Here is a 51610-nt window from a genome sequence, read left to right as displayed (position 1 = left end):
AAGTTAACACGGCAGGGAAAAAAAGGCAGTTTTTCTCTCAGCATTGACACCTTTCCTTATGAATAAAATAGGTCTTCTGCAGTTTTTTGTTTCCAAGGTTGTATAGTACTGTGTGCATGTGCTCTGATGTACCAGTTATGAAATGATAACCTCTATCCTTTACTTTTTGATTAGAGGCTTTAAATGTCATTTCATGCCATGTTTAAAGCTTTTCTTCAGTGTTTAAATACCATCTTCATAATGTTCTCAATCTTTGATGGTGCCTTGATTTAATCTGTTACCTAATATGCCAGTCCAACTCCTTCTTTATAAATTGTTTAGTATTTTTCCAACTTACTGAGGTTTTCAATCAGTCCTGGAGACACTGTGGCCTCAGCCAAGGTGCCATGTTTTCCAAGATCATTCTCCTCCCCCAGGTCAAATAGTTCTTGCTCAATCTAGGGGTGGTCCAGTCTAACAACAGTTGATTGTGGGTGGGTGGATATATGACCCAAAGTAGGCCAACATTATTCCTCATGGATTTAGATTAAGAGGGTCAGTCTCTCTCAAGTGGTTGAAACTGAAATCTATAAAATGTAGGTGCTGTAGAGAGAATCATTTCAAAGTGCTCTTGGTAGAAGCCACAGTCAGCTATTAGGCTGTCTGGTTGACTTTTGCTTCCTGAGTGGTTGATGCCAAGTATTAATACTATCCAATCAGGGTGAACTTCAAGCAGCTCATTTACATGTATTCTTTTTTCTACTTTTCATCCAAGCAAAGATTGGGTTGCCCCAACACCTCATTTGACTACAGCGATTGTAAATAGGTCCCACTTTGTCTTAACTGCCATTTTCTTTACCTCGAAGTAGTGGAAGGCTGCATATATTATACCTGGGTCTTCCCTTAAGGATTTTGCTATCTCCATAGATGATTCTAAGAAAAATTGTTTGCTGTCTCTAAAAACGACTCTAAGAAAATTTTACCAAAACTCAGATTTGCAGGAGAGATGGCTTAGAGACAAGTAGATGTCCATCTACCTTATTAACCTTTTGAAACAGGTATACCCCAACATGGGTACTTCATCCAAGTGTATTGAGAAGTATTTTGCCAAAGATACCTTCAAGCACTTAGTAGGAGATGCTTCCTACCTGGCTCCTTGTTACAGGTTCTGGACCATCCAGGGAGATCCAGTTGTCTGTGAGCCTGCTCCTGCCTAGGGAATTGATTAAGCATGTTGTATCTGATGATATCAAGGCCATCATCAAGTACACCAGTTCTACCCAAATAAGCTGCTGTTAGGAGGATTTAAACAGCATAAGACAAAAGCTCTTTTCAGAGCCATCAACATTTTCATTTAATAGTTAGCACAATGAATTTATATTTCTAATATAAATATCTGTGTTACCTCTTTGTGAATTGTCCAGGGTCCTGTAAAGTTGACATTCTTTGTAAACTCTTATCCTTTCTATTTAAAATGTCTATTACCTTATCTGATATAAAATTAACTTATCTGGGTGGAAATATAATAAGGAATTTTTCCATTACATTTCTCATTGCTTTTCTATGTTGGAATGCTACTGATAATTTGTGCTGTAATATTGTATTTGGCCATCTTGCTGAATTCTATCATATGGTAGTTCTATCTTTAGTTTTTTGAGGAACTGCCATACAATTTTCCATAGTGGCTGCACCAATTTATATTCCCACCACCAGTGTAATAGGTTTCCCTTTTCTCCACATCTTTGCCTGCATTTGTTATTTGTAGATTTTTTGATGATAGCCATTCTGACAGGTGTGAGGTGATATCTCATTTTGGTTTGGATTTGCATTGCTTTGATGATTAGCAATGTTGAGCATAATTTCATGTGCCTGTTGGCCATCTGTATATCTTCCTTGGAAAAATGTCTGTTCAGGTCTTCTGCCCATTTTCTGATTTTTTTTTTTATATTGAGTTGTACAAGCTGTAAATATACTTTGAAAATGAACTCTTTTTCAGTCTTATCATGTGCAAGTATTTTCTCCCATTTCTTAGGTTGTCTTTTCACTTTGTCCATGGTTTCCTTTGCTGTTCAAAAGCTTTTAAGTTTAATTAGGCCTCATTTGTTTATTTTGCTTTTATCTCTTTTGCCTTAGGATAGAGATCCAAAATAATATTGCTATGATTTATGTCAAAGAGCATTCTGTCTATGTTCTCTTGTAGGAGTTTTACGGTCTTAGGTCTTACATTTAGGTCTTTAATTCATTTTGAGTTTATTTTTGTATGTGGTGTGAGGAAATGTTCTAATCTCATTCTTTTACATGTAGCTGTCCAGTTTTCCCAGCACCACTTGTTGAAGAGACTGTCTTTTCTCCATTGTATATTCTTGCCTCCTTTCATAAACTAATTGACCATAGGTGCGTGGCTTTATTTCTGGGCTCTCTATTCTGTTCCATTGATCTATGTGTCTGTTTTTGTGCCAGTACCATGCTGTTTTGATTACTATAGCTTTGTAGTATAGCCTGAAGTCAGGGCGCATGATACCTCCAGTTTTGTTTCTTTAAATCAAGACTGCTTTGGCAATTTGGAGTCAATAATCCCCCACAAATATTATCAACTGATTTTTGACAAAGGAGCATAGGGAATGACATGGAAAGAGGATAATCTTTCCAACAAATGGTGCTGGAACAGTTGGATGTGCATATGCCAATAAAAGAACCTAGAGACATTCCTCACACTTTACACAAAAACTAACTAAAAATAGATCATAGACTTAAATGTAATACATAACATTATCACACTTTTAAAGTAAAATATAGGAGAAAATATGTATGGTTTGAGATTTGGCATACAGTGTTAGCTACAGTTTGAGATTTGGCATACAGTTTTAGCTATAATACCAAAAGTGTGATCCATGGGGGGAAAAATTGATAAGCTGAGGCTGGGCTAGATTTAGTGACTCACTTTCAAAGAATAGAGTGAGGAAAAGGAAGATAATAACTTTACAGGGGAGAAACCTGGCAAATATCGCCTCAACCAGGTGATGAAGGTTGACATCACAATGATGTCATGTGACTATTATGTACTCTCTGATATCATGAAATGAGAAGGGCACTTCACTTCCCTGGTATTATTTCAAAGAATCCATAACTTGCTTCCAATCGTAAGAAAAACAAACAAACTCAGATTGGGTAACATTCTACAAGGTACCTAGCTAGGACTCTTCAGTACTGCTAAGGTTCTGAAAAACAAGAAAGACTAAAGAAATATGACAACTAAATGCAATGTGGTACTCTGGATTGGACCCTGTGACAGAAAGAAAATATTGATGAAAAAGTGGTAAAATCTAAATAAACTCTGGAGTTTAGTTAATATTAATGTATTAGTGTTAGTTTCTTATTTTTGACAAATGTACCACAATAGTGTAAAATGCTAACGAGGGGGGGAACTGGGTGAGAAGTATATGGGAACTCTCTGTACTATCTTTGCAACTTTTCTGAAAATTAAAATTACTCCAAAATAAAAAACTGTATGCTAATTTAAGTCAGGATAAGGGTCACCTGGAGAGGCCTAGGGACTGGAATGGAGCCTGAAGGGTCTTATTAGATGGTAGTAGTGGTTCTCTTCTTAATCTGGGAACTAATTATATGGGCCTGTCCTTTGTGAAAATTTAGCTTGTTGATATGTATAACTTTCCTGTTATAAATGACCCTTCAATAAAAATCATTTAAAATGAGACCATTGTTATTAACTGTCCCCTAAGTACTTTTAACTCTAAAATTCAGAATTATTTAGTACTAAATATTGCGTAGTTTGAAACAAAAGTTTTTTTTTTTTTTTTTTTTGCCGCACCATGTGCCTTGCAGGATCTTAGTTCCCCACCCAGGGATTGAACCTGGGCCATCGGCAGTGAAAGCATTGAATCCTAACCTCTAGGCCACCAGGGAACTCTCAAAAGTTCTATCTGAAACATAACATTATTTTGAACATGTAACGCATTCATGTGGTTTGAAATTCCAACCTATAAAAGAAGATAATAAAAAGCAAGCAAACAAAATTAAAACACTCTGCTTAGTGATGTTTTCCAATCCTTCATTTCCCTCTTGAAAAAAACCAGAGTAATGTTTCCTTGTATCCTTCCAGAGACAATTTTTTAACATATTTTTTTCTTGTTAACAGAAAGGATGACAGGCTACCTCTTTTTAAATAAATTAGTATACATTTAAAAAAACTTTAATACGATTTCAAATAAACTTGGGAAACAGGAAAATTACCCAAGATTCATCATCCTCACCCCCACCCACAAATTTCAGTTGTATGTATTTTCCTTGTTGTTTTTTTTACCCCTACTTATTTTTTCATTTGGTTGGAAATCACAGTGTAGATAAAATTTAAGGCAAGTACTTCAAGATGTTTCTTTTTCTCTTATATTATAAAACATTGAGAGCACCAGGGAATCTTGAAATATTCGTTCAGTTATGTACCATTCAAAATGTTATTATCACACATCCATTTTGTATCAAGCTATTTGTTAAAAGCTGAAAAGGAAAAGATGATTACCACCCTCCAGGAGATTTCATTCAAATAGAACAAATAAAAGTGCAGAACTTTAAAATGAGACGTGAAAAGGACCAAATAGGGTGACTGACTGCCTGGGAATATTTTAAAAGGCTTCCTAGGGGAAGGAGTGTTGGCATAAGAGTTTTCCAGGTGGGAAAGCGTGTGCAATGGAGAATATATATAAAAGACTGTGCTGGCTTGGGAATTGGGGAGTCTATATTATGACTAGTGGAGAGTCTTAGGGTTTGATGCCTCCAAAGAATTAAGGTTTGCAGGTGCTTCTGGATAGGTGGGATGATTACGAGCAAGGAAAACAACAAATCTAGGGAAAGGAGGAGTTAGTGGAAAGCCAATAACACATAGGGAAGGGGAAAAGAGAGCTGTAACACCTGAGGGGAGAAATGGCAATGCTGAAATCTAAGTATAAAGAAGGAGGAGGCTGGCAGATGCTATGAAATCCTTTTATGGGGCAATGGGGCAATGACCCTGGAATTGCTGAGCTAGCAGCAGTGACATATCCAGTGCCAAATCATGTGCTGGAAAACAAATCAAATAGAAGTGGACAAAAGCCCAGACCTAGAGAAGAGTTTTCAGTAGTAAAGCAGACAGGAGAACCCACTCAGCTTATGAGGGTAGCGGGGTCCCTTCCAGGCACCAGGAACACTGGAGAACCAGGAGACCTGGACATGATGGATCCAGGTAGAGCATGTTCACCACACAGCATAATCAGGCAACTGCCTACCAAAAGCAACCCCTTCCCACTGTTGCTGCTGTGTTTAGTTAGGGCTCTTGATAAGATGATCAGCTGGGAACATTGATTTTAGGAGAGAAATGGGCAACCTACAAGATAAGCAGGTGTTAACCTCAGGCTGCCTCTGTGCACACCACTCATGCACACTTGGAGTTCTGCACACTGTGGGGTGCAGAACTATTACGCACACCATAAAAGTTCTGGTTTCTTTGTGCTTTGTTGTGTTCTGAAAGCTTTTCGTTAATTAGTCTTATTAGCCTTCACTGGAAGTCAAATGCCAGATAATAACCTTCTGTCTTGTAAGTGGAGCCACTTTAACTAAAGCAAGGCTTAAAGTTGGATTAAATTTTCTCCCAACTGTTTGCTACTTCTCTACAAGTTCTCTTAAAACACTGGTTACACACTAAGAAGGCTCTCAGCACCCTGCATAGTATCATAAACCAGTAACCTCCAGAAGGGTGTCAACTTACTCAAAATCACTGCTATCCTCAGTTTCTGAAAAGAACCATTTCATATCTTCCAAATTTTCTTGATCATTAAGATCCAACCATTGTAAAGCAATTATACTTCAATAAAGATGTTTAAAAAAAAAAAAAAAGATCCAACCAGACTGCCAGGATTCTAAATCCCGTTATGTAATATCTTATTTGCCCCTGTTGCCTCATTATAAAATGAGGGTAAAAATCCTACCTACCTGTTGGATTGTTATAAGAATTAACTGGTACATAATAAGCACTCCAAAAATGCTGGCTATTATACTATTATTTTTATCATTTTTCTTCTTATTCATGCTGGTTCTTGTACCTGGAACGTACTTACCATTTTCCTTTATCTAGTAATTCTCACTAACTTTCAGAGCTCAGCTCAACTCAACGATCACTTTCTCAGTGAGGTCTTCCTTGGCCACCCTCTTCTCCCTCCAATCTTTTTAATTCTTCTTCATTACATTCCCTTAGTTCTCACCCTAATTGTAATATGTGATTGATTTAGAATCCACTGTTTAACCTTCTACCTGGAGTGCTCTTCCCCCAAAGCCAATTCCCCTCTTTCCCTTCTGCTCTTTAGGACTTTACGCAAATGTCACCTTTTCAATGAGTCCTGCTTCCCTGTTTAAGTTTTTCTCCTGAGCATTTATCACTTGTATACAATATGCAGTTTATTTAATGTCTTCCTCCATTTCACATGGGACTGTGTGTCTGTCCCTGTCACTACTTTCGCCCAAGTAGGTTACATGGCAGGCATGTGATGTGTATTTTTGGAACTGGGGTATAAGCCCCCACTTAGGATGTTGACTTCTGTGGTGAGAACAACAATGGTATCACTTATCACTGTACCTCCAGCACCTCACCTCCAGTCGCCCAGAAGTGGCTCAAAGCATAGATAAATGAACAACAAAACAGGAGAATCCCATCTGGAGGCCAGGATACATCATGAGCAACCAATCATTTTACGAAATAACATGGAGAGGTTCAACCTTAAGACTAAAGACTAATCTTGAGAAGAAACTATTGAATTACTGAAAGAGTAAAAGAACTCATAAAGATTGATAAAAATTGACTTTGAAGAAATATATGAATAATGATGATACCTGCATGAAAAGAAAGAGTTCCTCAATTTCATTGTACCTCACATGTAAATAATATTCTAGGCCACCAATCTGAACCTGTCTGACACATTTTGGTTCTTCCCTATATCTGTATGTGAGGTCAAAGACCCCTTTACATACAACTTCTGGATGGCAGCATCAACATACACCATACCCTGAAATGGCTAAACAGCTCATTCTCAGGATTGGTTCCAAGAGCCTCAACAAAATTTATAGCTTCAGTTGCCAAACTGGCTGGAATTCTCTAGCTCCTGGGTGATAACAGAGTTGTAAGTATGGCTACTGTCCACTAATCTCAGTGATGTTCAGCCTCTGTGCTTTACTGAGACTATGTCTACGGTACCCAATTTCTCTTCTGGTTCCCTAGGGGCCAGGGTTAGAGGTGGAGATGGGTCCATAGGGCTGGACCATTGGGGATAATTCACCCTTAAAACTAGGGAGTGCTTTCTGGAACCAAAGAATCACATATAAACAGGGAGTGGGCACTCCCCTGGTTTCAGAAAAACAACAGGACATGACCACTCTGAAAGTGGTCTCAACACAAACTGAGGGAAGCCGTTACATTCACCTGCTGGGGATGTCCATGCCTCTGCTCCCTTGGCACAACTGAGTCATTTAAATGAATTATTCATCATATAAACTGATATCACTTGGCAAAGAGCTCAGGTCCTAAGAATCGTAGTGGCAGTCGGAGCAGCAAGGGGGGTTCCCGAGGAGAAACCATCCCCGCTTTAGTTGGGCAAACAGCTGGCTTGGGTAGAACTAGTTCTATTCCACAATAATAAAAAGTAAAAAAATTAGATTTTATATAAATCTATTTCCAATATTTCTTACTCCTTCTTACTTGCATCACAACTTTATTTGGGGGAACTATCTCTTGCCCGTTGTGTGTAACCATATTGTGATAGTGAATCATGGTGCTCTGATCTCCTTCTGGAAGCTGAAAGGGTCAGTTGAGACTCTGCTCATCAGCTTTCCAGGCTCTGTTAAAGCCAAGGAGTGAGCACTTTACCTAAATTCCACCAATTAAATTCTCTCCTGAGACCTTAACTATTGAGGAGAGGGACAGGAGAATGGAGAACATAGGGTAAACCATATATTTTAGCAATGGAGCGAGCTGCTGTAGCTCAGACCTTTTGAGGCTGCCTGCTTCTTCAGGTTTCGCTTCAGGTTTCTTGCAGCAGCCCCTCTTTCAATTTCTTTGAATAAATCCACTGTGGCTTAAACAATCCAGCCTCATTGATGAAAACATTTAAAAAAAATTCTCAATATGAAAAAAAGGAAATCAACATCATGGGGTATAGATGATGGGCACATTTTTCTTGAGATTTTCTCAAGGAAGTAAGAGTAAATTCCTAAAACGTTCTCAAGGAAGTAAGAGTAAGTTCCTAAAACTTTTTTAAAGAACTCAGAACAAATATGTACTTTCTGAGGCAAGTTATAAAAATTAAAATATGACACTCGCTGAGAGGAAAAAGAAACTGATATTATTAAAGAAAGATTTTAATTAACAAATAATGCTATGGCAAATTTTTAAAGCAAACCGGAAATAGTAAATATCAGAATGGTTACTGCTTAAAAATAGATAATTTGTATAGAGAAGTGGTTTTCAAACTCTTTTGATTGTGTACCACATGAAAGAATTTTGAAAACTTCAGGTACTCCCTTGAATATTTTTAACTTGACATCTAAAACTTTTCATCAAAAATAGAAATGACTTGCTTTGTAAATAAAAGAAAATATGAAACATAAAATGAGGAATGACTACAATTAGAATAAATATTTCATGACATGATTTGATTTTAATAAAAAAGTTTTAACCATCTTATTGTATAATTTATAGCAAATCTAGAAGAAATCACATAACTTTTTTGTCTGAAGATTTTATCGAATATATCTTGAAACTTTGTACTTTAGGAAAAGATTCCAACTTCATTTGAAAGAACCGGTTCCCTAACCTGCTTTGCTTCAGTTGTTCTGAACTCAGAACATTCCAACTCTGGCCAGTCTCTAATAAGAGCACACACAGCAGACAAGGAAAGGCAGGAAAACCAAAAGCCAGATGAATATTAATCATTAATAGGTAATCCCCAAAGCAATATTTGGAAACGATTTGTTTACATTCTAGGTATTGTTCCACAATAGATCGTGGATGCCTTTTTTCTTTTTCTTTTTTTTTTTTTTAATAAATTTATTTATGTATTTATTTTTGCTGTGTTGGGTCTTCGTTTCTGCGCGAGGGCCCTCCCCAGTTGCGGCGAGCGGGGGACACTCCTCATCGCGGTGCGCGGGCCTCTCACTATCGCGGCCTCTGTTGCTGCGGAGAACAGGCTCTAGACGCGCAGGCTCAGTAGCTGTGGCGCACGGGCCCAGCCGCTCCGCGGCATGTGGGATCCTCCCAGACCAGGGCCCGAACCCGTGTCCCCTGCACCGGCAGGCAGACCCCCAACCACTGCGCCACCAGGGAAGCCCCCTTTTTTCTTTTTTAATGGAAAGAGGGATAGTGTGAACATAGGCATATTTTCAGGCAATTTTAGGAAATAAGTTGGAACTTATGGAAGTCGGGGAAGACCTTGGGAAATGTGTTCATGTGCTTTCAGCACTGAGAAGTCCATGAAGAAAGCAAAGTAAAAGAAAAAAAAGATACAAGGAAAGAAACTCTTAAGACCACTAGCTGAAAAGCAAGTTATTCATAATGTTCGAGGCAACATAGGTTGAAAGTAATTTACACTTTATAACATTTTGGGGAAAGTATGGAATTCCAGGTTAAAGAGAGAATCCTGCACCACTGAGCCTAAATATAGCTCTCCTACAAAAGTTAGCTGGCTAACCAGACTTCCTTATTATATTAGACGCCAGAAAAGACTTGCAGGAAGTCAATACTGGCTAAGTTAATATTTTAATGTATTAAGGCTCCATAATAATAGTACGGCATATGAAAAAAGAAATTCTCCACTATTATGGGATTCAGAGGATTATCCAAGTACTGTTCCAAAATAATCTCCACTGAAATATTTTGAGAAGTGGGAGGGGTGTTTCACGAAAAGAAATGTCAGTGGCTAGGGCTAGGCTAAGGTAAGCGAGAGGTGTCCATGGTGCAAAACTAAGGAGATAACTCACTCTCACGTGCCAATCTCGTGCTTGCACGAAATGAGCCTGAGGAAGAGTGCCTCCCTGGGCACCTGGTTTGCCTCACCCTACTGACCCTTGAATTATATCCAAGTAACAGTGACAATTATGATGCTCGATAGAATGCAGTTCTTGTATGCAAAGTACTTAATGCAACACTAATACATTAACTGCAACAAGTTAGAGCAAAATTTCAGAGAACAGCAATGAAAACAAGGGACTGTACTTAGGTGAGATATTCGGATGTCTCAGTGAACCAGTTTCCTCATTGTATGTAAGGTAGGAGTCAACAATTGCTCTTTTACTCCACAGGTTATTAACTTAAGAAATAATGCATTTAGAAAACAATAAATTTGGGGTCACAACACAGTAAAATGTAATCTTCCCACACAAGAGGACTTAGAGTAGAAGTCTTCCTCTACGCTTTAAATTCTTTCATAATTAAATAAAAATAAATGAACTCAATATTCAAAACAAAATTTACAGGAAGTAAAACAAAGGGAAATAGGAAGTAAGAATGACAAAAGATAAAGCTAATGTATTAAAAAATAAAAGACAAGATCTCTTAGAAATAAATAAATCATAAGTGGTCTAATGAAAAAGCAGAAAGAAAGCACACATGAATCATGTCAGAGGTACAAAAGAAGCTCAAACCTCAGCTACAGAAAAAATGAATGTATTGTAAAAAGATAATTGATAAAACATAATTGATAATTATATTTTGCAAATATAATTTAAATTGTGTATAAAATGGATGATCTTCCAAGATACCTTAAGTTGTCAAAACTGATGGAAGAAAATATAGAACCCCTTAACAGGCTCATACCATGAAGTAAATTAAGAACCTTATCAAAGAACTTTCCTCAAAGTAGCTTTAAGCCTGCATAATTTTACAAACCAATGCTTTCAATGCTTCAGATAATAATAACAATGATAAAATTTCTGTTCTAGTTAATTTTTTCAGAGTACTGGGGAATAAGTTTCCCTTTCTTTTTTTGAAATCAGCATAAGCCCCATATCTAGATATGACATGCACGCATACAGAGCCAGTGTCATATAACAATACAGCAGCCAAAGTCCTAAATAAACTATCAGTGAATCAAATCCTCTGGCTTATCGAAAGGATACTCAAGGAAGAGTTTGCTCAACATTAAGAACTATATTAATATAACTCAATATTTAACAGTCAAAAGAGAAAAAGCAGATCATCTCATTGTTCAATAGATGTCAGTAAGCTATTCGAGAAAAGCGAATTAGCTCACATTAATGTTAGAAATGAATATTAGAAAAGAATTGTTAAATCAGAAACAACTCTTTAGGATGGGGGAGATGGGTTAGAGATGCTTCCTATCAACTCAGAATGCATCTATTCTGAAGCCATTAGGAAAAGTGGATGGTAACTTTTTCAAACCATCAAATGGAGAAAGATAACTGAAGCGTCTCTGACACACAGATGTTATTTGTCAGGAATCGATCATAGCAGGTGCTCAGAAAGCCTAGAAGTGCTGAGCCATTATTCTTACCTTTACCACCGATGACAACCAATGCTTCCAGGGACTGGGTTTCTTAGGAAGCCCAAGCTCATTCATTTTGCTGTTTGGGAACTTAGACTTTAATCCAAAAGCTGACAACACAGACTGTCCTGCTACCTTCCTCCCTGCTCTGATGCTGGAGGGTCGGGCAAAGGAAGAGGAGAGAGAGAGGATCAGGGAGCACGTGAAAGTAGAGACCACGCCTCCTTCCCAACTGCTCCATTTGTCAGACCTAAGCTAAAGAGAGAGGAGAAACTTTGAAGTGGATGAAACACTGAATTTAAGTAAATGTTTTACTTTTTATATACACAAAAACATACGAATCATAAATATACACTTTTCACAAAGTAAAAACACCCATGTGACTAGCACCTGAGTAATAGGTCATTACCAGCACCTCAGGAGCCTCCTTGAAGTGCCCCCTTCCACTCCTACTCAAGGGGAATTCCTAACTTGATTTTTTATTGGATAGATTAGTTTTGTCTGTTTTTTTTTTAAAACTATTTAAACTTCTTAAAGAAGTTTTTTTTTGTCTTCTTTCATTTAAAATTGTGTTTATGAGATCCATCCATGGTGTTGTGTATTGTGGTCTATTTATTCTCATTGCTGTATGAATACACCATCATTTTTTTTTTACTCATTCTTCTCTTGACAATTTGTTTGCTGTTGGGCTACTATAAGTAGTGCTCCTATGAACATTGTTGTACATCTTTTTCCAAATGTCTATGTACATTTCTAAGTGAAATGTCTAAGTCATTGGAATGTCTAAATTTAGCTTTAGGAGATATTGCCAAGAAGCTTTCCCCGAGTTCTGATTTATACTTACAGTCATAGGGTGTGAAAATTCCAGTTGCTCCACACCTTGCCAACGTTTGCTGTTTTCCATCTTCTGTTTTGTTCTTTCTGTTAAGCATGTAGTGGTATCTCACTGTGGTTTTGATGTTCATTTATCTAATGTCTAAGGAAGTTGAGCACCGATTTATATGTTTATAGCCACTTAGAATTTCTCTATTATGAAGTCTTTGTTCAAAATATTTGCCTATTGTGTTGTCTGCTTTTTTTTGCCTGTATTTAATTTGCCTATATTTAATTTAATTAATTTTACTACTCCTCTCTTTTTTTCTTCATTTTGTTTACTACAAACTCTCCTTCCTCTCTAAATTGTAAATACCCAGAAGACAGAGCCAGAGTGTTATCTCAGTATCACCCTCATAGCCTGTCAATCTGTTTTCTTTAAAGCACCTGCTCAAAAATACCTGTTGATTTGCATTAGGAGATTCTCTTTATCTGCTAAATTAGCCCAAGGCTTTAGTCCCTGTGGTTCTACTTGGCTTCTAAACATGCTAAGAATTTCTCCTCTGGAATAGTTGCAGCAAAACTGACAGCAGCTTTCTGTGTAGAGACAACCTAGAGGATGTGTTTTAAGGGTTAGGAGACAGAATTAATTCCTGTTGGGGTTGATGATGACTATCTGAGAATCTTGGGCAAATAAGGAAAATCTGAAGGTCAAATGATCTTTTTCAATCCTAAGAAGGAATTTCTCTGGTGTGTGATATTGTTCCATGATTTCTTCCATCTTGTTCTACCTTCAGTATTCTTCTCCTCCATTTAAGTCTTCATTTCATTTGAAAGTGCCTCTGTCATCTTCCTCTAATTTTCATTCTATGGACCAAACTACCTCAATGTCTCTTCTAGAACTGCCCACATTGCCTCCCTTCACATCCATTCTTTTTACATTGTAAGCTTTCCAATTCTATCTTCTCTCTCCCATGATTTTCAGTTAGCCTAATTTAATCTTCTCCTTGTCATTTCCTGGTTGTTAATCTCCTGGAAATTAGCTAGGATAAATAAATATCTATTTTGCCTGATGGAAATAATCCTAATGTAAATAATTTTTAAGTGGCCCATTTAATTTTAGCATGTGAATTTTAATAGAATGCAACCACATAAATAAACATCCATGTTTCTCAATGTATAAAAACAATAAAAATGTTTACGCTGTGGATTACAGCCTTAAAATTCTGTGCTGAGCTCTAGAACATACAACTCTGGTTCTAGTAGATCTTCTCTGTGTCTATAATCGCCCTCATGAAGGTACTTATCAGTGATTATTTTCACACAGCTTTTTATCTAGTTTCTTACAAAAAGGAAAGTTCAAAGGCAACAGGAATTGATGTTTCAAGTTTGTCTAGCAGTTTGTCAACCCTGGCTGCATGTTAGAAATCCTGAGGAGTGTCTAAAAATTAATGATATCTGGGCTCTATCCCAGACCAATTCATTCAGAATCCCCTGAGTAGAGCCCATTCATCTGTATATTTTAGAAACTCCCCAGGGAAATCTAACATGTAACTGAAATTGAGAACTGCTGAGCCTATGGCCAAGAATATGAAAAGAGAATGACGATAAGTAAAAAATGTTGAAAAAGTTAATGGTCAGTACTACATTTAAGTCTGCAACTACATCCTCAGAGACGGGTAAGAGTCCTCTCTTTGGCCCAGTGCTGGATTTCTGCTTGTCCAAATGTGAGGTAAAAAACCAGGCCAAACATGTTGACAGCAGCAGCAAGGAAAAAGACATTCCTCCATCCAGACACAGAATCCTGGAGAAAATTTAAAAAAATACACAGAATTATCAGCCTCACATTTCCTTCTCCACTAGTTCTAGAAATCCTCCATTTTGTATATTGCAACACTGATCACAAAGAATCTAGGGAACAATATGCAATAACCACTGAGCACCTTGAATTCTCAAAGAAGGTTTTATGAAACTGATGGAAACAAGAGGATGCTAAAATGAACACTGGGTTCTGGCTTGGGATGAACTTTTCTTTAAACCCAAATAAATTAACCTACACTAATGTTTTTCTAGAAATTTGGATCTCAACATTCTTGAAAATATCGTATTACTCATTTAAAATTATGCCTAAAACAACAGCTTTAAGATTTTCACTCTTGTGCTCTCTCTGATTTGTTTTGTTTTTGACTGTCGACATCAGTCACAACAACCCCCTGGACGGACATCTCAATATGATGTGAGTTACATTTGGTCTGACTGTATGATTTTCCTCATCCAGCCCTTGTAAGTCACAGTTCATTTCTGGCATTATAGTCAAAGTGGATTCCTAGCAATTTGGCCAAAAAGCAACCTGAAAATAGATCACCTAGAGATGTATTGAAAACAAAACAAATCTTTTTCTGTAAGTTGGCTCATGTCATCCTGCCACCCCAGCCTGGTTCTGCCTTTCCATCCTCCCTACCAGCCCACACTTGGTACTGAGCAAGCCTCATGGGCTATGCTCCCTGCTCTGTGTCACAGCCTTTCTCTTTCCACCCATGATTTAACCTCTCTTCAAGCTGGCTTTGGGACCCTTTGGGTTTCCATTTTGTTATTTTTTTTTAGAAATTGGAATTAATCTGAACAGACTGTTCATAACCTTCCCCTCTGCTCCTGTGTCTTCATCTCTTATCCTTGACATGTATCATTCACTCTGGTCATAACTAAGAGCTGTTTCATACTTTTGTTCCTCTAGGAAGTCATATGTGCTATTTTCTGTGCCTGAACTGATCATTTTCATTAATCTAATACCTATTCATTTTTAGAAATTCAGCTTTTACTTCTCTTTCCCTGGGAAATGTGAACTACCAGGCTCTGATTTAGAGTCCCCTACAAACAGAGTAATTGTGTTGGCATCCAGGCTTACTTTCCCCATCAGACCATACAATCCTTGAGAACAGAGGCCCTGTTGTGAATCCCCAGTGCCTAAAACAATACCTGCCACTTGCAGATGTTCAATAAACTGGCCCAACCTGACTGATAAGGAATCCGGTGGCAGTGGAAGAGATGATTCCTGCGATGAGCCCAAATCCCCTTGAGATTCCCATGAGGAAACTTGCATACCTGCGGGGAGATGATTGTATATAGAAAGCTGCCTATCACTTTTCAGCAACTCAACTTTAATGCAGTTCAGCTCTAATAGCAAAGTCATTTAGCCTAATTCAGTTTTTTCTGTTCACTTCAAGATAGTTAGGGCAATGTCTGTTTGCCAAACCTGAAATCACCTATCCACCGACTCAACAACTAGGAAACAATTCTGTCTCTCAGGAGCCCAGGTTCCCACCACAGCATCTCAGCATGGCAGGCAGTTTGTGCAGTGGATGAGACAACATACACTGGACGGACGGCCTGGGTCCAAATCCTGGCTCTGCCTTTGTGTGACCTCAGACATGTCACTTAAACTTCTTGTGCCTCAGTCATCTCCCTTATAAAGTGAGGATAACAATAGGACATGTAGTTATGCCGATCAGATGTGTTGATATATGAGAAGTCCTTTGAATAGGATCTGGCTCAGGGCAAGTGTATACATATGTGGTAGCTAATATCATCAACACTCTGGAAGCTTTTCCAAAACATGTGTGTGGGTCATTTCCCAGAACGCACAGTCCAATCTCTAGTGGAGAAGCTAAGGAAGTTTCATCTACTTGTTACTGGCCAAGATTGGGCACTGTTGTTCTAAAAACGCCTTAGGTCATGGCCACGTACTGACATTTCTAGTTATTTGCTATTACTCTGCCATCATTTTGTGCATGTCAACAACAAGAAGTAGTTGCAAGAAGACTGAGGCCTAAACCTCCGGAAGGGCCTGGGGGAGGGGAAAAAAAAGGTAAAATCTTACCTGGGAGCGACATCTAAGGTGTTGACGATGAATCCTGAATCACACAGGTTGCTGGTCCCAGGAATAAGTATCAGCAAAATAATAGTTGTTGTGTAACTGGAAGCCACAAAAGGCAGGGCAACAGCACACAGCGATGGAAGGAGGAGCCCTGGGCAATGGGGACACACCATCAGGAAACTTCTCTGACCACGTGTGGAAAAAGGGATTGGTTAACCGAGTCCCCCCATCCTTACCTAGGGATGAAAAGAGTTTTCGGACGGTGATTAATCTGAGAAGATTCCTGGACAGGAGGAAATCTGCCAACTGACCTCCTAGAATCGTACAACTTGAGGCAGCAATAAAAGGCAGGGAGGACAGAACCCCACTCTGAAGGAAGGAAATGTATACAGTGAGTAGTTACAGAGGTGCATATGGCACCAGAGTTTATCAGTTACACAGACCAACCATTAGCCCACCCTCCTGACACTTGGAGTTGCTTTAAGGAAATTAGCATCCTTTTCCACATGAGGAGAACACTTTCTCAGGTAAGAGAGCCAGCACTTGCGTTACACTGGTCTCCAGAGAAAAGCACTACTCATTTCTAAGAGAAATTGAAGCATCAGCTAGTATGGCAGCGTTGCATAGTGGTTAAGAACACAGATACCACAGCAGCTCTACCACTCAGTAATTGTGTAATTCAGGGCAAGTCATCTCCCCTCTGTGTCCCCATTTCTACACCTGTGCAATGGAAATCATTACAATGTCTCTCAATCATTGTGAGGGTTAAATGAGTGGTTATGTGTAAAGCCAGACTGTAGTAGGCAGCACAGAACTCTTTCTTCTTATTGCCATTATCATGTTCATAGAAGTACAGGAAGCATACTCACATCTCTGATGTTGACATGGAGCACAGAACTGATGTACGTTGGTAGGTAAGTTATGATTATGGTGCATAACCAGAAATGGCTGAAAAAACCCGTGAAAATGGCCCAAAGTGGTAGGCATCTGACCATAGCCTTTATGGGAACAGATCGTCTAGGAGAACTGGACTGAAAGGAAATATCTAATCAGTATGGGTATTGGAACAGGACAGAGGATGCCTCTCCTGGGAGCCCCACACCCTACCCTGGAGACCTCTGCATGGCCCACAGGTAGAAGGGCTGCACTGTACCTGTTGAGCCAGTGAAGACACGATGTGGTCCTTTTCCCTGACGCTTATGCATGGGTGATGCATGGGGTCATCATAAATCACCATGAACCACAGGAGACAGCAGACGCAGCCAATGCTACCTGGGAAGCTGGGATCCAATTAGTTTTCAGGTAGATTTGTGTGCTAGGGGAAGGGAGTTTCCTCTGAAGTAGCACACCTCACCCCAAAACACACATATCAATTCATGGTTGTTCCACCATCATGACTTAAAGTTTCCCACTTCTTCATCTCAACTCATCTACAAATCTCCTTTTGACTAAATGTAGAGTGCCATTTGTTAATGTCAGAGCCCTCTCGACAGAGCAGGAGCATGAACGTACCACTGTATAGCTGATTAGTTACTCTTCAGACTCCAGTGGATATATCGTGGTGTGTCATTAACAACAACTTCTTAATACACACATTACTGTTGTATTTTAGAAGATCTGAATAGTCAGGATTGAAGAGAAAAGTATTCATCCACATACAAAACAACCTGCCATAAAATGAGTGTGGCGAGGAAAATTTACCAACATATTTGCAAAAGACAGTGTTATTTGTATTCAAACAACACATCCATTATGGATTTCCAGAAAAATATTTCTTGACAGTACCTGATCAACATGTGTGGACAAAAATGACCTGGGATTAGCATCATTAATGAGAAAGCCGTCCTAGCTGGAACCATATTGAGAATAGAAACTTGTCTCATTGCTGAGATTTGTCACCTGAAGAGGTTCTGTGTTAAAAGACTCTGTGGACTAATGTTCTTTAAATTTCCTCTAATTACTGGATTTATCCATTCTTTTATTTATAAAGCTTTAAGTCAGGCACTATGATAGTACCAAAGTGATAAAAAAAAAAATGGAATGAATTTCTTGCCTCAGTCATTTCATAATCTAGTGGAGAGGGAGAAGGGGAAATAAATAATTACATGCCAACACAGCCTAGAAAAGAAATTATCAGTAAGCATCATAGAGGATGGAAAGACTTAATCTAATGGGATAAGTCTTGGTAGTCCCCATAGGGAGGTGTACATTTAATTTGAGCTTTGCAAGATTCACCTGGTAGAAAATAGGTTAAGGGCATCTTGGCAGAAATAATAATTATAATAAAGTATGAAGACATATTGAAAATATGCTTCACCAGCTCTGACATGTTAACCACACAGAGCAACTAGACCTGGTGTTTCAGACGTGGTGGCAGAGATTCTACAGAAGATGCCTGGGGTGGGTGTGTAAGGCTACACTCCTGATTTCTCAGAAGTCAGCACCATGCAGATGGTCATCTCTTAGACTAGACTAAGAAATCTACCAATCCTCAACATTCTTCGTCATCTTCCATTTAACAATGGACATTTTCTCTCAAATGGGAAGAATGTGGGCGATAGGTAATGTAAGCATAAAAACAAATGCCTGGGAAGTGGAGGTGTTAGGAGTTAAGAGAAAGTGACTCACCAAAGATGTAGAAGATAAAAGGCCAGCCCAATGCCTGTGAGATTAGTCCCCCCACACAGAGGATGATGAAGGACCCAAATGCTGCCCCTGAGGAGAAGAGGGATAAAAAAACACTGAGGAAAATAGCAAAGGTTGAGACTGAGTGACTTCCTTGGATGTTGTCCCAACAAAGAGGTGGCAGACTTAGAATTACTGGGTGATGAGAGTCTTTCTTCCAGCTCACAGAACTCCCCCAATAAGAGATCTTGAGAAGTCATGAGAAGTAATTAGAATTAATAAATAATAACAGTATGCCACCTGATACTTCAATGGCTCCTTAACTCCAATGTGACCAAATACAAATCCCTTTGTTTGTCATAGAAACTCTCTGCAAACACAGCCCACCAGTATTTCCTTATAATTACAGTTACATTCTGGCAGGGGCAATATGAGGTTGGCAACAGAAAAGGAAACTCTTACAAAAACTAGTAAGATAAAGTCCTTGACCTCAAGGGGATTTCAGCCCACTTGCAGAGAAAAACGTGAACAAAATTCACTATTATAAGTGTAATACAAGGTAGACCTTGGAGTCTGAACATATTTTTCAGAGACCCATAATAAGAAATGTATCTTTCATGGCAACACAATATATGCACAAATACACACACACACACACACACTTCAAACAAGAGTTTCATGAATCAATACTTAGTCTTACCGTGTGCAATTCACTCCAAAATTTTCCATTCTATTCTATTCACTTTCATTTTAAAAATACTGGTTTTGACCTACTTAATTGATTTTATGACCCCTTCAATGGGTCCCAATATGCAATTTGAATAAAAAGAATGTGGAATATAAATATGATAATAAAACTACAATTTTCTTTGAAAGTATACATGAGGAGAAAATTAAAACTGATGATAAGAGTCACAAATTGTTTACATGAGCTAATAGTAGGATGGATGGAATTTTGGTAAAAGAAGCTGGGAGCAAAAGACCTTCCAGGAAAATGAGCCAGTAGAAATAGAGCCAGAGAGAAGTTAAGTGCAGACTGTACATGCTACAATCTGAGCATTGCTTACAGAGGGATGTTGAGCGCAAAGGCAGGTTGGGACCAAATGGTCGAGCATCTTTATATCCATGCAATAAGGGGGTCAGTCTTCTTCTGTAATCATGAAGGCACACACTGAAGATTCCTAAGCAGATTAGCAAAAATGCCCTGTCTGTGCTTTAGGAAGATAACTTGGCTTTGATGAGAAGTTTGAAGGAAACAAAGCTAGAGGAGAGAGAAGACCAATTGAGCATTTGTAGATAGAGGAGATGGTGACAACTGCAATGGAAGGAGCCACACAGGATGGTGGCTTTGGAGTAAAAATCTGCAGGATGCAGCCATGCGTTGGACTGGGGAGTAAGAGGCTTGATGACCCTCAGTTCTGTTCTTCAAGTACACATTCTCAGTACTACAGGTTGGGGCAAATAACAGTGATGTAGTTATCAAGTCCTTATGATCACACGCTCTGGTGGGGGAGTGTAGCATGGTGATTGAGAGTGTGCACTCTGGGACCAAATTGTCGGGACTCAAATCTCAGTTATACCCCCAGCTAGTTATTTGTCTCTGGGCAATTTACTTAATCTCTGCATACTTTAATTCCCTCCTTTGTAAAATGAGAGTTAAGATGGGTTCAAAATGGTGGAGTAGAAGGACGTGCTCTAACTCTCTCTTGTGAGAACACCAGAATCACAACTAACTGCTGAACAGTCATCGACAGGAAGACACTGGAACTCACCAAAAAAGATACCCCACATCCAAAGACAAAGGAGAAGCCACAATAAGATGGTAGGAGGGGCGCAAGCACAATAAAATCAAATCCCATAACTGCTTGGTGGGTGACTCACAAACTGGAGAACACTTATACCACAGAAGTCCACCCACTGGAGTGAAAGTTGTGAGCGCCACGTCAGGCTTCCCAATCTGGGGGTCCGGCAATGGGAGGAGGAATTCCTAGAGAATCAGACTTTGAAGGCTAGTGGGATTTGATTGCAGGACTTCGACAGGACTGGAGGAAACAGAGACTCCACTCTTGGAGGGCACACACAAAGTAGTGTGTGCATCAGAACCCAGGGGAAGGAGCAGTGACCCCATAGGAGACTGAAGCAGACATACCTGCTAGTGTTGGAGGGTCTCCTGCAGAGGCGGGAGGTGGCTGTGTGTCACCATGAGTACAAGGACACTGGCAGCAGAAGTTCTGGGAAGTACTCCTTGGTGTGAGCCCTCCCAGAGTCTGCCATTAACCCCACCTAAGAGGCCCGGTAGGCTCCAGTGTTGGGTCACCTCAGGCCAAACAACCAACAGGGAGGGAACCCAGCCCCACCCATCAGAGGACAAGTGGATTAAAGTTTTACTAAGCTCTGCCCACCAAAGCAACAGCCAGCTCTACCCACCACGAGTCCCTCCCATCAGGAAACTTGCACAAGCCTCTTAGATAGCCTCATCCACCAGAGGGCAGACAGCAGAAGCAAGAAGAACTACAATCCTACAGCCTGTGGAACAAAAACCTCGTTCACAGAAAGATAGACAAGATGAAAAGGCAGAGGGCTATGTACCAGATGAAGGAACAAGATAAAACTCCAGAAACACAACAAAATGAAGTGGAGATAGGCACCCTTCCAGAAAAAGAATTCAGAATAATGATAGTGAAGATAATCCAGGACCTCGGAAAAAGAATGGAGGCAAAGATCGAGAAGATGCAAGAAATGTTTAACAAAGATCTAGAAGAAGTAAAGAACGAACAAACAGAGATGAACAACACAATAACTGAAATGAAAAATACACTAGAAGGAATCAATAGCAGAATAACTGAGGCAGAAGTACGGATAAGTGACCTGGAAGACAGAATGGTGGAATTCACTGCCGCAGAACAGAATAAAGAAGAAAGAATGAAATGAAGACAGCCTAAGAGACCTCTGGGACAACACTAAATGCAACAACATTCGCATTATAGGGGTTCCAGAAGGAGAAGAGAGAGAGAAAGGACCCGAGAAAATATTTGAAGAGATTATGGTCGAAAACTTCCCTAACATGGGAAAGGAAATAGCCACCCAAGTCCAGGAAGTGCAGAGAGTCCCATACAGGATAAACGCAAGGAGAAACATGCCGAGACACATAGTAATCAAATTGGCAAAAATTAAAGACAAAGAAAAATTATTGAAAGCAGCAAGGGAAAAATGACAAATAACATACAAGGGAACTCCCATAAGGTTAACAGCTGATTTCTCAGCAGAAACTTTACAAGCCAGAAGGGAGTGGCATGATATACTTAAAGTGATGAAAAGGAAGAATGTACAACCAAGACTACTCTACCTGGCAAGGATCTCATTCAGATTCTATGGAGAAATCAAAAGCTTTACAGACAAGCAAAAGCTAAGAGAATTCAGCACCACCAAACCAGCTCTACAACAAATGCTAAAGGAACTTCTCTAAGTGGGAAACACAAGATAAGAAAAGGACCTACGAAAACAAACCCAAAACAATTAAGAAAATGGTCATAGGAACATACATATCGATAATTATCTTAAACGTGAATGGATTAAATGCTCCACGCAAAAGACACAGGCTTGCTGAACGGATACAAAAACAAGACCCATATATAAATGTCTACAAGAGACCCACTTCAGACCTAGGGACACATTCAGACTGAAAGTGAGGGGATGGAAAAGGATATTCCATGCAAATGGAAATCAAAAGAAAGCTGGAGCAGCAATACTCATATCAGATAAAATAGACTTTAAAATAAAGGATGTTACAAGAGATGAGCAAGGACACTACATAATGATCAAGGGATCAATCCAAGAAGAAGATATAACAATTATAAATATATATGCACCCAACATAGGAGCACCTCAATACATAAGGCAACTGCTAACAGCTCTAAAAGAGGAAATTGACAGTAACACAATAATAGTGGGGGACTTTAACACCTCACTTACACCAATGGACAGATCATCCAGACAGAAAATTAATAAGGAAACACAAGCTTTAAATGACACAATAGACCAGATATATTTAATTGATATATATAGGACATTCCATCCAAAAAGAGCAGATTACACTCTCTTCTCAAGTGTGCACGGAACCTTCTCCAGGACAGATCACATCTTGGGTCACAAATCAAGCCTCAGTAAATTTAAGAAAATTGAAATCATATCAAGCCTCTTTTCTGACCACAACGCTATGAGATTAGAAATCAATTACAGGGAAAAAAAATGTAAAAAAAACAACCACATGGAGGCTAAACAATACATGACTAAATAACCAAGAGATCACTGAAGAAATCAAAGAGGAAATAAAAAAATACCTAGCGACAAATGACAATGAAAACACGATGATCCAAAACCTATGGGATGCAGCAAAAGCAGTTCTAAGAGAGAATTTTATAGCTTTACAAGCCTACCTCAAGAAACGAGAAAAATCTCAAATAAATAATCTAACCTTACACCTAAAGGAACTAGAAAAAGAAGAACAAACAAAACCCAAAGTTAGCAGAAAGAAAGAAATCATAAAGATCAGAGCGGAAATAAATGAAATAGAAACAAAGAAAACAACAGCAAAGATCAATAAAACTAAAAGCTGGTTCTTTGAGAAGATAAGCAAAATTGATAAGCCATTAGCCAGACTCATCAAGAAAAACAGGCAGAGGACTCAAATCAATAAAATTAGAAATGAAAAAGGAGAAGTTACAACAGACACCACAGAAATACAAAACATCCTAAGAGACTACTACAAGCAACTCTATGCCAATAAAATGGACAACCTGGAAGAAATGGACAAATTCTTAGAAAGGTATAACCTTCCAAGACTGAACCAGGAAGAAACAGAAAATATGAACAGACCAAACATAAGTAATGAAATTGAAACTGTGATTAAAAATCTTCCAACAAACAAAAGTCCAGGACCAGATGGCTTCACGGGTGAATTCTATCAAACATTTAGAGAAGAACTAACATGCATCCTTCTCAAACTCTTCCAAAAAATTTCGGAGGAAGGAGCACTCCCAAACTCATTCTATGAGGCCACCATCACCCTGATACCAAAACCAGACAAAGATACTACAAAAAAAGAAAATTACAGACCAATATCACTGATGAATATAGATGCAAAAATCCTCAACAAAATACTAGCAAAGAGAATCCAACAACACATTAAAAGGATCATACACCATGATCAAGTGGGATTTATCCCAGGGATGCAAGGATTCTTCAGTATATGTAAATCAATCAATGTGATACACCATATTAACAAATCGGAGAAGAAAAACCATATGATCCTCTCAATAGATGCAGAAAAAGCTTTTGACAAAATTCAACACCCACTTATGATAAAAACTCCCAGAAAGTGGGCATAGAGGGAGTCTACCTCAACATAATAAAGGCCATGTACGACAAACCCACAGCAAGCATCATTCTCAATGGTGAAAAACTGAAAGCATTTCCTCTAAGATCAGGAACAAGACAAGGATGTCCACTCTCGCCACTATTATTCAACATAGTTTTGGAAGTCCTAGCCACGGCAATCAGAGAAGAAAAAGAAATAAAAGGAATACAATTTGGAAAAGAAGAAGTAAAACTGACACTGTTTGCAGATGACATGATACTATACATAGAGAATCCTAAAGATGCCACCAGAGAACTACTAGAGCTAATCAATGAATTTGGTAAAGTTGCAGGATACAAAATTAATGCACAGAAATCTCTTGCATTCCTATACACTAATGATGAAAAGTCTGAAAGAGAAATTAAGGAAACACTCCCATTTACCACTGCAACAAAATGAATAAAATACCTAGGAATAAACCTACCTAGGGAGACAAAAGACCTGTATGCAGAAAACTATAAGACACTGATGAAAGAAATTAAAGATGATACCAACAGATGGAGAGATATTCCATGTTCTTGGATTGGAAGAATCAATACTGTGAAAATGACTATACTACCCAAAGCAATCTACAGGTTCAATGCAATCCTTATCAAATTACCAATGGCATTTTTTGAACTTGAACAAAAAATCTTAAAATTTGTATGGAAACACAAAAGACCCCAAATAGCCAAAGCAGTCTTGAGGGAAAAAAATGGAGTTGGAGGAATCAGACTCCCTGACTTCAGACTATACTACAAAGCTACAGTAATCAAGACAATATGGTACTGGCACAAACACAGAAATATAGATTAATGGAACAGGATAGAAAGCCCAGAGATAAACCCACGCACCTATGGTCAACTAATCTATGACAAAGGAGGCAAGGATATACAATGGAGAAAAAACAGTCTCTTCAATAAGTGGTGCTGGGAAAACTGGACAGCTACATGTAAAAGAATGAAATTAGAACACTCCCCAACACCATACATAAAAATAAACTCAAAATGGATTAGAGACCTAAATGTAAGACCGGACACTATAAAACTCTTAGAGGAAAACATAGGAAGAACACTCTTTGACATCAATCACAGCAAGATCTTTTTTGATTCACCTCCTAGAGTAATGGAAATAAAAACAAAAATAAACTAGTGGGACCTAATGAAACTTAAAAGCTTTGGCAAAGCCAAGGAAACTACAATCAAGACGAAAAGACAACCCTCAGAAAGGGAAAAAATATTTGCAAATGAATCAATGGACAAAGGATTAATCTCCAAAATATATAAACAGCTCATGCAGCTCAATATTAAAAAAGCAAACACCCCAATCAGAAAATGGGCAGAAGACCTAAATAGAGATTTCTCCAAAGAGGACATACAGATGGCCAAGAAGCACATGAAAATCTGCTCAACATCACTAATTATTAGAGAAATGCAAATCAAAACTACAATGAGGTATCACCTCACACCAGTTAGAAAGGGCATCATCAGAAAATCTACAAACAACAAATGCTGGAGAGGGTGTGGAGAAAAGGGAACCCTCTTGCACTGTTGGTGGGAATGTAAATTGATACAGCCAATATGGAGAACAGTATGGAGGTTCCTTAAAAAACTAAACATAGAACTACCATACGACCCAGCAATCCCACTACTGGGCATATACCCTGAGAAAACAATAATTCAAAAAGACACATGCACCCCAACGTTCACTGTTGCACTATTTACAATAGCCAGGTCATGCAAGCAAGCTAAATGCCCATAGACAGACAAATGGATAAAGATGTGGTACATACATACAATGGAATATTACTCAGCCAAAAAAGGAACGCAATTGAGTCATTTGTAGAGACGTGGATGAATCTAGAGACTGTCATACAGAGTGAAGTAAGTCAGAAAGAGAAAAACAAATATTGTATAATAACGCATATATGTGGAACCTAGAAAAATGGTACAGATGAACCGGTTTGCTGGGCAGAAATAGAGACACAGATGTAGAGAACAAACGTATGGACACCAAGGGGGGAAAGCAGTGGGAGGTGGGGGTGGTGGTGTGATGAATTGGGAGATTGGGATTGACATGTATACACTGATGCGTATAAAATGGATGACTAACAAGAACCTGCTGTATAAAAAAATAAATTAAATAAAATTCAAAAGAAAAGCAAATGAAAGTTAAAAATTATCTTCAAAGGGATGTTGTGAATATTAGCTCAGAAGAGTAAAGAACTCAGAATAATGTGGGCTCTTGAAACTCTACTTTCCAGACTGATTTATCTCCTTACCACTGACAGTCTTAATTTTCATTTGCATATCTTTGCTAAAATGGTGTTTATACAGTTTACTTGGGTTTTTTTTTTTCTATTTTTGCAAATTCTTAAAGTTCTAAACTTTTCCCTACAATGCTTTTCTGACTACCCTCACAATGCTCACAATGGTCTTTTCTGCTTCTGAGTCTTGGTGGCTTTACAGCACAGATGTATCTGTCTTATTTGTTATGTGACTGTCTTACATTGTTGAATATTTTTACAGCACTTTTCTCCCTGTCCCCCAAACCATCCTATGCATAGAAGGAAAGATGCCATAGGGTGAAACAGATTACAAAGTTGTGATCTGTATGTATATCCTTACCTGATCCCGCAATGCTGGTGAGCTTGCTTCGTTCAAGTGGGGGAGCCCATTTTGCCCAAATTGTAAACTGACCTGTCCATGCCATTCCCTGAAATGAAAATCATTAAGACTCTTGATCTCTAGTAGAATTCAGGAATCCATATCCCACACAGAATGAGAAAGTAACCAGCTACCTGGGCCATGCCCTGGACTGTCCGAATCACAATAACCAGAATCACTCCAAAGTCAGCAGCCAGTGGTGTAAAGAGGGTGAGAAGGGAGGAGATCAGCAAACCAGCACCAAGCATCTGCTTTGCTCCAAATATCCCTGCTAAATAGCCACTTGGGATCAGAGTCAGTATTATCCCATAGCTGATGGAGCTAAAGATGATACCCTGAGTCTCTGGGCTCCATTCATATACAGAGGCCTGGGGGGAAAAAAAGGAAAATTCTTTGCTAAGAATTTCTTTTATAAAAATTCTAATTTATAGCCAGAGCTGCTTGGGGTTTTGACCCTCCTATAAAATATCAATTTTGGCTTTCCTCCATTTTTTACCAAACAAATATTCCACCTTTTCCAAACAACCAATTATATCTCTAATTTGCTCCTCTCAGAGGGAGAAAAAAATAGAGAAATGAAGAAGAAAAGGAAAAAAAATAGAGAAATGAAGAAGAAAAGAGATAAAGAAATGATTACATAGGTAGTTGATAGGAAGATGTAAATGAAATATAGTGAAAGAGCTTCTTTTAACTATTTTGGTTCTAGTAAATAATTCAGGTGACATGCTGACTCTCATTTCAAAAAATAAGGAAAACACATCTTTACTTTACTTTACTGAATGCTTATCAAAATTAGTCCCTAAAATCAAGTTTAGGAATCATGGTCTGCCCTAGCAGAGGTGACTTCCTAAAACACATATTACACATTAATAAGATCACATTTTCTTCTGATGTAACCCAATAAATAATTTTGGTAGACCACTAGATACATGGCATCATGGTATAAATTGAAGTAAAGAGCCTAAAAATGTAAAATATGAAATATTTTGTCCACTTAAAATAACTATAAATAATACAAGATATATGACTCATGTCAGAATTCAAGTTTGAGGATGAACAGCAGTAAAATAGGGACTTTGAGAAGACGGGAGAACAATTTGGGAAGGTCCCAGGAAGGGAGAAGTACTTGAACCATTCTTTGAAGAATGCCTATGATTTGTATAAAGAGAAATAGGAAAACTCATTCTTATTGAAGAAAAACAGCAAAAGTGGACTTGCAGTATTTGGAATGATACCCAATGAAACTAACTGGAACTCTGACTTGCTCAAAGACTCTCCCTGGGCCATGGATAGCAGATATGAGTGTGCTGAGAAGTGCGCTCAGGTTCTGGAGAAGTACAGCATCTCAAGAGAGGAGTTCGCGACTTGAAGGTATCCTGGATTCTTGAGCACAGGTGTGTGAATGTGTAGAATGAATGATGGAAGAAAGACTGGAGACAGAGAGGTCATTATAAATAAGCTGGCTTCAAGGTAACAAAATCATAAAATACGAGGATGACTTTAGAAATGTGAAATAAATGTTAGTTTAAAGAAAAAATTTAAATGGGTTATAATCATGATCCTTATACAAATAAAAAATGAACATGTAATAAAGATTTTATTTAACTCATTGATTAATGGGGGAATTGGTAAGATGTTACAACTGGCCCAAAGGAGAATTCAAAGACCCACACGTTTATGAGCGGGAAGTAATGCTGAAATAGATTTTAAATATATAGCAAAACTGGCTTATTCAACTGAGGGGCAAGTGGAGGAGAGTAGCAATTGATTTTTCACAGAACAAGATTCATTTGCAGAGCTATGGGCAAGAAGCATTTGCATTACTATTTATTATATAGAACTTACTGAGTTGTAAAATGGCTCAAAGACTATGAAAAGTACAGAGACCTGCTTAGAATCAGGCAGAAGGATGTGCTTAGATACATCCTAGTGCCTAGTTTTTCATTGAAGATACCCAGTAATCTATTCCTTTCTAGAAGTGTTCACAAGTTTTTCCTATAGTCCCCACCCCCAACCTTGTAATCATAATAATCTCAGTGAGACCATTTTAATCACAGAGGTAAGCACTATCTCAAAGAAAAATAATTCCAGTCCTTTTTAGTTTGGCACTGAAAATTCATGCTTCTATATGCCACAGAATCAAGATACAAGTCTTCCTTTCAAACTGGGTTTTCCCTCTCAACAAAGAGCCTTGGTCTCCATTATACTTACTCCTGAATTAAATTCCTTGGTGGATCTGTTGGAGCGATTGAGGGTGAATGCAAGAGGTCTTTCTGTGGAGGCATTGAATAAACCAGGCTGCTGAGTGCTATTCACCATGGCAATGATTGCAATGCTCAGACTCACACGCTGGGTTATCACGGTAAAGTTTGAGAAGTGCATGATGAGAGCCAGTCCATAGCGTAATGAACAGAATTCGGGAACTAGAGAATAACACAGATGTCTGCAGTGAGTATCCTGACTGAGATCACCTTCTTTCCATTTCGCCCACTGCTAAGTCTGAGAAAACTACAGATGATTTCACGCAGTCCCACCATCTTTTTTCACCGAGATAATCATGACTACATCCCTTCTTTGTCATATTCTTTAGTTGGCTTCAAGACAATAAATCGGGGATCTTACCATCAAGTAAAACAAATATGGCCTTTTTTCAGAGGTGTGGGAAGCAGATGAAAATATAAGAAAAATTAAATGAAGGCATTTATGTCACATTGTTCCAAAATAAAGTGAATGAGGAAGATGGGGAAGAGCCAGTCACAGAACCTGAGTCTCCTAGTCTCAAGTCTGTGGTCCCATCTGTTTTGCATATTCATCTACCATAAAGCTTGAAAGTTTATACTTAGAGAGCTGCCTTTGAATTAAGCTAACATCCAAGGGTTCTCTTTTAAAATACCTGATATATAGTGTATAAATGAGCACAACCACTAACTCCTTAGTGTAATGTTCCCTTGGATGTATTTTTGTTGTATGTCACTAGGCTCTGCCTTCACATATATTCAGCTTAAAAAAAACTAATATGGGGAACCATTTTTACTGTTTGTAGGTGATATGGTACTGGAGGAACTGTCATTCTGTTACAAGAGCAACACGTTCTTTTAGGTCCCCGTGAAGTGGAACAATGGGCCTACATTGAAAGGGTTCCCATGTGAATGATGGATTAATTTTTTTTGCACATTTGGAGAACTGGGACTAAAGAGAAACAAAGAGAGAACCTGTGAAGAGACAGATAAACATATAAAAATATATATATAATGGGAGAAATAATTTTTAATGGCCAAATAGGCTCAGGGATGAGATTTGGTTGCCTGCAAAAGAATTATTTCCCTATTACTGGAGGTTTCCAAAGCTCATGGGAAATAACCAGCTACATAGCAAAGATATTGTAGCAGGAACTCACATATGGGTTAGGGGTTTGTTTAAGATGACTTTTTCTGGACTCATTCCATCCCTTATGTCCTGGGATTCAGTGATCATTTGACGTAATTTCTCATAGATAACTCATTGGGGCTCCCTAAGGGAAAAGTAGCAGGTAACAGGATGAGGGGCTGGATCTGGTCCAGTGTTATACTGGGAGAATCTCCACAACAGGGAGGCTTGATAAAAAACAAAGGAGAAGGAATGGAGAACGAGGATGTGGAAATAAAGCTTCCACTCTTCCATAAGGTAGCCTGCAAATACAAGATGTGACTTGGGACTTCCCTGGTGGTCCAGTGGTTAAGACTCCATGCTCCCGATGCAGGGGGGCCCGGGTTCGATCCCTGGTCAGGGAACTAGAGCCCGCATGCTGCAACTAAAGGTCCTGCGTGCTGCAACTAAGACCTGGTGCAGCCAAATAAATAAATTAATATTAAAGCAAAAGAGAGAGAGAGAGAGAGAGAGATGTGACTTTACTTTTCCTGGTGGAAGGCTTCTCATCCATCTGGCTCCTCTGGGAAATTGTACTACACTTTGTGGTGGAGATTCCCTCTGTCCTGAATCTCTTTTACCACGACGGGCTTTTATCTATGGGGAAGAACAACAATCCAAAACAAGACACACAAATAATTTTCTCGTGTTAATGTTGCATTCTCTCAGCATCAATGAAAGTTTTGACCCAACACAGGTATATGATTTACATTTTGCAGTATGCTTCCTTATTGCTATGCTTACGGAGGACTCGATTTTTATAAGAAATCTGGCTAAGTCCCAGCTAAGTGACGTAGAGCTAGTCATTTAAATGCTCTAATTGGCCATTTCCTTGTCTGTTCAATAAAAATAAATCTCCTTTCTGAGTGGTGCTGCAAGAACTGAATGAGAAAATTGCAAACCACAGAGAACCATGCAAAGGTAAGGCATATCATGGCTTGAAGCAAGGTTAGAAGACAGGAAAATTAAATTAAGCTCAAGAGCTGGGGAGGAAAGTTCCAGAGCAGCCCTTTCTTTCATTTTGACCATGTTTCTGTACATCTTTCTGCACAACCAGAACAATGTCCCATGGTTCCTTCTTTGAACATGAAGAATGACATTGCATAACACATTTATATAATACTAGTAGTATTTAATGGTTTAAAATGTTTATTCTTGTCTTTGCTAACAAATTTGGACACTTTACTGGGCTGAAAAGTTCTTCAAATCACCTGAATGAGGGCTTTCTACTATAATTATGAATAAATCCAGCTACTTGACAGGTAAAGAGAATTCATGACCTTGAAATGGACACATCTAATTTGATATCTGTACCCCAATATTTGGGGATTCATACATTTTTTTCTTTTAGGTACAATCTTCATGCTAAGAATATCATCAGTTTTGCAGTCATTCCTAAACTGAAGCATCCATGGCCTCACAAACACATGTATCATGCTTATATTTCATTATTCAAAGCTTTGCATTCTTTCTGCACATAAATTTAACAAGACTTATCTGCACACTTAAGAATGTTTATGATCTATGACCTTAGGATGGAGGATCATAATGGAAGAGACAGGTGAAGAATTTTGTTCAAAAATATTCTTTGCAGTATTATTACAACATAATATCGGAGACAAATTAACCTAACCGTAAGGGTTTGGTGAGTCAGTTTTAATAGATTCTTATAGTGGACTTTATTAAAATAATGTTTTCGAAGATATGGAATAATATTAAGGAAATGCCTGTACTCTAGTATACAAACAAGCACTATGCTTGTGTTAATACACGCACATCCAAGAAGAGAGAAATGGATTCACACAAGTGCCAGCAATGGCTATTTCTGGGTTACAGAACACACTGTGGTCACGTAATTCTTTATGATTTTTCATATTTATCTAGTGATTTTTTTAAACAATTAGTAGTTATTTTATACCCAGTGTCTTTGAAGGAACAATAATTAGGCTTCATAAAGCCAGTCAGGATAGTTTTCTGCTTGTCAAATGGCTCTAGAATTCTGAGAACAAGATCACCCCATCTGAGTTTTGAAATTTTCTTTTTTTGTTACAGTGGACCCAAATAGATGCCCAGTTGCCAACAAGAGAATGTCAGCACAAGGAAACATGTTGGCTTTTGCTGTGCTTTTTTTAAACATCTTTACTGGAGTATAATTGCTTTACAATGGTGTGTTAGTTTCTGCTTTATAACAAAGTGAATCAGCTATACGTATACATATATCCCCATATCTCCTCCCTCTTGCATCTCCCTCCCACCCTCCCTGTCCCACCCCTCTAGGTGGTCACAAAGCACCGAGTTGATCTCCCTGTGTTATGTGGCTGCTTCCCACTAGCTATCTATTTTACATTTGGTAGTGTATATATGTCCATGCCACTCTCTCATTTCGTCCCAGCTTACCCTTCCCCCTCCCCATGTCCTCAAGTCCATTCTCTACGCCTGCGTCTTTATTCCTGGCCTGCCCCTACATTCTTCAGAACCATTTTTTTTTTGATTCCATATATGTGTTAGCACATGGTATTTGTTTTTCTCTATCTGACTTATTTCATTCTGTATGACAGACTCTAGGTCCATCCACCTCTGCAAATAACTCAATTTCGTTTCTTTTTATGGCTGAGTAATATTCCATTGTATATATGTGCCACATCTTCTTTATCCATTCATCTGTCGATGGGCACTTAGGTTGCTTCCATGTCCTGGCTATTGTAAACAGAGCTGCAATGAACATTGTGGTACATGACTCTTTTTGAATGATGGTTTTCTCAGGGTATATGCCCAGTAGTGGGATTGCTGGGTCATAGGGTAGTTCTATTTTTAGTTTTTTAAGGAACCTCCATACTGTTCTCCATAGTGGCTGTATCAATTTACATTCCCACCAACAGTGCAAGAGGGTTCCCTTTTCTCCGCACCCGTTCCAGCATTTATTGTTTGTAGATTTTTTGATGATAGCCATTCTGACTGGTGTGAGGTGATACCTCATTGTAGTTTTTGTTTTATTTAATTATTTTTTACGTCTTTATTGGAGTATAATTGCTTTACAATGATGTGTTAGTTTCTCCTTTATCACAAAGTGAATCAGCTATACATATACATATATCCCCATATCTCTTCCCTCTTGCATCTCCCTCCCACCCTCCCTGTCCCACCCCTCTAGGTGGTCACAAAGCACCGAGCTGATCTCCCTGTGCTATCCAGGACATGGAAGCAACCTAAGTGTCCATCAACAGATGAATGGATAAAGAAGATGTGGCTCATTGTAGTTTTGATTTGCATTTCTCTAATGATTAGTGAGAAATCACTAATGATGTTGAGCATTCTTTCAAGTGTTTGTTGGCATTCTGTATATCTTCTTTGGAGAAATGTCTATTTAGGTCTTTTGCCCATTTTTGGATTGGGTTGTTTGTTTTTTGATATTGAGCTGCTTGTAAATTTTGGAGATTAATCCTTTGTCAGTTGCTTCATTTGCAAATATTTTCTCCCATTCTGAGGGTTGTCTTTTAGTCTTTTTTTATGGTTTCCTTTGCTGTGCAAAAGCTTTTAAGTTTCATTAGTTCCCATTTGTTTATTTTTGTTTTCATTTCCATTTCCCTAGGAGGTGGGTCAAAAAGTTTTGCTGTGCTTTGGAAGGCTTTCCAGTCCTGCTAACATCTGGATGATATCAGGAGTTCAGTTCAGGGCTCTACAGTCAGATCTTAGCTGAATAAACGGGAGCGGCCACCTGGTTGACCCGGAGTTTGGACCATTTTCTATTTGATCTCTCTTTTTATGTAAGATCCCAAGACTTGGCAGAAGGCAATTTTTCAACTGTACACTCAGCTACAAGTACTTGTACTCCACTTAAAGGTTTCCCACCAACCTCTCCAACCAATCTGACAAACATTGAGCTCTAGAGCTGAAAGAGACTTGGAGATTCTCTGACCCAACTGTTCTTTTTTTTTTGTTTTTTTTTTTTGATGAGAAGACTGATGTGCAGAATGCTTGAAAAGGTGCTTCGAGTCACAGAGTATACTGAGTCAGCACCAGGTCTCCCGATGCCCAGTCTGCTGCTTTTTTCTATCTGTTAATACTACTTCCTCTTTATGGTCATATTTTAAGCACAAGCTTAAAATACAATAGGGTAGTTTCATTTTAAGGTATTCCAGATAGGAATTTATATGATTTTAAGTTAAGGTTTTTTAAAAAAAATTGAAGTATAGTTGATTTACAATATTATATTAGTTTCAGGTGTACAGCATAGTGATTCAGTATTTTTGCAGATTATACTCCATTCTAGGTTATTACAAGATAATTGCCATAATTCCCTCTGCTCTACAGTATATCCTTGTTGCTTATCTATGATTTTAAATTAAGTTTTAATCATTTATTCCAGAAGGAAATTTGATGATGAAAATACTTTCAGGTTGAGCTTTGAATATTTAAAAAAATAAAAAAGACTACTCTTTCTTGCTTTTTTGATAGTGGAATTATATCACAAACCCATCACTTCAGTTCTCATTCCATCTGCTGCCATCCCTACCTTGGCTTTCATCGTTTCAAATGTTACTTTGAAATTTGCCTTAATAGCTAACTTCAGTTGTTAATTGCCCTGTTTCCTGTGTATGAGACAAATGTAGAAATCAGGCAGACATCCCAAACTAATCGAAAAGAGGGTCCTTCTGTGACATAGTAATGGCAACTATTTTTCTAAAATAATCACAGAAGCATATGATAGTATGGGATCTGAGAATTGGCAAAATTGATATCACTTAGAGACAGTGGAATGAGTTTTAGCCCAATTATAAACATTGTCAAGGACCTTCCTACTCAGGAGTGACATTTCTTAAAAAGAGTGAATCCTAGTGTCAAAGCTGTAAATAGACATAGAAAAATTGAATTAAAATTAAGTAAAAGAAAAGTTCTATACTTTAAAAATAATTTTATGACACAAAATAGAGTTATATTTGGTATAAAAATAATATAGACATAGACAAGATGACTTATGCATAAGCAAAATAATTTTTATCCTCTTACTCTTAGTCTAGAACTCACTGTTTTGTTATAATGGTCTTTCTGTTGCTCTTAGACTTCCCTTAATACTGAGCCTGTCTTGCATCACCTCTGTTAGCCGAGTCCCCTAGTTTACTCAGAGTAAATGTTACACGTGGTTGAAAGAGCAGGAACCTGCAGGTCAAAGGGTATCCAAGGACCAATTCTTCTCTGTCATTCACAGTCTGAGTAAAGCAGAGCAGATTTTATAAGATCCCAGAGCTGTCACAGTTTCATAGGAAAAATGGGGATAATATTGCTTCACAGGACTATTGGGAATGAAAACAAAGGTATGAGACATGCCTTCTCAATGTAAAATATCATACATTGTAAAATGTTATTGATATTAACAACAGAAATAATAATAAGTAGTCACAAGATTGGCACTTGGGCCCTCTCAGATTAATAAATACAGGTTTACAGCAAATGAAATATCTTTCTATAAAAATGCTTTTGATTGATTGCTAAATTGGTTTTAAATGTTTCCTTTTAGAAGTGGGTTCTTCTGGACTAGAATCCAGAAGATGGATGAGGAAGGGATGCACCTTGCTACCAACATCAGAGAACATGCCAAGAAGTAATTTCTTCCATGCTAGTAAAACTGAGGCCTCTTTTATCACCTGTTTACCTTTCTGAAAGATTGGTAGTTCTGGAATAAAATTGGTTATTCCAGTAGATCATTTACATCATGCTGTTAGTTCATGTGAATGTAATCATGAAAAAAAGAAAAAGAAAAATGTACTAAGCACCAATAGTAGGTAATCCTAGAAGGCAGGGTTAGGTCAAAATTAAGGTGCAACTGGGGCCCTGCCCACTGGGGACTCACAGCTCTGCTCACCAAGCAATAACACAGGAGTGCCTGGGCACCTTTCCTCCAAGGAACAACCTCAGGCTATGTCTTCCAGGCCTGTATGAGTCCATCTATGCTATGGAATTGGGATTTTCTCTGGGCAGGTTGGGAGAGGGCACCTTCCCTCCTTCTTTTCCCCTAGGGCTTCCCATCACAGCACTGATAGGTACTAACCATAATCTCTTGGGGCACCTTTCCTCAGCTGTACAATGAGGGCAACAGAACAGGTGATCTCCACAAGTGTACAAGTTTTCTTGCCTTCAGTCTTATCCACAACTTTGTTCATATTCTCCTTTTCCCGAGAGACAATGTCAACTATATACAGAAATCTGAAAAGCCCCATGAATCACAGTCCCCAATCCTAAACTTTGTTAGTTCTGATCCAGTATTTTATTCTGCAGCCAAAGCCTGTTCGACTCATCAAAGTGTCACAGTAAATACTTACGGAATCCTTGGAGAAGTGACAATTGTCCACAGAGTCTATTGACACTGGTGGCCTCTCAAGCCTTGCTGTAGGGTCTTGATTGAGTGGATTACATTTTTTAGAAAGTTTCTTCTTCGTTTTGAAATCAGAAACCATTCCCAGGTGGAGATCCTTAGGCTGCTGATAATGTTTTCCTCTGACTTCCCCTTAAACTGTTCCCTCCCTTTAATGGATCTCTGATTGATTAGTAATTATCCTCTGACCCCAAAAGAAGAAATGCACTTACCTTCACCGTTAAACCAGTATTGTAAGCCCTAGACTATAGGCTACCTTGAAGAAAGAAGGCATTTTCGTCCCTTCTTCTCTTTCAAATAATTCCACAATTTCACAAGGATAAATAACGCGTCACATGGCAGGCAGACTGCATCAGGTTTAGCCCTACGTTCTCGGAGCAGAGAGCCTGGGTTTGGCTTTGCTGCTTAATTTTTAACTTCATTTTCAAGTTCTCACTGATAGAATATCTCAAAAGATGACACCATGTTTTTCTGCTTTGAACTCTGCAGACAGCTGAAAAAGTCAACACGACTTTTTCCTGAAGGGAAGGCAGCATGATGTGGAAGAAAGATCAGGGCTCCTGGGACTGCAGGAATGAGGTCAACCCCACCTTCACTTCCTAGTGTTTTCTGTGGCCTTGGACAAGTCATTTAACCTCCTTGAACTGGTTTCTACCTTAGTAAAACAAGGGTTTAATGCTCAGCTCATGGGGTTATTGGGCAAATAAAATGAAATACATATGCTAACCAGTAATAGGTCCTCAATAAATGAGATGCTCCCATAAAAGGGTTCTGTTAAATCACCTAGACTTTCCTTAAGCATTTGGTGCCCACAGCTTAATAAATGTGAACTTTGGCTACTCTGACATCTTCCCATGAAGCTACCCTGCATCCTTCCTTCCTGCTTCTTATCTGTGCTCTTTCTCATCCAGTCTCTGCTTGACGCTTGGAATTTGGACTTGTGTTTTTTTTTTTTAATTTTTATTTATTTATTTTTATTTATTTATGGCTGTGTTGGGTCTTCATTTCTGTGCGAGGGCTTTCTCTAGTTGCGGCAAGCGGGGGCCACTCTTCATCGCGGTGCGCGGGCCTCTCATTATCGCGGCCTCTCTTGTTGTGGAGCACGGGCTCCAGACGTCCAGGCTCAGTAGTTGTGACTCACAGGCCCAGCTGCTCCATGGCACGTGGGATCCTCCCGGACCAGGGCTCGAACCCGTGTCCCCTGCACTGGCAGGCAGACTCCCAACCACTGTGCCACCAGGGAAGCCCCTGGACTTGTGTTTTATTTGAGATTCTTAAATTTTGGACTGTGGTTGCTACTGGGTCTTCCCAGTTTGACTCTCAGCCCTTATAAAATGAGGTGAAGTCCTACCCTTTCTGCCTTTGTTAGCTTTAAACTGCCTTAGTTGAGTTTCCCTGTCCCAGTTAGTCTTGCCCAAGGAGCCTATTGGAACCAGCACCTTAGATTAGCTACTTGGTTCCTCTCTGTATTAGTGTTCTATTGTGGCTGTAATCAATTCCCACAAACTTAGTGACTTAAAGCAACACATATTTATTCTTACAGTTCTGGAGGTCAGAAGTCCCACATGGGTTTCCCTGGGCCAAAAATCAAGACGCCGTCAGGGCCACACTCTCCCTGGAGGCTTTAGGGGAGAATCTATTTCTTTTTCTCTGGCTTCTAGATGTCACCTGCCTTCCTTGGCTCATGGCCGCTTCCTCCATCTTTAAAGGCAGCAGCATAACATCTTCAAATCTTTCTAACTCTGACCCTCCTATCTCCCTCTTTATAAGGACCCTTGTAATTATATTGGGCTCACTCGGAAAATCCAGGATAATCTTCACGTCTCAAAATCCTTAATCATACACACAAAGTCCCCTTTGCCATACAAGGTAACATATTCACAGGTTCCGGGGATTAGGATGTGAAAATCTTCAGGTGGCATTACTCAGCCTACCGCAGCCCACTTTTGAAAAGTGGAGAAGTAGCATGGAGAGCTGAAACAACAGTGCCTTCCTTCCTGTAATTGAAAATTCTGGTTATGACTTATTATAAAGTCATTCTGTACTTGGTCAGCCAATAAAAATAGTTAAAAAGAGGGCAAATGAGAACTTCTTTTGCCTAGTTTGCCCCAATGAAGGTGTGACATTTTCTAATTCGTGCAAAAGTACAGCATGACCTGGCAGCAGCCTTGGCAGAAAAAGTAGCTGAGACTGGATCCCCAAAATAGGACTAAATATAATAAGGAAAGAGTGATCAACAGTGTCCAATGCCAGAAGTAAGAGTTAAACTATATTTTTCAAGCGACATATTTTGTTTAAATAGTGTAATCCTATAGTTGGATTTTGCAAGTTCCCTGAAGGAATCTTGTGTATTTTGAGAATTACTATATCCATAGCTCTTGGCACAGTATTTGGACTATAGAATATAGTCAATAAACATTAGTTCATTGAATGGATGAATTCTTGAGTCACGCTTGCCATTAAAAATCAAGATTTCTGTAGCTGGGCCAAACCCCTTAGCCCCCATCATGATTTTCACATAACAAAGTGTTAAATCAACTCAGTGAGCTCCACACTTAATAAGTATCTATAACTTATTTACAAATATCAAGAGTAATGTAGCAGAAAAGATCAGAATCTTAAAAAGTTAAGTCTCTTTGGCCTGGCATTAGCAGCTGTTTCTAATCAGAGCTGTTCAATCCCACACTCTTTTTTGAGAATTTATTATATTCCAGACAGGATGCTAGCTTCTGAGAATATCAATTTGTTTAAGACCTGACCCATGACTCCACAGAGTTCAGAGGCCACTGAGCGACACTATACACAAAGACAGACAACTAGGATGAAAAGTAATAAAAACTAACAATATAAGCGTGCACAAAGCACTAGGAGAGAACAAATAAGGACCCATGTCAACAGAGGGGTGTCAGAGGAAGGCCTTCTGGAGAAGGCAGTCTGGTCAGTCTTCATGGGTGCCGTGAAAGAGCCAGTAATATAGGGAAAGGACTTTCCAGAAAGAACAAGGCCATAGAGGCAGGTGTGGGGAATTAGACTTGTTCAACATCCCTGGGGATTAAAGTACAAAGGCATAAAGGAAATTTGGTCAACTGACGGGAAACATGACAAACACTAAAAAAAAAATCAATTGCTTTTCTCAGTAGTAGAAATAACTAGCCAAGAATGGAGATTGAAAGAAGCTTTTAATGTTCTCTAGCAACAAAAACTCTAAAATTTTTAGGAATTATTTGAACAAGAAAAGTATGACTCAAAGGAAGAAAACAATAAAATTGCATTAAAAGACATAAAACAAGATCTGGCTAAATGGAACTATATACTATATGATTGGGTGGGAGAACTTAATATCATAAAAATATTGATCTCCTCTGAATTAATAGACAGATTCAGTAAAAATCCAACTAGAAGAAGAAAAGATGGAAGGACAAACTGGAAATAGCCTAAAAGTTCATCAGTGGGACTAACAGAATACATTGTGATACAGCCTTATCACAGAAAATTAAGCAACAGTTTAAAAGAATGAGTTGCATCTATACCATTTGACTTGGATGCTTTTGTACAATGTCATGTAATTTTAAATGAGTAAAGCAGATGCAGAGTACATAGAAAGAGATCCATTTTTTCTAAATTTTTTAGTTATTTATCCAATTTCTAATTTATTTACCCAAGAAAAGCCTCTGTGAGTATTTTTATATGAGATGCTATGAGCCAGACCTGGCTGTTAACTTTGGTTATCTGATTTGGGTAACTAGTGAGATGCTAAAAGAAACCTATAAAACTAAACAAAAAGGTGGCTACAAAAAAGCAACAGTTATAGCCTGTGCATGTAGAATTGTGTGTGTGTGTGTGTGTGTAAATTTACATATGCACACATTTGTCTATGTGTGTACGTACATGTACATACATATATGTATGTATGGGTTTCTTTGTTTTTCTGTTCTGTGTTCTGAACAAATCTCTCAAAATTTTCTTCCACTGCCCTAAAATAGCACTTCTTAAATTTAATGTGCATATGAATTACATAGGGAACTTATTAAAGTGTTAAATATATGGGTCTGGGTGGGCCTGAGGTTTAGCATTTGTATCAAGCTTCCAGATGGTGCAAGTTCCCATGCTGCTGGCCCATTGTTACTTTGTGTAGAAAGAAATGCTCTCATCCTCTCTTTCATTGTATTTAGTCTATAATTCATTCCAGGAATAATATTTAGTCAAAAATTTATTTAGCAATAGAGGTCCTTCTTTCAATGCCCATATTATTCCTAGGATTTCTAAATTGTAAAAATAGTCAACTTTTCTTGTTTAATTTCTACTTATTTCAGTTTTGTAATTTCCTGGTGATTTTAACTGGAAGTTAATCCTTCATTTATTTCCTTGAGCAGTCTAAACATAGTTACCTTTGTCTGACTAAAATTATTTTCTTTTAAAGTAAATTCATGTTCCGTTTGTTGAGTTTGACTGCTGTCTTTTAGGTCTATATTCATAAATTTTGAAATTTTGGGGTACAAACCAAATTAGTGTCTTTACTTATCTCTCTTTCTCAGTCTCTCTCTTCTCTCCCCTCACTGTCTCTCTCACTGCTTACCCTACACTGCCTAGAATTTTTTGTGTCGCCTTCATCTGCATTTTAAGGTTCATGTTCCAGAACCATTCCAGGGCTTACCCTAGCATTCCAGGTCTCCTGCCCTGTGATAATATTCTGGTCATCCCAAATCTGGTCTCTGATCTTGTGGGCAGCTTGACTGAGGTCCCAGTTGCCAGCCTTAGTCTGTGTTTGGCCCCCTGCCTCCTCAGGACTCTATCTTGCTAAGGCCCATAGCCCTGGATGTCATCAGTCACAGAATGATCTGCCGCCTCTTTCATCATGTGTTAGATTCTAAGATGACCTCAGTCACCCCTGTCTCCTCCATGTTCATACCTGTGTTCGTGCCCTTGAGTGTGGGTGTGACCTGTGATTTGCTTCCAACCAACAGAATATAGCAAAGGTGAAGGAATGTCATTTCCATTATTATATTATATTATATTATTGTATTATATTATATTATATTATATTATATTATATTATATTATCCTCCATCTTGCTAACAGGTTTGCTCTCTTACTCTTTTGTTGGCTTGGAGGAGGCAAGTGGTTGTATTGGGGAACACCCACCCAGGCAGAAACTAGGAGCCTGTAGGAGCTGAGGCAGCCTCCACCAAGAAATTTAAACCTTCAGTTCTGTAGCTGCAAGGAACTGGATTTTGCCAACAACTCGAGGGAGCTTGGAAGTGGATATTTCCCCCATCATGCCTCTGATGAGACTTCAGGCTCATCCAACACCTGGACTGCAGCCAGGTGAGACCCTGAAGCAGAGAACCCAGCTAAGCCATGTCTGAACTGACCTACAGACACTGGGTAAAAATAAATATGCATTGTTTCAAGCCCCTAAGTTTCTAGTAATTCATTTTGCAGCAGTAGATAACTAATACCCATGAGCAGTAGAGTCTGTCAGCACTAGATGTCAAACAGTGAGCCTGTCTCTGGTCCCATGTCCTTACAGAGACCACTCTTTATCTCTGTCCTCTTAATGCTGAGAGGTCAAATTCCCAGACACTACTACCAGCTCTCAGTCCTGGGGTTCGGCAGGCCTGTGGCCTCAGCCCTGTGCAAAGATTTCTCCTTACTTTCTAGCTTACAGAGATGTTTATACTGTTTCTAAGCTTTGTTATTTCCCTCCTCTATTTATATTTTACCTGTTAAATAGATAAAATATAATGAAATGAAATAAAGGAGAATGAATTTTATATTCATCTTAACCAAAGTTTTTTTTTTTTTAAATAAAACTAGTTTCATTGTTTACAAAAGAAATAGATAACTTATTTGTTAACTTCTGCCTTAAAACTACCCTGGGAGTTTCAGGGTAAGGTGGATAAGCATACTCCATGCTGTCCCTCCATTGACCTCAGCTATAAAACCTGGAAATAATGCATAGAGCAGCAACTGCGGACTCTGAAATATAAACAGTAGCAGGCAGAGAGGGGAAGAAGAGAATTTGAAGTACCACTGAGCTGGAGTGAATTAGTCATTTATTTTTCTTCAGTATCCCCTGACCTGGACTCCAGGCAGCTCACAACCCAGAAGTGGGCACAGGGACACAAAGACAAATTCAAAAGAAGCCCTCCAGTTGTGGCTCAACTGGAAAAAGGCTCTTCTAACCCTTAAAAAGAGTGGCAGTAAACCCATTTTTTCTTTTCTCCGTTCTCTCCAACCCTAGCCCTCAAGCAATCCCATAGCCAAAACTCCAAGTAAAGTGAAACTTCATCTCATGTCAGGGGTCTCAAAATGATGTGGTGAATGCCCATTTCTTTTTTCAGTGTTTCTGATATTTAGCCCTGGACAAAGGTGCAGTCACAGCAAGAACGCAGCAGAATGGAGTAAATAAAGTCCCAGCTTTCCAGACAAAGGGATTCTCGAAGGGGAGAACCAAGAAATTGAAAGTGCCAGGGAGATCTTGAAGAAAGAGGGGCTTGGAAAATCAATCCCATGAGATTGTTGATGAACTCTTGGGCTCACCTCCAAGCAGCATGTGCATGGATCCGACCTTAAACAGTATACTATAGAATTGAGAAATGAATTGAGAATTGAGAAATTGAAGTTCTCAATTCTATAGTACAGTATACTATAGAATTGAGAAATGAACTATGGATATATTATCACCAAGGACTTTGACTGACCACTGGGTGGCACACATGTTCGGTAAACCTGAATAGCATTGCAAGAGCCTTGAAAACTGAACTGACCCACAGCAAGCTGATGGGAACATACAGCCTGAATCTAATTAGGTTGATTGTTTACTGAGGGAAAAATATCAACCTTCTCAACAGAACTTAAACGACAGCTAGGATTTCATAAGACAATGTTCAAAATAGCCAGGATACAAACCAAACATACTAGGCATATGAAGAATTAGAAAAATGGCAACATTTCACAAGGGAAAAGGCAATCAACAGATGTCAATACTTAAATGACACAGATGTGAAATTTTTCTGGCAAGACTTAAAGCAACTATTTTTAAAAAACACTCCAGCAAAAAATTGCAAATCCTCTTGAAATGACTGGAAAGATAGAAAGTCTAGCAAAGAAGCAGAAGATATAAAGAAGGACCAAATGGAAATTTTAGAACTGAAAAATACAATACTTCCTCCCCTCAAAAACCTTACTGAATGGCTCAATGGCAGAATGCAGATGACAGAGGAAGGAATCAGTGAATAATTTGTAGTGTTCTATCTTCAAGTCCAATCTGAACTAGAGAGAAAGGGGGAAGAAAAGATTTTAAAAAAATGGACAGAGACTGGGGAGCCTGTGGAACAATCTTGAAAAAGTCTAACATTTGTGTCATCAGAGTCTCAGAGGAGAAGCAGAAAAAAATATTTGAAGAAATATTGGCTGAAAAAGTCTCAAATACACTGAAAAATATAAGTGTATAGATTTGTGAAGATCAGAAAACTCTAAACAAGATAAAACCAAAGAAATCTATGCCCATAATCAAACTACTGAAAGATAAAGACCAAGAAATAATCTTGAAATCAGCCAGAGGAAAACGTAGAAGGCAACAGTGATTTGAAGACTACATATTTCTTATCAGAAACCAAAAAAGCCAGAAAGGAGTAGTATAAAATTTTTCAAGTGCTGAGAGAAAAGAATTGTCAAGGCACAATTATATATCCAGTAAAAATATCCCTCAGGAATGAGGGTGAAATAAAGGCTTTCTCAAATGAAGGAAAAATAAGAGAATTCACAGCAAACCTGCTCGAAAAGAATTGCTAAAGTTCTTCAGGTGGAGGGAACTGATGCCAGAAGGAAACTTGGACACTAGGAATGAAGAAAGAGCAACAGAAATAGTGAATACCTAGGTAAATACATTGAATAGTAGACCACTCTTCTCTTCTTCGGTTCCTTAAAATATGTTTGACATTGGAAACAAAGTTTATAACATTTTTGATGGGATTATCGATTTATGCAGATGTAATACAAAAGATGACTAAAACATAAATGAGGAAGGATAAAGGAATCTCTATGCCAATAAGGCTTCTATACCCAAAGGAGTAAAATACAGATTCTAAAAATAATAAAAGTAATACAGGAACTATCAAGAAGAGAGTAAGCATCACCTGTAATAGTAATCCAGAGATAATCATAGTTTTGGTGTTTATTACTTACAATTTGCTCTCGTGCACAGACAAATCACATATTCATAAAAACATGCATTTTTTTAACATCTTTATTGGAGTATAATTGCTTTACAATGGTGTGTTCGTTTCTGCTGTATAACAAAGTGAATCAGCTATATGTGTACATATATCCCCATATCTCCTCCCTCTTGCATCTCCCTCCCACCCTCCCTATCCCACCCCACTAGGTGGACACAAAGCACTGAGATGATCTCCCTGTGCTATGCGGCTGCTTCCCACTAGCTATCTATTTTATATTTGGTAGTGCATATATGTCCATGCCACTCTCTGACTTCGTCCCAGTTTACCCTTCCCCCTCCCCGTGTCCTCAAGTCTATTCTCTACGTCAGCATCTTTATTCCTGTCCCTACATTCTTCAGGACTTTTTTTTTTTTTTTTTAGATTCCTTATATATGTGTTAGCATACAGTATTTGTTTTTCTCTACCTGACTTACTTCATTCTGTATGACAGACTCTAGGTCCATCCACCTCACTACAAATAACTCAATTTCGTTTCTTTTTATGGCTGAGTAATATTCCAATGTATATATGTGCTACATCTTCTTTATCCGTTCATCTGTCAATGGACCCTTAGGTTGCTTCCATGTCCTGGCTATTGTAAATAGAGCTGCAATGAACATTGTGGTACATCACTCTTTTTGAATTATGGTTTTCTCAGGGTATATGCCCAGTAGTGGGATTGCTGGGTCATATGGTAGTTCTAGTTTTAGTTTTTTAAGGAACGTCCATACTGTTCTCCATAGTGGCTGTATCAGTTTACATTCCCACCAACAGTGCAAGAGGGTTCCCTTTTCTCCACACCCTCTCCAGCATTTATTTTTTGATGATGGCCATTCTGACTGGTGTGAGGTGATACCTCATTGTAGTTTTGATTTGCATTTCTCTAATGATTAGTGATATTGAGCATTCTTTCTTGTGTTTGTTGGCAATCTGTATATCTTCTTTGGAGAAATGTCTATTTAGGTCTTCTGCCCATTTTTGGATGAGGTTGTTTGTTTTTTTGATATTCTGATATTTTTTTGAGATGCATGAGCTGCTTGTAAATTTTGGAGATGAATCCTTTGTCAGCTGCTTCATTTGCAAATACTTTTTTGAAATATAACCCCATTCTGAGGGTTGTCTTTTTGTCTTTTTTATGGTTTCCTTTGCTGTGCAAAAGCTTTTAAGAGTCATTTGGTCCCATTTGTTTATTTTTGTTTTTATTTCCATTTCTCTAGGAGGTGGGTCAAAAAGGGTCTTGCTGTGATTTATGTCATAGAGTGCTCTGCCTATGTTTTCCTCTAAGAGTTTGATAGTGTCTGGCCTTACATTTAAATCTTTAATCCATTTTGAGTTTATTTTTGTGTATAGTGTTAAGGAGTGTTCTAATTTCATTCTTTTACATGTGGCTGTCCAGTTTTCCCAGCACCACTTATTGAAGAGGCTATCTTTTCTCCATTGTATATCCCTACTTCCTTTGTCATAGATTAGTTAACCATAGGTGCGTGGGTTTATCTCCCGGCTTTCTATCCTGTTCCATTTATCTATATTTCTGTTTTTGTGCCAGAACCATACTGTCTTGATTACTGTAGCTTTGTAGTATAGTCTGAAGTCTGGGAGCCTGATTCCTCCAGCTCCATTTTTCTTTCTCAAGATTGCTTTGGCTATTCGGGGTCTTTTGTGTTTCCATACAAACTGTGAAATTTTTTGTTCTAGTTCTGTGAAAAATGCCTTTGGTAGTTTGATAGAGATTGCATTGAATCTGTAGATTCCTTTAGGTAGTATAGTCATTTTCACAATGTTGATTCTTCCAATCCAAGAACATGGTGTATCTCTCCATCTGTTTGTATCATCTTTAATTTCTTTCGTCAGTGTCTTATAGTTTTCTGCATACAGGTCTTTTGTCTCCTTAGGTAGATTTATTCCTAAGTATTTTATTCTTTTTGTTGCAATGGTAAATGGGAGTGTTTCCTTATTTTCTCTTTTAGATATTTCATCATTAGTGTATACGAATGCAAGAGATTTCTGTGCATTAATTTTGTATCCTGCTACTTTACTAAATTCACTGATTAGCTCTAGTAGTTTTCTGGTAGCATCTTTAGGATTCTCTATGTATAGTATCATGTCATCTGCAAACAGTGACAGTTTTACCTCTTTTCCAAATTGGATTCCTTTTATTTCTTTTTCTTCTCTGATTGCTGTGGCTAAAACTTCCAAAACTATGTTGAATAATAGTGGTGAGAGTGGGCAACCTTGTCTTGTTCCTGATCTTAGTGGAAATTGTTTCAGTTTTTCACCATTGAGAATGATGTTGGCTGTGGGTTTGTCATATATGGCCTTTAATATGTTGAAGTAAGTTCCCTGTATGCCTACTTTCTGGAGGGTTTTTATCATAAATGGGTGTTGAATTTTGTCAAAAGCTTTTTCTGCATCTATTGAGATGATCACATGGCTTTTCTCCTTCAATTTGTTAATTTGGTTTATCACATTGTTTGATTGGCATATATTGAAGAATCCTTGAATTCTTGGGATAAACCCCACTTGATCGTGGTGTATGATCCTTTTAATGTGCTGTTGGATTCTGTTTGCTAGTATTTTGTTGAGGATTTTTGCATCTATGCTTATCAGTGATATTGGCCTGTAGTTTTCTTTTTCTGTGACATCTTTGTCTCGTTTTGGTATCAGGGTGATGATGGCCTCGTAGAATGAGTTTGGGAGTGTTCCTCCCTCTGCTATATTTTGGAAGAGTTTGAGAAGGATGCATGTTAGCTCTTCTCTAAATGTTTGATAGAATTCACCTGTGAAGCCATCTGGTCCTGGGCTTTTGTTTATTGGAAGATTTTTAATCACAGTTTCAATTTCAGTGCTTGTGATTGCTCTGTTTATATTTTCTAATTCTTCCTGGTTCAGTCTCGGAAGGTTGTGCTTTTCTAAGAATTTGTCCATTTCTTCCAGGTTGTCCATTTTATTGGCATATAGTTGCTTGTATTAATCTCCCATGATCCTTTGTATTTCTGCAGTGCCAGTTGTTCTCCTTTTTCATTTCTAATTCTATTGATTTGAGTCTTCTCTACTTTTTTCTTGATGAGTGTGGCTAATGGTTTATTAATTTTGTTTTTCTTCTCAAAGAACCAGCTTTTAGTTTTATTGATCTTTGTTATCGTTTCCTTCATTTCTTTTTCATTTATTTCTGATCTGATCTTTATGATTTCTTTCCTTCTGCTAACTTTGATTTTTTTTTTTTTCTTTCTCTAATTGCTTTAGGTGTAAGGTTAGGTTGTTTATTTGAGATGTTTCTTCTTTCTTGAGGTAGGATTGTATTGCATAAACTTCCCTCTTAGAACTGCTCTTGCTGCATCCCATAGGTTTTGGGTTGTCGTGTTTTCATTGTCATTAAAACATGCACTTTTTAAGGGAAAAATAGGATTAAAGTATCCATGTTGTCTTGTGACCTATTCTTTACTTAATATTTTGTTGAGATCTTTATATAATATTGAATCTTTGTATATATGAGCACCTTCCTTTTTTAATATCTATATAATATATTGTATAGATGAATCATAATTTATTTAACTTATTATTTCTTAGCATGCAATTTGTTTCCAGTGTTTTTCTATCATAAATATATGCCTACCTAAACATATGCTATTATAAACCATATATTTATGAAATCTAAGAAAACGGTGCTGATGAAACTAGTGGCAAGACAGGAATAAAGATGCAGAGGTAGAGAATGGACTTGAGGACACGGGGGGAAGGGGAAGCTGGGATGAAGTGAGAGAATAGCATTGACATATATACACTATCAAATGTAAAATGGATGGCTAGTGGGAAGCTGCTGCATGGCACAGGGAGATCAGCTCGGTGCTTTGTGACGACCTAGAGGCGTGGGATATGGAGGGTGGGAGGGAGGCTCAAGAGGGAGGGGATATGGGGATATATGTAATGCATATAGCTCATTCACTTTGTTGTATAGCAGAAACTAACATTGTAACAACATTGTAAAGCAATTATACTCCAGTAAAGATATTAAAAAAATAAAAGACACTTAAAAACTAAAAAAAAAAATCAAAAAAAACACATATATTTTTACACACTGGTCTGATTATTTTCTTCAGATAATGTCTTGGAAGTAATATAACTGGCTCAGTTGTAAAACTTACTACCAGACTGCCTTCCAGGGCGGTCATTACGTCACATTTATAACAGGCAATTCTCCAACAAGGCCCATGTCCTTGTACTTTATGCAATCCCAGTCTCCAGTTCTTCTGTTTTTATTTCTTTAATTTATGCAACACCCCAAGTCCTCAATAACCCTGTGTTGATTCTGTTGGGAGTACCAACTCTATCTCCTCCAGAACAGAGGCAGAAGTTCCTCTTAGAAAAATGTCCATGCATCATAACCTCAAGTCTCTCCAATGTCATTTTCCACCTAATTTCTTTGCATGACTTGGGTCTCAGGATAGGCAGTTACCCCTGAAGTTTGATACCTGGATTTGTCTGAATTCTTAACCGAAACTTTAGACCACATCCAACGGAACACACTGCCTCTCAAGCCTTCAGCCGAGCTTATAGTTTTAACTACATAATTACCACCTGAGCATCTTCCAATGCAAAAGCTGCGAAAGGACTCGGTCTCCAAAATTCACTTAACTTGCTGCACTGTACCAGATGTTAGTCTGAATGAGATAGAAAATATTTTTCAGGATTTAAAGGCCCAAGATCTTCCAACAATCAACTTACTACTTCCCAAGTTTCATGGGGGAGATTGGCAGTGGAGACATTCCAGGGTCACTGGCTCTTATCTAGGAGGGAGCTTCAGAATCACCTGGGGAATTTTAGGAAAATGCAGGTGCCGGGCTTCTCAGGAGTGAAGCTTAAGCATGTGGATGGCAGCAAAACTTCCCCTTTTAAACAAAAGCTGCTGCATCTCTAGACAAATGAAGACTACTTTTAAAATTTTTATTATAAAGCTTGGTCTTAACCTAGTGGTTCTCAACCTTGGATAAACATTCAAACTGCCTGGGGAGCTTTAAAGAGCGCTAGTGCCTGAGCCAAACCCCAGAGATCCTGTTGTAATTATTCTCAAGTGTGTCCTCGGTGATGAGAATTTTAAACGCTCCTCAGGTGATTCTAATGTTCAGCCAGGCTGAACATTATTGAAATTATTAAAACCCTTCACATGGAAATTTTATTCTGGACAGCTGAACTAGACCATGGATCAGTCACCAGAAATAAAAGAGAGGCCACAGACTCATTTCCCAAAGAAAGCCGTTGTCCTCTTCTAGATGTATAAAGAAGCCCTGGACACACTGTATCTAAAGCAGACCCAGGACAGATACTCCAGAAAATGCTGGATGAAGCAATAGGAGTCTTGGCTTTAGACTGTACCCTCTCCCACTCTAAAACTAATTCCCAGTGAAGTGTTACCAAACTGACCACTGTGTCAATCGGCAAAGCAGGAGTGTGTGTGGGTGTGCGTGCATGACTTTCTACCCCAGACATACAGAAAAATATGATTCAACTTTCAGCATATATCAAATTTTGTGTTTTAGTATTGTTTTATTTCAAATTATATCTTGGAGAGAATGCATTATTTTGAACTGGATAAATGCTCCCCACTGCTGAACCCCAAGTGCCCGACCCTGGATTGACCCAGATCTCTCTCTCTGAAGGCTGAATGGAGCCATCATAACTCTAATGGGCAGAAGGCTGGTCTGGAAGTTCTCCCAGCTGCAGAAAGAGAAAAAGAACAAAACAAGCAAGCAAGCAAACAAGCCACCACAACACAAAACCGTGGAGGGGAGAGAGAGGAAGACCGGACTAAGGAGTGATAGTGTGATTTGATATTCGGAGGGGTGTGTGTGTGTGTGTGTGTGTGTGTTTGAGAGAGAGAGAGAGAAACAGAGAGACAGAGACAGACATAGACAGAGACAAAAAGAGAGATAGAGCTCCAGCCCCAATAGGGAGGAACCAAACATCTTATCTCTTTCCTAGGATCCCTCCATCTTGCAGCCTAAAGACACAGGGTCCCTACTTGGCCTGCACTCTTAGTGATATGGGTCAAGGGTCAACGGGACTTGTGGTTTTTAAAAACTTTTTATTTTGAAATAATTTCAGACTCACAGAAAAGTTACAAGAAGAATACAAAGAACTCATATATAACCTTTACCTAGATTCACCTATTGTTAATATTACTCTTCTCTCCACCTATCCATCTATTTATAGATCTGTATCTCTCTCTATATATATAATTGCTGAAGCATCCGAGAATAAGTTGTAGGTCTCATCCTCTTTTAGTTTTAATACTTTATCCCTAAATTTGAACTTTGCCAGCTGTCCCAATGTGTCTCTTATAACATTTCCCTCCCTCAATTCAGGATCACACATTGCATTTAGTTGTCATGTTTCTTTAGTCTCTTTTAATCTGGAAAAGTTCCTCAGCTTCTTTATCTTTCATGACAGTGAGTTTTTAAAGATTATCGGTGAGGTGTTTTATAGATTGATTTTTTAAACTTCCCAGCAATGTGCCCTTGAAGACCAAAGAGGTATTGGCAGCAGAGTTTGAAACAAGTGTAAGATACATAGGAACCACAGAAAAGGGTCTGATCCAAGGGCTGAAGGCCTTATCATCCCACTACTGCTTTATCAGGTATAGATCTAGGGACCTGGCAGCACCTTCACTGTCCTGAAGGGTGTTAGAATGTAGAGGAGTCTTCCTAGAGGTGGGAGACTTATGGGAAGG

The 51610-nt window shown here is 38.5% G+C and overlaps 1 protein-coding gene and 1 non-coding gene across 2 annotated transcripts; one reads left to right on the top strand and one right to left on the bottom strand.

Moving 5' to 3' along the window:
* Nucleotides 1-13990: 13990 nt before the first annotated feature.
* Nucleotides 13991-30808, bottom strand: SLC17A2 (solute carrier family 17 member 2). The gene is made up of 11 exons (XM_068557964.1): nucleotides 30781-30808; nucleotides 29101-29312; nucleotides 27024-27257; nucleotides 26851-26938; nucleotides 18832-18918; nucleotides 17357-17475; nucleotides 17073-17234; nucleotides 16440-16572; nucleotides 16207-16354; nucleotides 15341-15431; nucleotides 13991-14133 (listed from the first exon to the last, which is right to left on the bottom strand). The coding sequence occupies exons 1-11, from the start codon at nucleotides 30806-30808 to the stop codon at nucleotides 13999-14001; spliced, it is 1437 nt and encodes a 478-aa protein (XP_068414065.1). The 3' UTR covers nucleotides 13991-13998.
* Nucleotides 30586-30659, top strand: TRNAR-CCG (transfer RNA arginine (anticodon CCG)). The gene has a single exon. It is a non-coding gene; the product is annotated as a tRNA-Arg (tRNA).
* Nucleotides 30809-51610: the final 20802 nt, after the last annotated feature.

Source organism: Eschrichtius robustus, chromosome 12 (genome assembly GCF_028021215.1).
Source record: "Eschrichtius robustus isolate mEscRob2 chromosome 12, mEscRob2.pri, whole genome shotgun sequence".
Lineage (NCBI taxonomy): Eukaryota > Metazoa > Chordata > Mammalia > Artiodactyla > Eschrichtiidae > Eschrichtius > Eschrichtius robustus.
The sequence above is the reverse complement of the archived record's forward strand: the minus strand, read 5'-3'. Positions and strand labels throughout refer to the sequence as shown.

Coding starts and splice junctions, on each gene's coding strand:
- SLC17A2 (XM_068557964.1), bottom strand. CDS start 30,808: ATGGATGAGAAGCCTTCCACCAGGAAAA. Junction 29,313..30,780: donor GAAGCCTTCCACCAGGAAAA/GTAAAGTCACAT, acceptor GTTATTCTCTAG/TTCCCGAATTCTGTTCATTA. Junction 27,258..29,100: donor CCAAGGAATTTAATTCAGGA/GTAAGTATAATG, acceptor TTTTCCCCCCAG/GCCTCTGTATATGAATGGAG.